Source organism: Cupressus sempervirens, chromosome 5 (assembly GCF_028749045.1).
Source record: "Cupressus sempervirens isolate cs-2001-9-10 chromosome 5, ASM2874904v1, whole genome shotgun sequence".
In the NCBI taxonomy this organism is placed as follows: Eukaryota; Viridiplantae; Streptophyta; class Pinopsida; order Cupressales; family Cupressaceae; genus Cupressus; species Cupressus sempervirens.
Genome location: NC_143122.1, coordinates 822,173,390 through 822,245,478, shown reverse-complemented (window position 1 = coordinate 822,245,478; position 72,089 = coordinate 822,173,390).

Here is a 72,089-nt window from a genome sequence, read left to right as displayed (position 1 = left end):
TTGCATGTATAGTTCGAGAAGAACCATCTGTTCTCACCAACGGAGAAGAAATCCTAGGCCCTGCCATGCAAACAATAAAACCCTAATCCAAAATTGACTACAAAAGATTTCCAAAAACACCGATGCAAATTATGTCCAGTAGCTAGCAATCCAAATAGAACAGAAAAATAGTAAAGATCAAACACCAAGAACAGGCTAGGGGAAAAACCCTAGCCCAGCCGGCAGTCAACGCTTCTCCACATCCTCCCAATCTCGTTCATTCCCTCGACCTTTTAAATCTTAAAATGATAAGAAATATAGAATACACTTAGTCTAACTATAGTTTTCTCTCTCTTTTCGAATCAATAATAGAGGATTCAAATGACGGAATAGTGATAGAGAACTCATATTCATCATTATAAAAATGCATATAATATAATATAATAAGTAGGTTACTGGCAATAAATTCTTAGCCTCTATATTATTAACGTGAGGATCAGACAATTTCCCTATCTGAAATATGTGGTTTCAAGATAATAGTTAAGGTATAGTGGAAAGAGGAGTGTTTTGAAGCGATGCAGATGCCTAATTTTATTAATTATGGAAATCAAAATTTATATTTTCCTTTACAAACCACAAAATAGTTAATCTTAAGATAAATTTTTTTTAAAATTTCATTGTGTTTTAACTTTTTTGAAATTTAGTCAATAGTACAATTTATAGAAAGGATAGCCATCTCAAAATAACATCCACCCTTCATCTTCGTTTCATTCTGAATCTTAACAACTGATATTTGTCTTCTTGTGCTAACATTTGAAACTTATGACACAGATTTGTAGCACACTATATAGATAGGTGTAATTAGGTTGCATTGAGCACTTTTGCACTGACCAACATCACTTGAAGAAGCTTACCAGAGGACAACTCCGTCTAACTCCTAAGTACCTGGTAATCAAGTCTCGACTATAATGGCTTAGCTAAGTTGGACATGGTGGCTGTTTAATAGTCAAAGGCCTACGTTAGTAATCTTTATAATGTTCATGGGGACATGAAATATGTTCTATCAAAGAGTACATTTCTGATATGAACAAATATAAGAGGAAAAGATAAGATTTGACACAAAAATTATCCAACTATAGTCTACTTCTACATATATCTCCATCAACAATATATGCTCGAATGAAGTAACTGTAGAAACTAGAAACTAAAGCACAGCAACAATCATAATAAGAAAACTATAACGACGGAGAAAAACAGAGGAACCCCTGTTTCATAAGAATTGATCACATAATAATAAAACACAGATTATAGCGCACACAAAAATTTTTGCTACAAAACTACAGAGAGAATTTCATTTATTGATTGTTCTCTACATAATAAATTACATTGCTCTAATTTATAAAAACCTATCTCAAATCTACTCCTTAAGGTGGAGAATGTAAATTGAAAAAAATCCTACGATGGAATAGATAAGAATGTTTGATTTAAGTAAACTATTTAAAACTTCCTATAATCATGAATTCGATGAATTATGCATGATCTCCTTCATTTATGGACGGCATCAGTATCTTCAGTAACCTACATAACACATGGTTCATAATTAGCCATCTACATGTGCAAGCATTGAATTTAAGTTATTACTAACAACAACTAATGTCATTCATACTCTTATTCTAGCCAACAATAAATACACAATTAACATTGAAAGGTCTCGCTGCATTCGAGACAAAAGAATATCAAGAGTGAAGCACAACATGTATTCTTTATTCCAAATATAGCTGAAAGAGGCGAACATCATTGGCGTTTTGTTACATACATATTCCAAGGAAGCATCACGGTAAATCTGGTAAAACAAAGAAGAAAGCTAAAGAGATATTCCTTTGAAGGTACTTTCAAATATTTTTATCACATTTACTGCAGAATTGATACGATAGTATCAAATTTACAACATTTTCCCTCCTAATTTTTATCAAACAGAAACTAACAAGCTAATTGATGTTTGTAACTATTTTTTTATTCTATTTACTAGGCAACATAAACATAGAATGATATATTTTTTTAATTTGTCGTTGTTTGAATCTATAGTAGAAGATTGAAATGAGTGAATAATGATAGAGAGCTCATATGCAGCATTTTTAAATTAACAGGATATCACAACGAGGAGACTAGGCAATAGCCATTCAACAAGTAGCAATGGCCATGACACCTAAGTTGTAGGACTTGTTCTTCTCGTGAAATGTTGATACATTTCACAATCTATTTACAAGAGAAAATATCACAAGATTGCTGTATTTTTAAGCTATTTACATGTTTCTTATATTTTTCTATCTAATACAAAGCTCAAATAAATCATTTATCTTTATTGTGGTTTTCTTTTGTACATTACCTCTCATAGCCCACTTCAAACCCCACTCTCTTGCTTCTTTTAGGAAACCTAGCCTTGTGGATAGAAATGATATGCACCTCACTACAAACATGGGTCGCGAATACATGTTCCCAGAGTGTAATACTGATGCTAGTACCTTTGTAATGATAATGCCAATGCATCAAATTGCTGGAAAGATTGATCTTCTTTTTGAGACTTTTCCTAAGTCTGCAAGCCTTTTTGGTGTTGTCTTTGCAAGTTTTCAAAAATGGTGTTACCCACAAGTCAATGATGAATTATTTGCTCTTTTGTTTTTTTTGCTTTTTGGTAAAATGTGATTTTTTCTATTACTAGCACTTGCACTTTTTAAGGGCGCAAGGATAACACTAATAGTTTGATATATGAGATGATGTTATAGTATTTGATTGTAGGGTAATTTTTCACTAACATTGACAAGGTTATGTTGACGGTGATTCATCTATTTAGTTCTGCTTCATGGATGTAAAATAGTTACATCTTGTTTCTACTGCTAGTTGATTGAGGTGAGATTCCTCTTTCTTCTTGTACATGTAGTGCCCTGTATGATCACGTACAATGGTTTATTTGATCAACATTTTTATGCTTCTCAATAATTTTGAGTTCTAGTCTTCGTTCTAGTGATAACATTGACATATCATGCCTGATTATTGCTGGTGTAGGTTCACTACACCCATTTATCTTTTAAAAATGTATGAAATATGTAGCAATTTCATGTAAATCTTGTGTTACTATACTATGGTCCCATTTATAGTTTCTATCAAATTCACATCTTCTGAGCATATCAAGGTCATTTAGTGATACAATACTTGTTGGGCTCATTCATTTATGTCCATTATTCCATCTGCATTATTATCTAATTTCACAAAATATTTTCTAATAAGATTTTCTATACATAGTAGAACATTATAAAGATACTTTTAAAATCTTTATTATTTTTTCTTCCTTTCAAACCATGGAATACACCCTATTTAACCTTTCTTTTGTCAGAATTTGTCCTTTCTTTTCAATAATTTATCTTCTATGCAACTTTTGTTGGTACCTTTGCACCCTTTTTCATCTATCATGAACTTGATAGGATCTTGGTCATTATGGAATGTACATGGCTTATCCTCCTCCAAAGGCATGAGTGCTACATGAGCATTGTAATTGTTTTTAATGAAGTACAAACTATTGTAGTGGTTTCCATCATGATATGAGAGATGAAGTATGGGTGTTTCTGAGCTATGAATATTGTAGATTTGGGATTCTTGGCCCTTCAAAATAGTGCACATGAATGTTAGTTTTAGTCACCATGGAGGCTGCATAAATCTCACAATGGTCTATCCAAGTTCCATCTTCTGCCATTTTTTCATAGTATTCTTCAAAATTCATTTCATCTTTGTGAGAAAAGAAAGGCTCAAAGTATGAATGATTCTCCATAATGTACTCCAATACCATAATACAATACTTTGAGTGTTGCTCTTGGTCACCTTCAAGTTGATCTGCTAGGGCTCTAAATTTTTTTTCCCATCTGGTAGCATTTGCACCACTCTTATCTGCAATCCATTATATTGAGCCTTTATTTCTGCTTGGCTCTCCTCCTCACTTTCTACTTCATCCAAAATGATCCTTACTTGAGATTGTTTGTCTTCTTCTTGGATAGGCATGTTTAACAGAGAAAGAGGTAGTTCTAATTAAATATTTCTTTAACATATAATTCAAATAGATACTGAAATGTATAATTCAATCTTACATATAAGTCTTAAACATCTTATTTCAAAAGTGAATAATGCTATGTTTAACTATTTTGTGATGGTCTCAACCTTTGCCTAAATTATTGAATGTATTTATGTGTGATCCTAGAAAATATGAAGACAACCAATTGTAGAATCCATTTAAATGCAATCCTGAATAATACAAATTAATAAATTCAATTTTATGAACATGCACATTAGATAGTACCTCTCAAGGTGGAGACAAATAGTTACAATCAAAAGTGATGGGAGAGCCAAAAGTGAAGCTAATACATCTTTTGTAAGATGTGAGTGTCCAACACTAACATGTCTTCTATATATAGCAACCACTTACATGTCCTTGACATATTGTGAGTAGAATATAATTGCATGTTTACAATATATTGACATGAAATTCTACTTTCCCAAGAAGATAAAATGATTACAAACCAGAACTTCTAAACACATTACAAAGTACATTTTTTTAAAAAGTAATTTAAAGTATATTATGAATTCTTCAATAGACATGGGGTTCTATTAAAAAAAAATTCTGCAATCTTGAATAGTTCACTACATGCCCAATGCTTGTATTCATGGTTTGAAAATGCCAATATTCTATAAGGGCTGATTTTCTTAAACTTCCCAAAAAAACACTATAAAATTTGAACATAAATCAGTGCTTAGTTGATATCAAAAGAATGTCATTCAAATAATTGTAGGAAATGATTCTTCTCTATTTACAAGGCCCATTTTGAACACAATAAACTCATTTCAACTCAACCAAAAACTAGTTAAACATTAGAAATAGAATTCATGACATTACAAAATTCACTCAAAAACTGAAATATGGAATCTTCCAAAATAATTTTATTTCAAACTCTCACTATGTTCATGGTTAGAGGAAAAAAAATTGATATACATTTATACCACCTAAACCCTAAACTAAGCAAAGAATAGTCACAAACAATGCACATGTCAAGCCCTTTGAAATTAAAACAACTAATTAGCAAGAAAAACATGATATATCTAGAAATGAAGAGAATTGGCTTGCAATAGACTTAGTAAGAAGAAAGTGGCACTTACTAGTGTCGCGGCAAATGTGGTTGGGTAGACAAAGTAGACTTGCTAACAATGTGTTTCTTATAGTGGAACCAGGGAGAAGTGGTGGGGGAATATGCATTAAGACATGTATATGTGTATGTGTATATGTACGTGTATGTGGATATATATATATATATATATATATATAAGGTCACTTCCATCATTGTAGTGACAATCGTGTTTTTGTGCATGTGTACATCTTGTGAAATGGTGCCATGTTGACATACTTGATGCCTTTGAACTTGTGTTTTTCCATGTGGCCTCTTATACTATTCTTACTAGGATGTGTATCCCATTTCATTTGACATTAATCTACTATAAGATCTTGGGAAAAAATGTTATTCCTCTGACAATTTCGATTTTGGAAATGGCCAAACCCATAATCCTTCAAAAGATGTTCTAGTTCTTTACAACTTGACTAGATTTTGAATAATTTTTTAGTTTTGTTAAACTTGATTAGGTTTTGGAGAACTTCAAATGTTCTAAAGTTAATGTTCAATAGTATTTTAATATAAATCTAAATCTTTATAATTCAAAGTAAAGAATTAAATTTTATTTACTGAAGTTGATATTATTAAATATAATGAATAAAATTTTTACTATATAAACTAATTTAACACACACACACATAAGGTCACTTCCATCATTGTAGTGACAATTGTGTTTTTGTGCATGTGTACATCTTGTGAAATGGTTCCATGTTGACATACTTGATGCCTTTGAACTTGTGTTTTTCCATGTGGCCTCTTTTACTATTCTTACTGGGATGCATATCCCATTTCATCTGACATGAATCTACTATAAGATCTTGGGAAAAAATGTTGTTCCTCTGACAATTTTGATTTTGGGAATGGCCAAAACCATAATCCTTCAAAAGATGTTGTAGTTCTTTACAACTTGACTAGATTTTGAATAAGTTTTTAGTTTTGTTAAACTTGATTAGGTTTTGGAGAACTTCAAATGTTCTCATGTTAATTTTCAATAGTATTTTAATATAAATCTAAATCTTTATAATTCAAAATAAAGAATTAAATTTTGTTTACTAAAGTTGATATTATTAAATATAATGAATAAAAGTTCTACTATATAAACTAATTTAACACACACACACACACACACACACACACACACACAGATATATATATATATATATATATATATATATATATATATATATATAATGATAAAGCTAAACCAAAACTAAACCCTAACTATAATGTTATCCATAATTAAAAACCTCTCCTTAGAAATAATCCTAAATATAGTCCTATACCTTAACATTAAACTCTATTTTATGTAAGTATACTATGTTTTTGAGTAAGATTTGAATTTTTGATTTGTTAAGAGAAAGAAAATTCTATATATTGAATACATTGTCAGCTAATCTTTGCATCTTTATAAGTGTGACAACTGTTGGATACTCGTTGAAAGACAACTCCACATGTTTGTTTCCCATTCAAAGGAAAGGGTAGAAAGAATGTGAAATTTTTAAATTTTAATAATTGCTGATTATTTATTTTGAGATTTCTTGGTTTTAAGGAATATTTTAATGTTTAAAAGTAGATGGAAATCTGTGAGTCTCGTCTACAGAGAATAGTTCTAAAAAAGATTATTATTTTTCACTTAGAGCAACAACTTGTAAGAACTAAAATTTCATGAACTGCAATCTTTAAAAGCATAAATGATGTGTAAGAGTTGGGGAAGTTTCCAAGCATCTGCACCGATGTTATTTATTTGGTTTTTCCTTCACTATTAATCCACATAATTTCCAGGGTACAACACTATTGGATTCTACCACTCTATTTTAAATTTTTAAGAGAATGCAATAGGAGCCATACAATTTTATTATTTTTCTATTGTGCCAAGATCTCTCTATTTACACACGCATGCACGCACGCACGCGCACGCACACACACACACACACACACACACACACACACACACACACACACACACACACACACACACACACACACACATTTATATACATACATACACATATATCACAAGGGGACACCAACCTATTGAGTGTCTTTTATTATTTTTATGTTGTGGCAAGATCTCTCTATTTAGCAACATACAAATGGGGAATGATTAATGCCATGTTTTATTTTTTATTTATTCATAATCCATAATCTAGAATCCACAAGATCTCTATAGAGATGCCCAAATCAACTTCATTACCCAGCTAATCAATAAGTAGACCAATTTAATTGGGTTATGGCTCGGGCATGTGCTATTCCCTTTTATCATATGATTGCAATGTTGGAGGCAATATTTTTTCAAAAGTGGCAGCAAGTTTTGTATCGTTGGCCTAATTTTAATTAAGTAACAAAATGGTTTTTAGGGTGGAAAGGACTATTTCACCCTAAGCTTCTTGCTAATGAGAGGATAAGAAGTCAACTAAATGTAGCCCTTGAAATGACAATCAAGCTATAGAGTGTATGACTATGGAATAACATGAGACTAGAGAGAATGTAAGCTATCTTAGGGTGAAGGAGCAACACCAAGTTGAGGCACTTCAGTAGCAGCAAGAAACAATAACATATGCTCAACAACGTGTCTCAGCTTCCATGGGCAGTGAGATTCACCTAGAAATAGTTCCATGGGTGCACCTTAGTTGAGTTTCAAGGAAGTGATTGTATTATATGTACAAGAACATGACATCCAATTTATCCCTACATTGGGACACACACATGATGGTCTTCAGGTTTATGGATTTTGAACTCTTAGTATCTATCTAGGTTCTGTAAATCAACAAGTGCTTGCATAATTTGGAGATAGATGGGTGATTGCACCATTGGAGTAGCTAGTTGAGATGCACTTTAATCAAACTAGAGGAAATAATTAATAAAAAAAACATATAACAAAGAGGAAACATGAAAACCTAGATGTGGAAATGCTGAAATGAAAGCTATCAAGGATTAAACACCTCTGCCAAAGTTACAACATAATGTGAAGTTTATTTTAGATATAAAAAAAACCATGACATAAATCATTCCCAATTTTATGTTCACAACTCAAATGCTCTCCCATGGTTTGAGCTAAAACTCTCATTACTAAATCCAAAATTAAGGAATAAAATACAATTATGCCCCCAACAAAGAATTAAAATGTAATTTTTTCAAATTCCACTTAGCATTATGTCGATAAATTCAAGAAATTCTAGTATCATGCAAATTAGCTTATATTGATTCCAAAGCTTATGCCCTAACAATAGTTGAAAGGTAAATTGTTGTCAAAGAATGTGCTAAAAACAAGCAAGAGTACATATTTAGAATGGACATAGATATTGGCAATAATAAAGAAACATAATAATCTCATACATAATTAGAATTATGTTAGAAATGAACTAAAGAAATCAAGCAATATAGGAGGTTCTTAGCTAGATATTCTAGCCATCTTGGGTGATTTGGTGAGAGACTTCTACAAGGGAATGAGCCTTGTACTTAACATATAATGTCTTAAAATAGTTCAGTTCTACCTAACCATGTCCAAGGCATACACTCGAGGCATAGTCCACCTACCAAGTTGCTTGCATACCTGTATCCATAGGATCAAGACCCTTGAACTATTCAATCTAACAAATATGTAGTTATGGTTTCTAATTGTTTTGATGTAGTTGTATTCCTATAACCACTGACAAGCTTTACTCACCTAATACAACTCTTTTTCATCATACACCCACTCGGGTAAATCAAGCATTTTTTTATAATTATAATACTATAATACCCTAGTGCAACCTTTGTGTTGTAGTTTATAGTTAATGTAAGGTTTACTTATATATGTCCTAACCTACTCCTTATATAGTTAAATTTAAATAAACACATGAAAAATAAGAGAGAAAAAGAAGATTCTACTTACCAATAGGTGTTTCCATTTCATCTATGGCCATGCTACCTATTTAGTGAGTTTTGTGTTTTTTTTGTGCCAAGATCTCTCTATTTATATACATACATACATACACACACATATATATACATATACATATGTACATATACATACATACATATAGATACAGAGATCACAAGGGCACAACAATAAGATGTACAGATCACAAGGGCATGACAACGAAATACAACAATCATAAGGACACATACATATATACATACATACATATATATACATACATACATGCATACATACATACATACACAAATACATACATACATATTTACATACATGGATACATATATATATATATATATATATATATATATATATATATATATATGTATGTATATATATACACATTCATACACACATACATACATACATATATATAATGATGTACATATGTATGCATACATATATAAGAGATCTTTTTTAAAATGCTAAGTGACATACCTCAAGATTCTCCACAAAAAATAATGCAGACTAGGAAAAATGGGTAGAGTTCATAAGAAATTTTACAAAAACATATCATAACAAATACTTTAGAAAGAAGCAAGCCATAATCCAGTTAAATGGCTATAGTTTCTAATTAGCTAGGTTGATGTATACATATATGTAACTGGGTTATGGCTTCTACAAGGGAATGAGCCTCATGAGTATGGAATTTACATAGAGGTAGAACTTGCTTCTTTAGCTCATTACACTCAACTTTTCACTAAATTTTTTATTTCAATAGTGAAAATAACTACTATAAATTCTTGGGAGCCAAGGGACCTTGAACCTATGCTACATTTTTTGGAGACATGGGAGATGTTACTACTGGCTTTAGTACTTCAAGTAACATTTTGGATCATATATTGATTTCCAAAATAATAGCTGTAATACCCCAAAATGGTCTCACACTTTTCCAATTGAAAATGTCAATTAAATGCATGTTTTATACTAGTTTGTATCCAATTACTAAAGAAATAATTTTTTTTTAGAAAAGTGGTGTTTCAATAACTCTTACTATTTTTTATGATATTTTTAAAATAACATATAAACACCATTTTGTAGAGCTCGGAATCAAGACTATTCTCATACAGAGTTTATAGTGTTTTAATAAGTTATGGTATATTATAACACTCAAAAAAAATCAATTTTGAGAAAGAAAAAAATATTAAATCATATAAAAAAAAATTAAAAATTATATTGCATTCTAGAGGAGAGAAACCACTTCTAGAATATATAATTTTTCTCCTAGTTAGAATAGATTTATTTTGAAAAATGTGGTGGGAGATGAAAACTAACGATTTCAAGTGAGTTGAAATTTGAATCATTATAAAAGAGAAAATAAAGGTCTAAAGCCATTTTTTATTTTTTATTATTCTAGCTATATATGTTATCTATAACATAGTAAAAGATCAAAGGGAATAAGTTTATTTTCATATAGTTTTGTGGTGGGAACTAGACCCTAATTTTCAGCATTTTTTAGTAGCTAAAAAATTATCTATAAAAACTAGGAAAATATATCAATTCTTATTCCAAATAATAATTATAAATTATAATCTTAAACTTAATCTATTTCTACACATTTCATTAGTTTACTTCATTTTCAAATTCAAAATAATAATACCAATTTTATGTCATTCAATGTGTACAATTATACTTTTGTTAGCATTTTTGTTTACAAAAGGGTGACACAGGTTTGCGCTTTTACCTAGAGGAGGTTAGAGTTTCCACCTCTACCATAAGCCATTATAAGTCGTCATGGCTAGATTCTTTTCTTTCATTGTTCCTCATAAATTACTAGGATATCATGGAAAAATATGTTTTTTGGGCAGACATAGATTTTTCTATTTTAGGGGCTATTCTTAAAGAGATCAATAATACCTTTATTTCTCTAATTTCTAAGGTGACCGGGGCAAAAAAATTGGAGGATTTTAGATCTATCAGCCTTAGTAATACCTTATATAAGATTTTTTTCTAAATTATTGGTTTCTTGCATCAAACCCTTTCTAGATCACTTGATCCACCCTCAACAGAAAGGTTTTGTCCCTAGGAAGCAAATAAAATATGTTATTGCTACTGTTCAAGAAGTGATTCACTTTATGGATAAAGGGGAAAAATAAAGTATGATACTTAAGCTTGACATTTCCAAAGTAATTGACATGGTCTCACGAGACTTTCTTATGGAGTTCCTTAAGAAAGTTGGATTTAAAGGAAGAATCCTTCAGCTGATAGAGGAATGCTTAAAAAATGCCTAAGTTTTTTGTGCTAGTCAATGGCTCCCCAAAGGGTTTCTTTAGTATCTCTAGTGGTCTAAGACAAGAAGATCTTTTATCTTCCTATGTATTTATCAATTTAGCTGATATTATTAGCCAAGATGTTAGCAGAATGGTAGATGCTCGTACTATCAAAGGCTTTAACCCCTCTTCTATAGCAGAGATTGTTTCACACCAACAGTTTGTGGATGAAAACCTGACAGGTGGAGAAGCTACAATAGCTGGTACAATCTAGTGAACTATACCCTAGCTTTGGGTTAGAAATTGAATTTGTTTTAAAGTTCTCTATACATTTTCATGCCCCCTAGAGTTCCCAAAACAAAATTTATTTGATTACTAGTTGCTAGATTGTCGCCCTTCTCCCTATTTATCTTGTAATGCCGTTGACTTTTTCTATAGTGGAAAATAATGTTTGGGCTAGTTTTCTCAAAATAATTTAGTTAAAACTTACAGCTCAGAAGGAAGCTCTTCTTAGTAATGCTAGCAAACTCCAAATGCTAATGATGAATCTTTAAAGCTCTACTGAATATGTTATATTGCTATTTTATATACCAATTTTTTGGACCAAAAATTTGGATACTGCAAAATAAATTTCCTATGGATTGGACTAGAAGAAAAGAAGAGGCTCTCATTTGTCAAATGGAAAGTGATCTTCTCTCCTAAGGATCAAGGATGCCTGAATGTAAGGGACTCCCACCTTATGAACTTAGTGCCTTCATATTGAAGATTGGATGGAATGTGATGAAGTTAGATTTGGACTAGGCCAATATTTTATGAGGAAAGTATCTCAATAATGGGAATGAGATCATCCTGTTGAAGAACCCCCTTGTATAAGGGTCAATTTTGTGGAATAATCTAAAGAAGACTATCACCCTCCTCACTCAAGGTTCCTCTTGGTAGGTGGGTAATGGGGATATTGGGGTAGATATGCCTACTTTTGACTATTGCTCTATGTTTCCATCTCTAAAGGATGTCCTTATCAATAGACTAGGGTTCAAGGCTAGGGACTATTAGGAAAGGAAGGACTACACGGTGAACTAGGAGGTTGACATCAACTAGTTTAAAGCTGACTTGAAACTAGTTTCTTTTAAAGTTTTAATTCATATGAATACATTAAGATTATATAGACTAGACCAAATAGATGAAGTCATATCAAAGATTTCCAAATTGAGAGCTTATACTATTAAAACTAGTTTTGGGATACTAGTTCCTAATTGGCCAACCCTATTTGATTGGAGAAGGATTTCGGATAGCAAAGCCATTACTAAAGTTAAGTTCTTTAATTTGATTGTATGTCATAACAAGATTTTCAGTCTTGATAATATCCGAAAAAGAGGAAATCAAATTATTAATAGGAGATTGTTCTATGTGAAAATGATGCTGAGTTAATAGTCCACATTGTCTTCTCCTACATTTTTCTTGGGAAGTTAGCCATATCATAGCCTATTCAAAGTACATTGGTGTTGGAATAATGAACCTAAAGAGGTCTTCAATTCTTGGAGATCCCCTTCTCCTCACCCCTTTTCATTGAGCTATGGAGACAGTTCCTTTTAGATGATAGTTAGTGCCTATGGAAGGGTTGCAACAACATGATCTTAAGGGAAACAAGTAAAAATGCTAAATTGGTAAGCATGGGGCATGTCCAAAACATGAAGGAGAATATGAAGATCCTTTGTCCTACTAAACATGGTTCCACATCATATTCCTATGATAGGGAGGTTGGTAGTCAATGGGGCCTGTTGGATAACTTGAGAGCTTTTAGTACTAGTAATCTGATATCAATTATTAGAAAGAATATTAAATAGTAGGTAGGTGGGGGTGACATTTTGAGAAGCTCAAAAAAGGATTTCTTCACATCTTACTCGGTCAAGTTTGGGGTCTAGACTACTTATGTGGCTAAACTCCTAGCCCTTTATGATGGGGTCTTAGTGCTGACTAGGAAAAATGTGAAAAAGGTAATCATAAAAGGGGATGCTTTAAAAAACATAAATATTTAAAAAGATGTGGCAAAGATAGGTTGGAATGATAGGGATGCCATTGCAAAAATAAAAAACATGTTAAGAAACTTAGAGGAGGTGTCATTTTAACACACCTATCAAGAGGGAAATCATGCTGCAAATAGGTTGATGAGCATGTGGAAATATACTAAGGGGTTCAAAATTTGGGATGACTCTCTATCCATCTTGGTGGAGGTGTATGAAGTGATCTTTCATGATAGCACATAAATTATGCTTTAATAAACTTTCCATTATTACTTTTTACGGGGTCCATTTTGTGAAGCATTTTTATGAGTTGACTTTCTATTTCAGTTTTATAGTTTAATGTTACTACGAAGAAAAGCTTGGGTTTGGTCATCTTTCCATTTGTGGGTATGTTATTTTTTGAAGCAATATGTTTTTACTATTTCAATCAGAATAAAAGGATAGGAGGAGACCCTTATTAGATAGAGCCTGATGAATCGGGAGAGTACAAAAATAAAAAGGAGCTCTAAGAGATCCTTGAGTAGGACAATATAAAAAATTATATCATAGACATGAAGGGTTATAATCTAGAGCTTTCTTAGAAAATTATGGAGTCATGGGATGATTGAAAGATTATGTTGGGTTGTGTTTTGTTTTTCATCACCCTAGAGTTCATCTCTACCATCCCTTGGTTGAGTATGGATGGGGTCAAGATTATGAGAAACATCAAAATCTCTTTCAAAGAAGCTATGGTGAGGTTTAGGAAGCTGGGTAAAAAATATCCCAAAATTGTGTCATGTGTTTAACAAAGAGGCAATGGAAGGGGTTTAGAAGGCCCTAGTGAAGGTTCTCATGCAAATTTTCACTTGTGAAGGAAGGTCAAAAGGATTTACTCCCATAGTTTCCCTATGTTGAATCATTTTTATAGGAATGATCTATTTTCTTTTTCTTTTTGGATTACTCATCTCTTTCCGTGTTTGTTGAAAAATGTAAAGTCCCTGCCAAAACATCAAGGGCTTTCACTTAGAATTTATGATTTCCAATTGAATATGACCCTTCAATCCTCCCATGAGCTTAATAATAATATTTTCAAGGTCATTTCCCCCAAAATGGGACAATATTGCACTCTTTTTACATTGAAAAATTCTTTAAGTTTTGTTGTTAAGACTTTTCTTCCCCATAAAGCCAAGAAAAAAAGAATGACCTTCCAATAAAAAGGATGATACCATGGAGGTTTTGGAGGATTCAAAGTAAGGATCCCTAGCCACTGAGACTGATTGGACCCTAGACACCATGTCCTACTTTTTCACTCCTCTTTCCTTGGGTTCTACAATGTACCTCCCCTCCCCCATGGTGTATTCAAGCTACTTAGATGATCCCTAGGTCTCTAGAGAGCCCTCTCCTTGTGTGGTTCCAAAAAAAGATGATGGATCAATTTATTTGGACACTCTAACCCTCCACTCTATGGATATGAGCTCTTGTTATAATCAATTTAAAGTGGTGGATAGGTGGCTTCATTTTCAAATGCATATAACGTACAAAAAGATTAATAGGCTAGAGGAAATTACTAAAGCTGAGTGAATTTTTTTTGATTGGATGACTAGTCATAAGGATGAAGTCACGTGGGAAGTGGGTCAAGAGATGGGAGAAAAGATCAATAGCTTGGAGAAGATAAAGGAACAAGTGGAGGATATCAAGGACAAAGTACCGCATGAGGAAGAGAGGAATGTAATGCTAAAGGCCTTGGTGTCTATCAAGAATGTGCATGCCCAACTAGGAGAGAAAATTAATAATCTAGCCTCCCAGATAATTCAATCCCTGACCAAGATGGAAGGGGAAATATGGAGTTTGAAGGCATAGCTGGAGGAGAGAGAGACAAATAGAAAATGGAAGGAGGAGACTCTAAGAAAGGAGGAATGACAATAAGAGATCTCCTATGGTTTTATTGAGTTGAAGGTATAAAATAAAGGGGTTGGTTTTTTCTTTTCTAACTCATGTTGATTTTGGGTTCTAGTTCCCAATGCTATGGGTTTTATTGCTTGGTGGCACTTACTGGTTCATGTGGTGCAGTGTTTAAATGTGGTTGCTGGTTTGGTATACTATGGTCTTATAGGTTAGAAAGTTTTTTTTTCATGCTATATGCTAGTGGAAACTTATTTTGTTTGAAAAATCTTTTAGATGACTAGGGTATTTGTTTTTACCCAGCATGGTTCAATTTAAAGTTTTTATTTTTATGCAGGTGTAGTTGCTAGTTCTAGTTATGATTGACTTTTGGTAGGTTCACTACTCCGATCCTTTGGGTTCTATGTTTAAGACTTAATGTTACTTTAATTGTTATGGGTTCAAACCCTTCCCATTTTAATTAATAATAAATTATTGAGTTGATTTTTTAGATAAATTAATTACTATTTTTTTAATAGAAGATATAGAATCTAATGAGAGCCTCACACATTTTCTTGGTTATTCAGAATCATGAATTTTTTCTCACGTGCCAAATTTTTAATGTCTATGAAAATAGATACAAAGAGAAGAATAGTATGAAAATTAAATTTAATAATATTGATTAAGGATGAATATAAGCTTTTCTATATGGAGAGAGATTTCTTTTACTATTTATTCAAAATTTGACTTTGGAAAGCTCATTTTTTACTATTAGGTAAGTGCACATATATAAGCCACCAACAAAGGGTTTTAAGATTTTTTTTTTTTTCTATCAAGTTTAGAAGTATATCTTAAATTAGAAACTAAAGATGGTACCTCTCAAAACTTTTAGGTGAAACAACAACAAGACTTATACTACTTTAAATCTTCCTAACTACTATATTTTTTAATAAAAGGTTGAGATTAAGGAGTTGAGAAAAGTGGACTACACAAAGAGGTAATGTATTAATTAGAAAATTGTAGCATAATGTATTATGCCACAAAAATTTATTAATATTTTAGTACTTTTTTCCTTTAACAATATCTAACCAGATTCTTGATCTAGTTGGGAGGTCAACAATGTACAAACATTGGTTAAATATCCTTCCCTATAGATATTTAGCCCTAATAATTCTACATCATCGAGTTGAGTTTTTAGATAATCTCCATCCAATATTAGTTATAAGGAGCCTTATTTAGGTCTACCAATTTTCTAAGGTTCAACCCTCCTTGTGCTTTGGCTTGCAAACTTGGTTCCAACTAACCAAGCTCATCTTCAGTTTTTCCTCATCGCTTGACCATAAGAAGTTTATTTGTATTTTTCCCAAGATATCCTTGAAGGGGCCTAGAATATTGAACATGGAAAAAAAATACATTGGAATTTCTTGTAGAGATGCATCAATGAGTTGGAGTTTCCTACCATTGCTAAGAACCTTACCTTTTTGGCCCACAAGTTTCCTTTGCATTCTTTCCACCACAACATTCCAAAGTTGAGGAGTGACCTCTTTCATAGTAATGGGGAGACCAAGGTTTTTTTCAAGAAGGGAAGCCCATTGATATTTGAGCTCCCTAGTTATGGCATTGTTGAAGGTTAATATTCATGTTAAAGAAATACAACTTGGTCTTTTGATATTTTATGTGCTGACTAGAAACCTCCAAATACTAATTTAAAATCTTCTTCAAATATTTTTCTTCCCTTATAGAAGACATCCCTTACAAAAAAGTGTGACCAACAAATTGTTGTAGAGTCTCTAGTGACAAAGAAGTAGCTAGTTTGACTCCTAGAATCTTCTCGTGAATAGCCATAGTAAGGATGTTCCTACCCAAGACCTCTTCCACCATAATAAATATGGAAATAAGGGATAAAACTAGTGAAGAAATCTAATAGAATTAAAGAACTTCCTTAGTGATCCATTGGACAAGACCAAAAATTGGACTGAGTTGATAATAGCCTTAATTAACATAATTATCCTCTCTCCAAATTCAAGTTTATCCTTGATTTTTTAGTAGAAACTCCCTTCTAAATTTATCATAAGATTTCAAAATATATAACTTCAACACCATACCTAGATTTATACTTTTCTCCATGGAATTAAAAACCTCATGGGTGGTTATCACCTCATCAAGAATCTGGAAAATCATTATGATTAGGATTGATAGATTTGCCAAGGAAAGATTTTATGTAGTTGAACACCACCTTTGATAGGATCTTATAAATATAATTAAATAGACTAATTGGCCTAAATTCCTCCTAGGTAGGTTAATCTATTTTTGGGACAAGAAAAATATAAATTTGATTTAGTTCATTGAGGATTCTACCTATCCTTATAAAGTTATCAACCGTGTACACCAAATCATATTTGATGATTTTCCAGAATTCCTAAATGATGGAATGGGGAAAACCATCTGGTCCTAGTTCTTTATAATCTCCCATAGAAATTATATCCTCCTTAACTTCTTCATCTAAAACCTTTCTATTCAATTCCTCATTCATTTCTTCACCAATCACTGTATTGATAACACTAAGAAAAGCTTCTTCAGTGTTAGGTTTCTTTTGAATTAGGGGAGGGTTATAAATTCTGTGGAAGTACTATGTGGCCCAAGTCTTAATATCTTCCTCATTAGTGAGTTCCACATTATTAACATCAAAGAGCTTAGCATTGGTATTTTGCTTTTGGTGTCTAGAAGTCATCCTATGGAAGAATGTAGTGTTACCATCCAACTTAGTTAACCATTGAACTTGATATCTCTACTTCCAGAACACCTCCTCTCTTCCAAATATAAATCTCCATTTCTCCCTCCATTCTTGCTCTTCCTCATGAGTAACTAAAGAGAGACCACCCTTCACCATACTCTCTTGAATCCCTTCAAGTTTTTTCATCAATTTATTTATTTTACTTAAAATTATCACCAAAGGAAGACTTATTCCATCCCACCACCTCCCTTCTAATATTATCTAGTTTTCTAGCTATTTGAAACATATCAGTACCTTGGACCTCAATATTCCACCACTGATAAACACATTCCCTAAATTAAGGATGGGAGTGCCACATGGTCTAATATCTAAAGTGTTTCTTTTTACTAGACCTCTGTTCAACCCAACTGAATAAAAGCATTGAAAGATTAGAGAAAATCCTTGGTACAGCCTAAAGGGAAGTGAAGGAGAGGATGTTCTAGTTAGCTAAGTGTAGCACTCTATCCAACATCTCTGAATAGAATCAACTAAAAATAGAACAAGCTTGAATCATTATTTGTTATAGAGACTAAAAAAATGCCATGAATAGATATAAAGAGAAAGAGAAGGGGAAGAATGAGAGATGTCTAGAAAAGCATCAAAACGTCATGCCTTCTTAGGAGAAAATTGATTTAGCTCTATAATCTTTCATGGATTTTGTTACTTTGTCCAGGTCTTCAACATCTAGAATGATGATGATGATGGCTTGGACCATCTAGTAGTCATGCATATCTGTTAAGTCATCTATTCTAGCTACTATTGACTTGAATTTCTCCATTTCTCTCCTTATGATCATGTCCACTGCTAAGAGATCTCAATTCTTGGACACTTGGAAGTTGATTGGGTCAAAAAATTCATCAACAAATGCCAAGAACTTTGATTTCATTCTCTCAATATCCATGAGCTTGTAATTAGTGGAAACAAAGGACTTTGTTTGCAATATCTTCAGATATTGAAACAACTTTTCAGTGAGCTTTAGCACTAGGTCATACACATCCTTGAGCTCATTTGTAGATCTCATGGAGCTTTCTATAAAAAACTCCAAGGATTATTTCTTCTGACACAGTGACTCCTTGCCTATCTTAAGGATCCCATGAGCAATGACCACATTTGTCTTCATGTCTATTACTTCTTGTAGAAGGGTCAATTTCTCTGTTAGCTTCTCTGCTACCTTCTATATGGTTTCCTAATGATTTGAAGCTACTTTCCTAAGCTTGTGAGCACCCAACACTAGGCTTCCTAGGTTTTCTACTAGTAAGGAACCTTAAGCCTTGATTTGATCTACCCATCCTCAACCAACTTGCCTAAATTGCCTTTTTTGTTGCAACTTTAGGAGTAGCTTTTTATTCTCCTTTGCATTCATGTCAAATTGACTCGACGAAGTGCTCACTAGTACAAACCTTATGCTTTCCACAAATTTTCTATTTGAGGATTTCATAATTGCCTTCTCTACTCTAAGCTCTTTTAATTTATCTTCAATTTTCTCTTTGTTAGACTTCCACATGTTCACCATAGAGTTGTGAACTAGGATGTCAAGATCTACCATTCTAATATGGAAATAATATTTTGAGAGCTCATTAAATTTTTCTTCTTTCTGTTGCTAAAAAATATCAACTAGCATATGGCTAGTCATTGAAGCCATAGCCAATGTAGCAATTTTCTTCTACATCTTCATCTTCTTGGATGACTGAGAGGAGGTGACTTATGTGATCAAATTCATCGATGAAGCTACTTCCTCATATCTCCTCTTCTTCCTATCAATGGTCTCTTTGAGCTATGACTCTACAGAAAGGACATTGATACTAGACTACAATGGAGTAGGATCAAATAGTTTCCTTAGGATTAATGGAGTTGGTGTTCTCTAAGAAGAAACAGGGAAGGCATCAACCTTAGTTACCAAAAGGGATAAGGTATCCCCTTACTAAGATGCATCCTGTTCCTGACCATCCATGGGGTTAGTGTTACTATCCAAATTGATGACTTGGATAGCAGAAGATGGCTTGGCCACTAATTTTTCTTAGTCTTTCCCCTTATCCTTATCATCTTACTTCTCTCTAGCCTTCTTGATGTTCAGAACAGAGCTAGCTTCATGGGTAGGAGTGAGTGGCACATTCTTTTCTAGAGGATGGTCTCCACCTTGGCCAATGGACTATAGTGGCCCTGAAAATGTCAATGTAGTATTTATGCTTTTGTTGCTATGATTGACTGGGTAGCTCCATTTGATACTCCACCTGTAGAACTAGTGCTTCCAATCCTCTTCTTCCTCACTTGGGTCTATTCCACCCATTTGTCTTTTCTCTTGATTGTCCCCTATATAAGAAGCTCCATAGTGTCAATAACTAGATTTATAGGTGGGGTAGACAAAATTGGAGTGTGTTTGATCTTCTTGTAAGATGTGGGGTGCAAGTAGGTTCCATCATCTGCAAGGTTAGAAATATCAACAAAATCATTATAAAATTTAATCTCATTAATGGTTAACAATGAGCAAAACCTCTCCCAATTTTGGTACTTGTTAAGACACCTAGACCAGAAGTCTTCAACATCTAAAACATGCTTGTAGGTATATCCCAACTTCAAGTTATCTCTTACAAAGTTAATTGGATCATATTGAGGCCTAAGTACCTCACAGTATAACAATCTAATATTTTTTTCAAAGCTCTTTACCAAATTATGTGCATCTAATCTAGAAGCACATGAATATTGACCAACCATAATAGGAAAGGGATTCCCAACAGTCTTCTTCACCTTAGAACACAACATGTTCACTTCAAGGTTCTATAGACACAGTTCAAGTAAAACCACCTTGTCTTCTGAATACCTCAACAACCTCTTAGGAAAGTCATCGTAAGCTCTTATTTGTTAATAGGAGAAGCTTGGAAATTGGATAAATGAGCATCAAAATTGGCTTATGGATGAAATTACCTTTGGTGAAAATATCCTTTGAGGGCATCCTTGCAATTCTTGGCATAGTGTCATTGTGAAGGCATCATTAAACCCCACATACTCATCATAACTTCTCTACAGCTACAAATGTTGGTAAAATTCATATATTTTCATGCACTCATCATAGTTTGGGATGCTAGGGAGGTCAGGCCATAAGTTGTGAGTTTCTAATGCATAGATAATATATGAGGATTCATAGAACTACTTGAATCCTTTGGCTAAATTCAACCATGAGGCTAGCTCATCACAGATGATTTGTGCCCAGTTGATCTACATATCGTCAACATGTATTGTTTGCACTAGGAAGAAATGGTGCTCAATGAACTTCAAAATACTCTCCTTTTCTTTGAATCTAAGGAGGAGTGCAAGGATATCCACAATCTCTCTTTTTAGATTCATGCCAAATAGGGCGTTTGACATTTTGGTCTTCTTTGAGCACCCAATCAAGAACCATGTCCTCTACATATCTTCCTGTCTAATGGTCATTTTATCATTGAACATAGACATGGAAGATCCAAAATCAACATCACAATACTATTCCTTCATAGGAATACCAAATGCAACCTACATTAGTGCATTGTTGATTGAGATGAGAATAGATTGATTGGGAAACAAAATCTACTTTATTTCTGTGTTGTATCTCTTTATGCATTTCTTCACTAGCTTAGGTGCATGAATTTCCATTAGAATATTAGTTGCTTCAACTAGTCTACTTTCTTTAAGATTTTGAGTGAATGGGTGAATAGGTTGAGAATTGAGTCTTCTATGAAGATCACCCAAATCATAGAATTTGAAAGATGTGTTTGTAAGCTCTTTTAACTAACTCTCCAAGCCAATTAAATTATTGTAACTAGCAGCTCTGATTTTCATTTGCTATGATTGCACATGACACAGTTCTTGATAAATATTCATTTAAATATACTTGAAGAAACCAATTATAGGAAATGTTGAAAATAGATTGATACAAGTATGATAAATTTGTTTCATTCATTGTTTTGCCAACAATGTCAAACCTACTACTTGCTGGTAAGACAATTTCTTATATGATTTAAGTACTATAATTTGTTTGATTGACAAAGAGGATTTGAATAAATGAGGTAACAATAGCACCTAGAGGAAAGGTTGAGTTATGATATGAAAGGAGTACAAGAATCAGTTAAGACAATGATATTATAGTGCACTGATAATCTACTTAAGGTTACAAAGGTTGGTTACACTAAGTATGTTTAGAAGAATAAGTTAAATGAAGTTTTTCTACCAAGTTTGATTGAGTGGATAGTAGGTGTCGAGAAAAGTTAGTGCAAGCCGAGAAGAAAATCAGTTGGAGCCAAGAAAATCAGTGTAGGCACAGTGTAAGCCAAGTTAATTTTAGTTGATGCTGAGCACCAATAAACTTTAGTTTGTGCTAAGTGTTTTGATAGTGGATGTCGAACAATGTAGTATATGCCAAGCATCAAAAGCCAGTTAATGTCTAGTGTTAGCATTATGAGAAAGATCAAGAATTTGATCAATTTGAGCTGACAAGTTTGATTTCTTGAATTGTGTGAACTGTGTGGAAGATAATATTGATGAGCTGATGGAACAAAATTCAAGATAAACTATTTTGAGGTGAATTCAAAGAGGATTGAAGGAGAAGTTTCGAGAAGGGAATGAAATGAAATGAGGGCTAGATTCATTGAATCCTATCTAATCTAACCTAACCCTATAATGGACAATGGAGGATGAACAAAAAAATCTTAATTCTCTATTTATAGAGATGGTTGGTCAGAAGCAAGAGTTGATGTGTGAGAACCTAAGGAAGACAAGGAGTCTAGGGTATTCACATCATTCAGTGACGTAAGAGAAGAGATTGCATTGGCAAAAAAAACTAGAAGGCTTAAGGGTATGGATGCTTGAAGGGTGAACAAGCTATCAGAGTTGAAGAGTTGAAAGCCGAGAAAAATGGAGGACTAAAATAAAGATTTGTAATCTACAAATGAAGTTGTAAGTTGTTATCAGATTAAGCCTTACTATTACTCTCTAATCATTGTATTAGTCTAGGGTAAATCCTTTGGATTAAGGTTGACCTAACAATCATTTGTAAATCCTTTAACTAGGTGACATTCCAAGTGAATGATATAAAATCCTCTAATGAGGTCCACTCCTAATAGGGTGATTAAAATCCTTTAATTAGGTCACATTTAACAATGTGTATTGTAACCTTTAACAAGGTTGGCCTTTCACAGGGCATTACTTCAGAAGAGTGAGAATTAGTAGCATGTTGCTGGTGGTTTTTCCCAAATTTGGTTTCCATGTTAATCATTGTGTCAAATGTGTTATTGAATCTGTTATGTTTCATGTTTATGTTTTTGCATATTGATTTGACAATAACCTATAAGTTTGAGTGATTGCATAATCTAGTGAATGCATTCATGATGAAAATGTTTTATGGATGTGGGTTCACTAAATTGTGAAAAGTTTTAATTGTACATCTAGACCTTGTATAATTGGTTCACCCACCTCTCAATTATCCTAAAGAATTCCAATAATTTTTTTTGATGAAATAGGTATAGGAATTAGAACGTTGGTACCACACGAAAAAAATTAAGTTCATCCATGAGTATCAACTATTTAAACTTTCTGTTTATTTGTGTGTAGAATATTAAATTCTTGAAATCTCTATTACTTTACTTAAGGTAAAGTGATATGACTAAGAATCACTTAACAACATAAATGCTTTAGCTTTTCAGGAAGTGTCTTTCTTTGCTTTAGAATTTAGAATGTAGACATACTTGATAATATTTTTGAATAAGTAAAATAGTTTTTGAAGGGTGCCTAAAACCCTGTACAAGTCTAAAGATTTTCAATAAATATAGAAACAAAAAATACAACAAACAAAAGTGAAACTGGTCACCCCCTAAACAAAGGGTAACCAAGGTGATAGAAAATCCTAGCACCAGCCAAAACCAAAGATCTAGCTAGAAGGGAAAAAAACCAAACTAAGAGCCAAATATTGCAATGTAGGTCATGATTTTCCCTTTGATTTAGAGCCTCCCTTGCACAATCAGAGGTTCATTTCTAAAGGAGGACCAGATGGCTTAGATTTCTTTCTTTTTACCGCAGTCCAACCCTCCTCCACCTTAGCTGCCTTAGTAATCCAATCGCTAGAAGAAACTGAACAATGGAGCCTAGGGGAATTAGAAGCAACAATGATCTCCCTAGAAGAGCTCATAGCCAGTTGGCCCCCCATAGGACTAGGAGGAATGTCCAATACAGGGGCAGGGGCAAGAGAGGGTACAGGGTCCTGGCCCTAATAGGACCAAAAGGAACATCCAATACAGGGGTAGGGGTAGGAGAAGGAATAGGGACCTGACCATGAGTCCAAACATCCTCTACTATCTCTAGCATCAAATGATCATTAGCAGAGGAATCATCCACTGGATCCAGAGGTGCATCTATAGACTTAACCATTGTATAGTGTTTCGAAGAGGTCCCTGACCATTAGGAAGGTGGTCACCTTGATTTAGTCTTCATAGCATCATAATGAGCAACAATGTGACCTGTCATATGACATTTTCTACAACGAAAAGGGATACCTTCATAATCCAATATTTGGGCTCAAGAGCCTCTCAAGGATTCCAAACAAACCTTCTTAGGGAGGCCCTTTGAAATATTCATCTCTACAAGAATTTGAGCACATGTCAAATGGAGAATATCTGAAGTGTCTGAGTCCACATATAAAAAAATCACCGATGGCATCCCCAATAGCTTCATAAACAGAATCTAGAAAAAAGATGCATTAGGAGATTTAGAATTCGGGCCCAAATAGGAACATTGTTAAAAGATTCTATAACCGGATCAAAATCCATATGCCATGGCTTGGCCATAAGTGGAAATCTTTCGTGCCATGAAAAACTATTATCACACAAAATAGTCTTCCTATCTTTAAGAATTTTAAACTTTACTAGATGAAAAATCCTTTAGCCATCAAAAAGATGTGGACATCACAATCTAAAATTGGTTCACAATGCTTGGAGATCCAAGTATGAAGATTAGCAAGAGAGGGCAAAAAGCCCAGAAAGTGAAAAATAGCAGCAAAGGTAGATAGCTCTTTTGCCATACTATAAATATCATCAATTGTATCTAAGTCTAAAAGTACCCTTATAGGGTTTGATACACTTATAGGGGAAACTTCATGAGGATGAGAAGGCTTGAAATGAGCAGCTCAAACAACACAATGAAGACCTACCTCAAATGTGGCCATGTCGGCATAAGAAGCGACGCTACCCCTTGAAGGCATAGGAGAAGTTGATCCAGATCTAGTTGACATACTTGATAATGTTAATATATGTAGGAGAGAGAGAAACTTATATTTTCTACAAACCCATTTTTCTTCTATCCAAGATTGCAGAACGGGGAGTAATCCTTCTACTAGCTTGCACACTTCATTTTTTCACTTTCTGCCTAAAGTTTTTAACACTACATCTCCTTTATATTGGGTTCACATTTCCATCACTAAATTTTTTGGAAATATGTTTTGAGCATCTCTGAAGGATATTCACATTTTAGAGTAACTTGAATTTCTATTTTCAAAGCCTCCAGAGAAGTGGCCTTTTTCATTACCTTAGGATGAAAAACCCCTTTCTTAGCAACATTCCCTAGACTAGAGCACATCTAACAACTCTTCATTCTTTCACCTTAATTTGATGGCCTCGAAGTTAGATCTTGAGCATGTCTTATTGAGTATAAGCCCTTAAATGGTTCATTCAACATCATGTTCACACCATTTGATCCTTGGGACCAAGGTTTGGCTCTAGTTTAAACAACATCAGAAGAAAAACAAAACAACTTCACTTCCATGAGTACGCATCAAACAACCCATATATTCATGTTCCCTCGTAGCTCGCTTGATCTTACTCCACAAATTTGGATGGGATTCATTCTAGCTTTGATCCAAAACTTTGTAGGCATCAAACTAATGCCATCAATGTAGCTGGAGGACAAAAGCCCAAGTTCCAACCTGCACCCAAAAATTATACACCCCTTGGTGAGCCATTAGATGTCATTTTTGAAAGATTGGCTAAAGAAAACCTCATCAAATTTCCTCCTACCCAAAAAATTGATCCAAGCCAATCCAAAGCTGCATGGTACAAAGACAATGAGTATTGCAAGTTCCATAGGGTAAATGGTCACACCACCCTCAGATGCATGAAACTAAAAGATTATGTGCAGGACCTCATTGATTGGAAAGAAATCACTATGGGTGCCCAAACCTCACCCAATGCAGGCTTATAGATTTACCAAAATGATTTTCCTCCTCACAACAACCAAAATCCTGGAAAAGTACCTATCCAAACCAACAACAACACCAACAACTACTAGCCAAACCAATAGCATGGGAAGAACTATGACCACACTTCATCCTATATAGACTATGGTAGCCTTATAGGTTGTATATTCAAGAAAGAGCCTTCTGTTAATGTCATCAATATCCGAGGACCAGACAATGAGTGTGCCATCACCACTCAAAGAGCAAGATTTAACATCATAGGCCCACCAGTCTCACCAGCCCCGTCAGCTCCATCAAAAAGCTAGTACAATATCTTGGAACACCTTGGGAACATGCTAGCCCAAATCTCCATTTTAGACCTTCTCCACACTAGTCTTGTGTACAAAAGCATCCTTGATAGTGCTCTCATAAAATCCCATGTCCCTTCAGATATCAATGCTACTGACTTTTGTAATCTCGTCGGACACCTATCCTCCTCATGTGCCCTATCATTCAAACCCATCGACATACCCGTGGTCGAGCCAGATCACACCCTTCCGCTTCGCATAACCATCATGGTATCCAATTTTTCCGTGAAAAGAGTAATGATAGATAATGGATCAGCCTTGGACATTTACACCCTAAAATTCATAAAAAAAGCTGGGTATAATGAGGCAGATATGATTAGTGAAGTTATCACCATCAAAGCTTATGACAACTTGGAAAGAACCACAGAAGGAACTATTTTTCTACCAATCAAGGTTGGGCCGGTCATCCAAGAGATAGTTTTCCATGTTGTTGATCTAAACCTACCATTTAACATCCTCCTCGATTGCCCATGGATTCATGCTATGAAGGCTATTCCATCCACCTACCATCAGTGCATCAAATTTTTGCATCAAGGCACTAAGGTAACCATCTATGCTGATCTAGAACCCTTTTCTTACTGCAATGTAGTTGAAGCCTCATATACAAACCATTTCCCTGGAATAGACATTGACACAGCCATTGCCAGCTCATCTTACACTTGTGATGATGCAAAAACCATCCTCGCCTCCACCCTATCTGTCGTAAAGATCAACAACAAAGGCTGTGGAGAGTATAGTCTATCAGATGCATTTTCTATCAGAGGAATCCCACTTGATCCACACACCCATGGACGGTCGACATATCATAAAGCTAAAGAGATTCCACCTCCTTGGTACAAATAGTTTGGCCCAACAACCTTTGTATCCTCAAAAACCCCTCTTCATGAAGAGCTCACTCCAGATATCAACAATTGGTTACATAAGGATGCACCTTCGAGAAATCAAGCACGCCTTGATCACTTCAGCCAAAAGTATCCTCAAGAACATAAGCTCATCACTAAAAAATGGAACTATCAAGGAGGTGGTCTAGGACTAGAAGAAAGGGGCATGCAAGGTCCCATCAAAGCACATAAGTGGGAAACGAAGTCAGGTCTTGGCTTTGGCATACCCACATCTGGGGGCACTAATGAGAATGGTCACGCATTTTTGAACATCCAACTTGACCTTGTCGAAATTGAAGACATTCTTGAGGAAGTTGAAAAGAGAGCCTACGACGATATCCTAGACCAAATCTTCCTAGGAGACTCTATTCTCTAAGAACTATCCATCCATCTCATTGACCTTCCACTCGCTCATCCACAACTCATACATTGGGATCAACCAAGCATCATACACATTGATGAGTTTGCATCAGAGGAAGCGCTTCTAAGATTCATTTGAGCTGAAACACCTCACAAGCAGACAAAGCCAGATTTTGCCTATATCTATAAGCTAGATCCAAGGGGATATTTTGGAGAAAATCCCCAACCTAGTTCTGATACACCCAAAACTGGAACAAAGGTGAATCCAAGACTAGCTAAGGCAACAAGGCAGGCTCCTCAGTAAGAAAATCTAGAATCACACGCAGAACATGAGAATTTAGTATTGCCTCCTTAAGATAATCGACCAGAGGTGTCATCTATTCTAATAGAGGATACTAGAGAAGTCAACATCGGTTCTTTAGAGATCCCCAGACTTGTTCACATTGCTGCATCCCTATCTCAAGACCAAGCTGACCTCCTCTTTAAAGTCTTAAGAGAAAACATTGGCCAATTTGCATGGTCATATCAAGACATGCCAGGACTCGATCCAAAGCTAGTAGTTCATCATCTTGCAGTCGATCCAAAGATCAAGCCCGTCAGACAAAAGATTAGAAAAATTCACCCTAAGGTGGCATTACTAGTCAAAGCTGAATTAGAAAGAATGGTAGCTGCTGAGGTTATTCGACCTATCGACTACTCAGAGTGGATTTCCAACATGGTCCCCATCACTAAACGTTTCGGTGACATCAAAATCTGCACTGATTTTAGAGATCTAAAAAAAGCTTGTCCAAAAGATGATTTTCCCTAACCCAATATAGATATGCTCGTAGATCTTATAGGTGGACATGAAATTCTGTCCCTCATGGATGGATTTTTTGGGTATAATCAGATCAAGATTGTAGAAGAGGATCAGCATAAGACAACATTCACTACCCCTTGGGGAACCTTTTACTACACCAAGATGCCTTTTTTCCTAAAGAATGCTGGGGCTACCTATCAAAGAGCTATGACAACCATTTTTCATGATCTTATCCATAACATTTTGGAGGATTATGTGGATCATATCCTAGTCAAATATCACACCTTCATGGATCATCTTGCTGACTTGGAGAAAGTCTTTCATAGGTTAGCCAAATATCATCTCATGCTAAATCCCAAGAAGTGTGTCTTTGGGGTCACATCTGGCAAGCTTCTAGGCTTCATAGTTTCTAAACAAGGTATAGAGATCGACCCCAAGAAGGTCAAGGGTATCTTAGACATGCATCCTCCCTAGACACTGTGAAAACTTTTCTCTCTTCAGGGAAAGCTCCAATCCATTTGACACTTCATCTCCCATCTTGCAGATAAGTGCACCCCCTTTTCACATTTGCTAAAGAAGAATGAGAACTTCAAGTGGGATCCTTTATGTCAATGCAGCTTTGATCAACTCAAGTAGTATCTAGCTAATCCCCCTATCTTGGTTTCAGTAGTTCCTGGTCATCCCTTGATCTTGTACATATCAGCAACACCTACTACTCTAGGGGCACTTCTTGCACAACACGATGACTATAGCAGAGAAAGAGCTATCTACTATATCAGTAGAACCCTAGTTGGTTATGTACTCAATTACACTCCTATGAAAAAATCTTGTTTGGCAGTTGTTTTCTCAACTCAAAAGCTTCGCCACTACATGTTAAGTCATAGCATCGAACTAGAATCCAAAATTGATCCTCTCAAGTACATGCTCTCTAGAATAGCACTCACAGGTTGGCTAGCAAAATGGGTTATGCTACTAAGTGAGTTTGACATCCAGTATATAGACTGAAAGGCAATGAAAGGGCAAGCTATAGCAGATCACCTAGCTTATGCACCTCTAGTAAATGCATATCCTTTGCTCACAGAATTTCCACACGAGCATATCTGCCTAATTGAAGAACAACCCCCATGGAAGCTTTATTTTGATGGCTCATACACATCTCATGGATCAGGGGTAGGAATATTATTGGTTACACCTCAAGGAGATTACATTCCAAAAGCCTTTAAGTTTCAATTCTCTAGCACCAACAAAATAGCAGAATATGAAGCTCTCGTAGCAGGATTAAAGATAGCAGTCTACTGGAACATCACTGAGTTACAAATCTTTGGCGATTCCCAGATCATCATCAAAAAAGTCTTAAATGAATATCAAACCAAAGATGAAAAGCTATTACGTACAATGAGCTAGTTGATCAGCTGACCTAGCATTTTACAAAGCTTCAGTTTATACAAGTGCCTCGAATGCAGAACAAGGTAGCAGATGCCATGGCTACGATCGGCTCGCTCTTGGAAATTCCCCAAGAAGCTACACAGTATGAGTTTTTAGTCGAGCAGCTCCTCACACCCGCTTATGTGAATGATGACTCAAACTGTGTTTGCATCTTGTTTGGTCAACAATCCCCTTGGTACCATGAGATTCACGCTTACTTGCAAGATGGTATCATATCCCCTCACCTCACATGTACCCAACGCTAGAACCTTATCCAAAAATCATCCTGCTATGTCATCATAGCCAATACCATATATTGTCGGGGTTATCACGATACCCTCTCTTGATGTTTAGATGAAAATGAGGCCGCGATGGCATTAAAAGAAGTACATTCTGGACTTTGTGATGCCCACACAAGTGGTATTTTCCTAGCATGAAAAATCCTTAAAGCAGGATACTATTGGCCTACCATTGAAGAAGACTCCTGTGACTTTGTCAGAAAGTGTCTCCCATATCAACAGCACACAAATCTTTTGCATGCTCTAGAACAGGATCTACAGCCTATTGTACCACCTTGGCCTTTCGCTTGTTGGGGCCTTGATCTAGTTGGAACCATCACACCCCTTTCATCTGATGGACATAAAAGGATAATAACAGCTACAAATTATTTCACTAAATGGGTGGAAGTAGTCCCCCTAGTCTCAGCTACAGGAGTTCAGGTCTCCAAGTTCATCTTGTACCACATTGTTTGCTTCTTTGGCATCCCATCCACCATCTTCATCAACCACAGAGGTAACTTTCAAAATCTCAACATGGAAGAACTATGTACCTCCCTCCACATACATCACCACTTTTCTAGACCATATTTCTCACAAGGTAATGGCCAGGTAGAGGCAACTAATAAAATCCTCCTCAAAATCCTAAAGAAAGTTGTCAATGATTCTGGCCGTGATTGGTACCTACAAATAAATCCAGCCCTATGGGCCTATCAAACTTCCTTTCGTACATCCATAGGCACAACTCCATACTCCCTAGTCTATGGTGCCAAAGCGGTATTACCTATAGAAGTTGAACTTCCCTCACTATGCATATCTTTACAAGGACAAATCTCAGATGAAGAATACAGAGTAGCTCGGCTCACCCAACTAGATCTCTTAGATGAGAAGAGACAACAAGCCTATGACCATCTCATAGTCTACCAAACTCGTCTCAAAAGAAATTTCAACAAAAGGGTGCTTCCACATCACTTTCAGCCAGGTGACATGGTCCTCAAAGAAAACATAAAAGTCGAAACAGATCGAGAAAAGAAAGGCAAGTTTGATCCTACATGGCTTGCTCCCTATGTGGTTACCGCCTCCTTTGGCTTCGGAGCCTATCAGTTATCTACACCAGAAGGAGAACTCTTGAATGATCCTACTAACATCATTCATCTCAAAAAGTTCTATGCTTGAAGATCCTTAGTATACCTAGCTTTCGAAAAATACAAAAAAAATAGTAAAGAGAAATAAGCATCCAATGGTGAAAACTTGCCAATTCAAGCGCCTTGGATAGGTACCTTGGTGAAAACCTGGTAATTTAGGTGCCTTGTGTACTAAAGACTAATCCATTATCTATCACTATCCTATCCCTCATCCATCCACCCACCATTGCCATAAAACACCTGCTTGTTCCCTTGGTGTTCCAACCAAATATCCAAAATCTGATGAAGCTTGTAAATACCTCCTGTACAGCTTGTAAATCTTGTACCTCAACTTGTAAACCTTGTACCTCAGCTTGTAAATCATGTACCCCAGCTTGTAAACCTTGTATCATCCCTTGTATCATAGCCTGTATATCCAAAATCTTGTCCAAAGCTTGTACCATATTCCAGCTTGTAAATAAGCTTGTATCTTAGCTTGTATCCTATCACGTGCACACAAAGAATCACATTTTCGCAAACCATCTACCTATCCACCTATCAAACTATTATAGACATCCCACCCTTCACGAACACTTCCATCTCACAAAACCAAAACATGAACAACCTTGTACATTTGTAACATATGTTGGTCTGTCAGCTTGTACATCCTCTTTAGCTTAATACCATTGTATCTATCTAGTGTTCGTGTCATTTTGCCCTTGGTCAACATCTTGCACACATCGTACATCTTGGTTAGCTATTCCAATGCATCCTTTAGCTAGATGTCCTATCACCAAAGTGTTATCCTTCTTAGTTCAGCTTGCCAGACACATCACTCATCCAAATCCACTAGTTTAGGTGCTCTCCAATAGGTCCTTGTAGGACATAGCTTTCCTCATGTCTGATCTTGCTCCGTTAGTACCTCATCCTACCCATCTCATTGGCAAAAAGTTCTCTTTTGGATTTTTGCTTTCTTTTGATTTGGGCTCTTCCCTTTTGGGTCTTGAAAATATCTTTTCCAAGCAATCTCCTTGTTCCCTCCTCATGGTTTTCATGATCTTCCATATCATGGTATGCTACGAATGGGACAATTAGAGCATAAGGTCTTGATCAGGTCTTTCGTTTGTTTTTTTTTTCTTCTTGTGGGTTACCCAGTGTCAGTTCCACACTGCTTCCTCTTGGACTCATGTGTGATGCTGGGGCAATCTTTGTGTGTTTTTTTTCGATTCAGTTCATCAGTCCTCTGGACAGTTGGTGAAAAGGCCTTGATTTTCTTGGTAACCTTGGCAATGAACCAACAATCCTATAGCAAATCTAGTGCTCAACTACATGGTGGTACTTCTCTTTGAAGTATCCCCCTACTCAAAAAGCTTCAATGGATTTCCTTCATCTCCATTATCCCCCATCCATATCATGCATTTGTCACTCCTACCCAAGCTTATGCATTAGTATCTCTTTGAATCACTCCTCATGCTTAGCTTTAGGGATCCACAATCCTAGTCTTAGGGATCAACCAATCAAATCAATCCACCAAGCTTCATTTTTCGAGATCCACAATCCTAGTACTAGGGGTCTCTGAAAACCATCTTCCATCAATCCGACTCTTTAAAATCCTATTGCATCCACTTTGTCATCCCATCATCCCTCCCCATATCTTAGATTCCTTTTTATAGTGCTCTGTCCCTTCATCCTCCCCCCCATTCCTGGAAAGTCTTAAGCTTGCTTTACTCTTGTGCCTCTGATAGTCCTTTATCATTCTCCCATAGTGAGAGTTTGAGCTAATTCAGCCCCTTCTCTTTGCCAACCTATGTCTCAGCTCATCTCAATTTCTTGTACTTTTCAAGAAGTTGTCGAGCCTCATTTCTCTCCCTGTCGCCTTCTTGAGGGGACATCATCTAAGTCTAGTCTCTCCTCTTCTTATCTGAGACTGGGGCAACCTTGTTGCTAAAACATCTTCCTCATGTCATTTTCATTCAAACTTCTTTGAAATAATGTTGTCTCAACACTATGTCAAAGAGGGACAAAATGTAGACACCTAAATTTGATTACATCACTTTGGTAATCCTATTTAGTTATCTCTAATGGCATCATTAATTAAATTCCTATTTAATTAATCCTTTGCCATCCCCTAGCTGATTAATTTAATTAATCATCTATAGTCCTAATTGATAAATCAAATAACCTATTATTTATCAATTAAATCCTATTCTCCTATCTAATTCTAAAATCCCCATTTATTAAATAAATTTATTTGATAAATAAAATCCTCAAAATCTAAAAAATCGTAACTTATCCCTAATCCTCCATTTTAGCCTAATCCACCCCATCCACCCATACTAACCAAGCTTAGCCACTAATTCACCCACCTTCATTAATGTCATCCACTTGCACATCTCTAGCATCCCTAATCTAATCCTAAATCCAAACCTAATCCACCCCCTAATGCTTTCAGATTCCCTAAACAAGTTTAAGACTTTCCTGAGCCAAACCAAAGTCTCCCCTCAAAAATCCCAACCACCAAGTCATGAGTGCTCTTACAAACCATAAAAGACTCTTACAAGCCCACTCATGACTCTTACATCCATCTTCCACACTCTTCCCTCTTCCACACTCATTCCTCTTACATCTCTCTTACATACTCAACCCCACTCATCATGCTTTTAACCAAACCCTTACCCTACCCTCTCACACTCATCTTCTTTGTGACAAGTGTCACCTTCTCATTGGTGCTAAACAAGCACAATCCATGTGCTCTCCTTTGAGTGCATCCTAGCCCTCCTTAAGCTTTCATCTCTCCTTGCATCTGAGCCCTCCATCCCTCAAGCCCTTAGCCTATAAATTGAATACCCTCCCAAGCCATTGCAACAACAACCATTTGAGTAAAGTTATCATGCTAGTTTGAGAAGCAAAGCCATCAAATCTTAACCTTATAATGCCAAATTGAGAGCTCACAATGCTACCTATTCACCATTACCCACTCCCATCCATTGAAGCATTTGAGAAAGCAATTGAGCATACATCCACATCAAAGGACACATCTACAAAATCAAGGAAGCATGGAGTGTTTCCTCTTTTGGGTTTGCATTCTTTAATGTGCTTTCGTTGTCTAATCTTATATGTGAATATAGTTTTAGTTTGTGAATGTTTGCTTTAATGTTAATGTTCTTTGCACACTAAGATCTAGTTCTACAACAGGTTATTTGATCCTGATTCCAAAGAGGTCCTATTTCGACAGGATGTCAAATTTGATGAGAGCCCTCCTGTACTACATTCCTCACCTCCAGAGACTCCTCCAGCTCCCCCTACTCCCTCTTCATGTCCACTTTGTTTTACAGATGATGAGGATGATGATCATGGTGATCTTGATATAGCTCCACCACAAGATCCTCGCTAGATGCCTAAAAGGGCTCGAGCTATTGTTGAGGTTGCAGGATCTCTAGCTAGTGACCCATCCACATCCTGTCGCACCTATTCTCACACTATGAGTTCTAGTCCACTTAGTCATTCTATTAGTACTGATCCTCAAACATTTGCAAAGGTGACAGGACATTCAAAATGGGATAGTGCAATGGAGGAGGAATATTCTTCTTTGATGAAGAACCACACATGGGATCTTTGTTCTCTTCCTAAGGGGAGAAAACTAGTGTGTTGTAAGTGGATTTATCACACTAAGTATGTTGTTGATGGTTGTATTGATAAGGATAAGGATCATCTTGTTGCGAAGGGTTTTTTGTAGGTTGAGGGTGTTGATTATTCTAAGACATTTTCCCCTGTCACCAAGATGAATTCTATATGCCTTGTCTTAACCCTCGCAGCTTCACAAGGATGGTCAGTTTATCAAATGGATGTGAAAAGTGCCTTCCTACATGGTGATATCATTGAGGAGATTTATATTGAGTAGCCTCTAGGTTTTGTGCAGGATCCCACCTTGGTTTGCAGGCTTTGATGTTCATTGTATGGTCTCAAACAAGCCCCTAGGGCTTGGTATGAGAAGATGGACTCATTTTTGCTATTTATAGGCTTCACTCGCTACCATTCTGATCCCACAGTGTACATTTAGTGTCTTGGTGATGAGATTCTGATTCTTGTTTTGTATGTTGATGATCTTATCCTTATAGGTAGTTCATCATCCATGCTCTAGGATGTTAAGTGTGCATTGATGGACCAGTTCGAGATGACTGATCTTGGTCTTCAGATTCATCAATCTTCCATTGGCATTTTTGTGTATTAGCAGAAGTATGCTCTTGACATGCTTCATCACTTTCACATGCTTAATTGTAAGGCTTCTCTTACACCATTTTAGTCAGGTGTTACTTTTTCTACCTCCTACTCCGCATCTACAGTGGATGCTACTTTGTATCGGTAGTTGGTTGGCAGCCTATTGTACCTAACACACACTCGCCCTGATCTTTCTTTTGCGATTGGCCTAGTCTCTTGGTTTTCTCAAGACCCTCATGAGAGTCATTAGCAAGCTTCCAGCCATATTCTAAGCTACATTCAGGGCACACTTAGTAATGGAATTCATTACACTATGGGAACTCCACACATTGTTGGCTACACTGACTCAGATTGGGTCGGTGATGTTGATGATCAAAAGTCTACTTCTGGCTTTGTGTTTTTCCTTGGATCTAGTCCCATGACATGGTCATGTAATAAGTAGCATGCTCGAGCAATTTCATCTATAGAGGCTGAGTAAAGGGCCACAGATCTTGCTAGTTAGGAGGATTTATGGATTCGTTAATTGATGTCTGAGTTTGGATTTCCTCTTGATCATCCCACTATTTTGTGGTGCAATAATCAAAGTGCCATCCACATTTCATGCAACCTAGTGGAACATTAGTATACCAAGCACATTGAATTGCATATGCCTTTCATCTGTCAGTTGATCCAGGATGGTATTATTGCATTGGAGTACATTCTTACTGATGGTTAGGTTGCAGACATCTTCACTAAGCCTTTTGTATCACCTCGCTTTCTTTAGCTATGGTCAATGCATGGGGTTATGGAAGTTGTCCTTGGGGGGATTGGTTGAGGCAATCCTTCCCTCACTTCATATTTTTTTTAGCATGTTGTTTTTTACCTCTTTTTGGGGGAGAGTTTTTCCCATGTGGTTTTCTCTCTTGCCCCATTTTACAGAGGTTGCATCTAGTTTCATTGTACTTGGGTACCTAAAATGGCCTCGTTTTTGGGACCCATTTTGCATTTTTCCTTTGTTTTATGAGCTTAAGGCATTCCCCTAAGTTGCACTTAAAGGGTGGTTCTAGAGTAAATAATTAATTAATTGTTAATTATTTACTCTATTACTTAAGCTTACTTAGGTTAATACATGTAGTTGAGGTTAGTTGTTGACAACACGGGAGTTTTTTCCCTTTAGCATACTTATCTTTTCCACCTCTTGTAGATCTGTGCTTAGTTGTCAACCTTATCTCCTACCTCATTCTAGCTTGTTCTACAAGCATCCATGAGGCCTTTTTTATTTGGTCTCTCTCTCATTGTAAATTCATTCCATTTTCACATAGCAATTCTAATTTCCTATTGTGAAATATTCTCTTATGTAGTATTTGCTTCAAGGTCTTTGCTCCCTAGGTTTCTCTTCAGCAAGCTATTTGCATTGTAGGTGATCTTGGCACATTATCAGAGTCAGATTCTCAACTCCTACAGTGTTACACATGCCAAGTCTGCCACAAGGCACTTTTCCACGTTGCCCCTGCCATGTCATCTACTCCACCACATGGCACCCACATGGCATCTTTTTTGCATCGACATTTTTTTGGATGTCAAATTTAAGATCATAAAATGATGACATCAACATGATGTCAGCACTGCATCATCCACCAGCATCTCTCCTAGGTCCTTTTTGACCTACCTTCGATTTTTTGGCCATAATTTAAGCATACAGAGGTATTTTTTCGATCTGAAAGAAGTACTAGAAAGTTGGTTCCAAGATGGAGACATTGGTGTAGGTACTTTTAGGTTTTGATTAATTTTAATTGCCCATTTTTTTAGTTAAAGTCCAAAGTTCTATTTTTGAATATAGCAAGCTTATCTTTTGCATCCCATGTCAATTTTTTGAAAATTTTATATTTTTGAGAAGCTAGTTCTGTAAGCTTTTTAGAAATGTGGTCTTTTTTTTCAATTTTTTTCCCATGCTCTTTCTATCATATTTTTAGCATTTTTTTCTATATGGTGGATATCTTGAGTGTTTTAGGCTTGAGGATCATTTTCCTGGCATAGTTTCTTTTGTTTTGGGATGTACTATGTTTTATTATAGCTTGATTTTAGTTTTGATCATTGTAGCTATCATTTTGAAGAACTTTTATGTATTGCATTGAGAAAAAGTGTCACTTTTTCATTTTGGGGGTCATGAAGGTTGTTTTGAGTCAGTTGTACATGCACTATTTTCATAAAGCACAATGGGGGGTATAGTTGTTTGGTTTTTTAGGCATTCTCCCTTTGTCAAGTGAGTGTCCCTTCCACAACATTAGCCCTATGTCACGTCAGTGTGACCATGTCTATATGGGTGTTTCTACCTCTTACTCTCTCGTTGTTCTTAGTTTGTTTGCAGGAGACTTTGGCCCATCTTCTCAATTTTATATTATCACGCCCCATCTATATTAAGGGGGGTTATGTTGTTGTTTTAATGCACCCTTGGTTCAATGGTTCATTAGTGTGAACTATGTATTTAGTAGTTGATCCTATACACAAGGCGATTGCAATGGCTAGCTACCTATGCATTTTGGTGAGATGGATCATCTACCATATAGACATGCTTAGTTTATGCCTTCTTCTTCCATGGAGGTTCTTTAGATTAGCAATTTGGCAGATTTTGCAGCTTCTTCATGCTTCAACGATGCTCTTCACGTTCACTTTCTTGTTCCTAGTTTTAGGGGACATTCTAATTTATGCCACTTTAAATGCTTTGTACGGGCTCATCTGAACACATAATCAAGTTCCATTTTTTTTGAAAGTGCTTTTTTTTTGTCTACTTTCCATATTTGCAATTAGATTATAGGTTTTTGTACCTCTTTCCCTCTCTCATCATTCTTGGTTCATTTGCAAGATATTTTTAGCCCACCTTCTCAGTTTTCTGTCATCTCACCCTATCTACATTAAGGGGGGGTTATGTTGTTGTTCTAATGCATCCATTATTTGATGGTTCGATAGTGTGAACTATGTATTCAATGGTTGATCCTATATACAAGGTGATTGCAATGGCTGGCTACCTATGCATTTCAGTGAGATGGATCATCTACCATATAGACATGCTTGGTTCGTGCCTTCTTCTTCCATGGAAGTTTCTTAGATCAGCAGTTTTCTTCTTGATGTCAGAGTTTGGCAGCTTCTTCATGATTTAGTGATGCTCTTCATGATCACTCATTGTTCCTATTTTAGGGGACATTCCCCTAGTTGGAGGCTTCTTCATATCTTCACTAGGTTTACCTCTTTTTGGGGGAGGGTTTTTTCCACATGATTTTTTCTCTTTCCCCATTTTCAGAGGTTACATTTTTGTTGCATTTGTACATGGGTACCTAAAATGGTCTTGTTGTTGGGACCCATTTTGCATTCTGCATTTTTTAGTTTTGTGAGCTTAAGGCATTTCCCTAAGTTGCACTTAAGGGGGGGTGTTAGAGTAAATAATTAATTTATTAATTATTTATTCTATTTACTTAATCTTACTTAGTTAAATGCATTCATTAATTAGTTGCAGCCTAGGATTTTGTTATAAGTTGTTGACAATACGGGAGTTTGATCTCTCTTAAGTCATACTTATCATCTCACATTGTTCAAGGACTTTCCATAGTATGTGGATCTATGCTTAGTTGTCACACTTATCTCCTAGTGTCTTCTAGCTTGTTCTGAAAGATTCCTTGAGCTCTTTATATTCGAGCTCCCTCATTGTATTTTCACAATGGGGAAAGAGAGAAAACCACATGGAAAAACCCCTCCCCCAAAAAGAGGTAAGAACCTAGTAAAGAACATAAGAAGCCTCCAACTAGGGAAATGTCTCCTAAAATAAGAACAAGAATGTATTTTCATAACACATATCTCATTCTTATTGTAAATACATATTTTTGTTTATTTGCATATTCTCTCTCTATCATGTCTATTTAGGGTTTTTCCCTAGCTCCACACTCTTCTCTCCTTGGCTTCTCTTTGACAGGTTTTCGCATGTAGGTGATCTTGGGCATCTTCGGAGTTGGATTCAATCAACTTCAATATCCATGTGGCATTATTTTTTTGCATTGATGGCTAACATGAAATCAAATTATTTTCCATGAAATGCTGATATTACTACATCATCCACCTTCTTGCACCTCTCCTTCTAGGTCAATTTTTGACCTACCTTCAATTTTTTGACCATAACTTGAGGATACGAAGGTATTTTTTCAATCCAAAAGATGCACTGGAAATCCAATTCTGAGTGAGAGACATTGGTGTAGGTATTTTTAGATTTTGATATATTTTTATTGTCCATTTTTTTATTTGAAGTCAAAAGTTCTATTTTGGACTCCAGCTTGTATATCTTTTGCGTCCCATGCCCATTTTTTGAAAACTTTATATTTTTAGAAAGTTAGTTCTATCACCTTTTCAGAAATGTGATCCTTTTCCTTAGATTTTAGCCCATGCTCTTTCTATCAGTTTTTTAGTGTTTTTTCTATATGTTGGATATCTTGAGTGTTTTAGGCCTGAGAATCATTTTCCTAGCATGGTTTCTTTTGTTTTAGGCTATACTATATTTTGTTATAGCTTGTTTTTAGCTTTGATCATTGTAGCTATCATTTTGAAGCACTTTTATTTTTTGAACTAAGATAAAGTGCCACTTTTGTATTTCGAGTTCATGAACATTATTTTGAGTCAGTTGTACATGCACTATTTTAATAAAGCACCATGGGGGGGATAGTTGTCTATTGTTTTAGGCATTCTCCTTTTTTCAAGTGAGTGTCCCTTCCAAAACATTAGCCCATGCAGAATCAGTTTGATCGTGTCTTTATGGGTGTTTTGTACCTCTTTCCCTCTCTCATCATTCTTGGTTTGTTTGTAGGAGATTTTGGCCCATCTTCTCAGTTTCCTATCATCTCACCTCGTTTGCATTAAGGTTCTGTTATGTTGTTTTTCTAATGCTTTCATGGCTCAATGGTTCATTAGTGTGAGCTATGTATACAGTGGTTGATCCTATATATAAGGCGATTGCAGTGGCTGGCTACCTATGCATTTCAGTGAGATGGATCATCTACCATATATACATGCTTGGTTCGTGCTTTTTTCTTCCATGGAGCTTCTTCAGATCAGCATTTTTCTTCTTGATGGCAGAGATTTGTGGCTCTTCATGCTTCAATGATGCTCTTCATGATCATTCCTTGTTCCTATTTGAGGGGACATTTTCCTAGTTGGAGGCTTCTTTAGTTCTTCACTAGGTTCTTACCTCTTTTAGAGGGAGGGTTTTTCCTACGCAGTTTTCTTCTTTCTCCATTTTTAGAGGTTGCATCTTTTGCATTTGTATATGGGTACCTAACATAGCCTCATTGCTAGGACCCATTTTGTATTTTATCTTAGTTTTGTGAGCTTAAGGCATTTCCCTAAGTTGCACTTAAGGGGTGGTGTTAGAGTAAATAATTAATTTACTAATTATTTATTCTATTTACTTAAGATTACTTAGGTAAATGCATTTATTAATTAGTTGTAGTCTAGGAGTTAGATATAAGTTATTGACAATATAGGAGTTTGTTCTCTCCTAAGTCATACTTATCCTCTCACCTTGTTTGAGGACTTTCCACCTCATGTGGATGTATGCTTAGTTGTCACAGTTATCTCTTAGCATCTTCTAGCTTGTTTTGGAATAATCCTTGAGCTCTTTATATTTGGGCTCCCTCATTGTATTTTCATAAGATATTTAGCATATTGTAAATACATATTTTCTTATGTTGCAATATCTTCTTCTCTCTTATGTCCATTTAGGTTCTTTCCCTTGCTCCGCACTCTTCCAGCCTTGGCTTCCCTTTGACAAGTTTTGGCATGTAAGTGATCTTAGGCATCTTTAGAATTGGATTTCATCAACTCCAATGAGGTATTTTTCCAATCTGAAAGAAGTACCAAAAAGTTGGTTCCAAGATGGAGACATTGGTGTAGGTATTTTTAGGTTTTGATGTATTTTTGTTGCCTATTTTTTCAGTTGCAGTCCGAAGTTGTGTTTTTGACTCTGGCATGCATATCTTTTGCATCCCATTTCATTTATTTGAAAATTTTATATTTTTCAAAAGCTGGTTCTATCATCTTTTCAGAAATGTGGTCCTTTTTATTAAATTTTGACCCATGCTCTTTCTATCATATTTTTGGCATTTTTCCTCTGTGGTGGATATCTTGGGTGTTTTAAACCCGAGGATCATTTTTCTAGCATGGTTTCTTTTGTTTTGTGCTGTAATATATTTTTTTGTAGCTTGTTTTCAATTTTGATCATTGTAGCTATCATTTTGAAGCACTTTTATGTATTGCACTGAGATAAAATGTCACTCTTGCATTCTGAGGGTCATGAATGTTGTTTTGAGTTAGTTGTAAATGCACTATTTTCATAAAGCACCATGGGGGGATAGTTGTTTGTTGTTTTCGGCACTCTCCCTTTGTTAAGTGAGTGTCACTTCTATGACATTGGCCCCATGTAGCATCATTGTGACCATGTCTTTATAGGTGTTTGTATCTCTTCCTCTCTCGTTGTTCTTCGTTCTTCTACAAGAGACTTTGGCCACCTTCTTAGTTGCCTATCATCTCACCTCGTCTACATTAAGGGGGGGTATGTTGTTGTTCGAATGCATCTGTGGTTCGATGGCTCAATAGTGTGAACTGTGTTTTTAGTGGTTGATCCTATATACAAGGTGATTGTAGTGACTAACTACTTATGCATTTTGGTGAGATGGATCATCTACCATATAAACACTCTCAATTCGTGCCTTCTTCTTCCATGGAGGTTCTTAAGATCAATACTTTTCTTTTTGATGGTAGATTTGTGGCTCTTCATACTTTAATGATGCTCTTCATAATCACTCATTGTTCTTGTTTTAGGGGACATTTCCCTAGTTGGAGGCTTCTTCAATTCTTTACTAGGTCTACCTCTTTTTGGGGGAGGGTTTTTCCCATGTGGTTTTCTCTCTTTCCCCATTTTTAGAGGTTGCATTTCTTTGAATTGTATATGGGTACCTAACATGGCCTTGTTGCTGGGACCCATTCTACATTCTACATTTCTTAGTTTTGTGAGCTTAAGGCATTTCCCTAAGTTGCACTTAAGGGGCAGTGTTAGAGTAAATAATTAATTTGTTAATTATTTATTCTATTCACTTAACCTTACTTAGGTAAATGCATTGTAGTCTAGGAGTTTGTTATAAGTTGTTGACAATACGGGAGTTTGTTCTCTCCCAAGTCATACTTATCCTCTCACTTTGTTCGAGGACTGTACACCTAATGTGGATGTATGCTTAATTGTCACACTTATCTCCTAGCATCTTCTAGCTTGTTCTGAAAGATTCCTTGAGCTATTTATATATGGACTCCCTCATTGTATTTTTCACCTTTTGTGGATGCTTGGTTGTCAACCTTATCTTCTACCACTTTCCAGCTTGTTCTACAAGCTTCCATGAGGCCTTTATATTTGGTCTCTCTCTTATTGTAAAATCATCCATTCACATAGCAATTTCATTTTTCCTATTATGAAATATTTTCTCTTGCTTTGTTTCCTTCAAGCTCTTACTCTTTCAATTTCTCTTCAGCAAGCTATTTGCATGTAGGTGATCTTGGTGAGTGTAGAGTTGGATTTCATCAACTCCTACAAGGTATCAGAGCTTCCCTGTTGCTGCTTCGTTGAAGGATTTTTGAAGCCATGATTTGAAGTCACAAACTCTAGTTTGTTTATGCAGATTTTTTTCAAATTGAGGGAACAAAAATTTTTTGGAGCACTTTCAGCCCAAACAGACATTGCCATTAGATTCAAAAGGTGCTTTTTAGCTAGGATCCATATAAAATTCATCAGTTCTTGAGACAAGGCTCTGGGAGGCCAAAAAAATTTAGTTTCAGGGCTTTTTGTATGACTGTACAGACGATTCAACATCAAAAAAATTTTAAAAACACAACATAGAGCATGCCACCATAGCTCCACCTAGCAGCCATTGTAGGGCTACCTGCACTCTACCTGCACCCTATTGCACTGAGCAACACCACCCAAGCAACGCTCAACCTGCTCTACATTTCTATTTCCACTCTCCCCAGCCGTGCTTCTCGATCTCCATCTTCTCCACTAGTGAGAATCACCTCTCTACCACTCAGTCTTCACTCTAGGTCCATCGCCCTCATGTACCTACCATGTGGAGCTACAAATTTTTGAAATGTGTTTTTTTCCTAGCTACATAGTTACTACCACTTGGCAACATGTGGTGGTGACATGTGGCACATGCGCCATGTGGCACATTGCCACATGGCCACTGCTATGTCACTTGCCATGTCATCATTACCATGTGGCTACCATGTGGACTTTCCATGTAGTATGCCACTTGGTAATTTATTTTTTATGTTGACGAGTGATAGGACATCAATTTTAATATCATGAAATGCTAATGTCAGCATGATATCAACACTACATCAGCGTCCTTCTTGCACCTCTCCTAGGACAATTTTTGATCTACCTTCAATTTTTTGGCCATAACTTGAGCATACAAAGGTATTTTTTTGATCCAAAAGAAGTGTTAAAAAGCTGGTTCTAAGGCAGAGATATTCGTGTAGGTATTTTTAAGTTTTGATGCATTTTTATTGCCCATTTTTCAGTTGAAGTTTGAAGTTGTGTTTTTTACTCTAGCATGCATATCTTTTACATCCCATGTCAATTTTTTGAAAACTTTATATTTTTGGAAAGTCAATTTTGTCACCTTTTTAGAAATGTAGTTGTTTTCCTTAGATTTTGGCCCATGCTCTTTGTATCATATTTTTGGCATTTTTTCTCTATAGTGGATATCATGGGTCTTTTAGGTCCAAGGATCATTTTCCTGGCATAGTTTCTTTTGTTTTAGGCTGTCCTATCTTTTGTCTCAACTTTTTTCCTATTTTGATCATTGTAGCTATCATTTTGAAGCACTTTTATGTATCGCACTGAGATAAAGTGCCACTCTTGCATTTCGAGGGTCATGAACATTGTTTTTGAGTCAGTTGTACTTGCACTATTTTTATAAAGCACCATGGGGGGGATAGTTTTACTATTTTAGGCATTCTCCCTTTGTCAAGTGAATGTCCCTTCCATGACATTAGCCCCATGCAGCATCATTTTGACCATGTCATTATAGGTGTCTGTACCTCTTTCACTCTCTCATCGATCTTGGTTCATTTGTAGGAGACTTTGGCCCACCTTCTCAGTTGCCTATCATCTCACTTAGTCTACATTAAGGGGAGTTTATGCTATTGTTCTAATGCATCTATGGTTTGATGGTTTATTAGTGTGAGCTATGTATTCAGTGGTTGATCCTATATACAAGGAAATTGCAGTGGCTGGCTACTTATGCATTTCGGTGAGATAGATCATCTACCATATAGACACTCTTGGTTCATGCCTTCTTCCATGGAGGTTCTCCATATTAGTAGTTTTCTTTTTGATGGCAGATTTGTAGTTCTTCATGCTTCAATGATTCTCTTCATGATCACTCCTTGTTCCTATTTTAGGAGACATTTCCCTAGTTGGAGGCTTCTTTAGTTCTTCACTAGGTTCTTAACTCTTTATAGGGGAGGGTTTTTCCCATGTGGTTTTCTCTCTTCCTCCATTTTCAAAGGTTGCATCTTTTGCATTTGTACATGGGTACCTAACATGGCCTCATTACTAGGACCCATTCTGCATTTCATCTTAGTTTTTTGAGCTTCAGGCATTTCCCTAAGTTGCACTTAAGGTGGGGTGTTAGAGTAAATAATTAATTTATTAATTATTTATTCTATTTACTTAAGCTTACTTAGGTAAATGCATTTTATTTATTTTTTGTAGTCTATAAGTTTTTATAAGTTGTTGACAATACAGGAGTTTTTTCTCTCCTAAGTCATACTTATCCTCTCACATGTTCGAAGACTTTCCACCTTATGTGGATATATGCTTAGTTGTCACACTTATCTCCAAGCATCTTATAGCTTGTTCTAGGAGATTCTTGGAGCTCTTTCTATTCAAGCTCCCTCATTGTATTTTCATCACAACACATTCTCATTGTAATACAATTTCACTATTTTTGCATACTTGTTGTCTCTCATGTCCGTTTAGGGTTTTTTCCTTGCTCCGCGCTCTTCCTTCCTTGGCTTCCCTTTAATAGATTTCCACATGCAGGTGATCTTGGCCATCTTCAGAGTTGAATTTCATCAACTCTAACATTTTTTTTATTTTTTAGATGTCAAAATCATTTTCTTTGCATGGTTTCTCTTGTTTTAGGTTGTACTTTGTTTTTTTGCAGTTTGTTTTTGAGTCAGTTGTACATTCTGAGAATTATGAACATTGTTTTTGAGTCAGTTGTACATGCACTATTTTTATAAAGCACCATGGGGGGATAGTAGTTTCCATGTTTGCGCCATCTTCCTTTGTCAAGTGAGTGTCCCTTCCATGACATTATCCCCATGTAGAGTCAGTTTGACCATGTCTCTATAGGTGTTTGTACCTCTTCCTCTCTCCTCGTTCTTGGTTTGTTTGCAGGAGACTTTGGCCCACCTTCTCAGTTGCCTATCATCTCACCCCATCTTCATTAAGGGGAGGTGTTAGAGTAAATAAATTATTAATTATTAATTATTTATTTTATTACTTAAGCTTACTTAAGTTAATGCATGTAGTTGAGATTAGTTGTTGACAAGACGAGATTTTGTTCCCTTTAGCATACTTATCTTTTCCACCTCTTGTGGATGTGTGCTTAGTTTCCAACCTTATCTCTTACCTCATTCTAGCTTGTTCTACAAGCTTCCATGAGGTCTTTTTATTTGGTCTCTCACTCATTGTAAATTCATTCCATTTTCACATAGCAATTATAATTTCCTATTGTGAAATATTCTCTTGTGTGGTATTTTCTTCAATCTCTTTGCTCCCTAGTTTTCTCTTTACCAAGGTATTTGCATTGTAGCTATCAGCTTGGTCCTTCTCAAATTTCAAAAATAAATCAATGTATCCAACTTTTGTTTCATCACTAAATTCATAACCTAAGGGATTAAGAAATGTATCTCAAGGTTCAACTGCTTAAATGTAAGTAAAATCTACATCAAACATAACAAAAAAGTTTTCTTTAAATATATCTACAATTGTAGGTGTAATTATGAATCTCCATTTCATTTCATTTTGAAATTTTTTCATTATTAGATTTCCACTATCCAATATCTTATCTACTAGATGTCTTCTACATACTTTTGTGATCTTCTCCATTGTACATCTATCACTGATCATAATCTCTATGACTAACAAATATGGGAATCTCTTAAGCACATGAAAGAATAAATGATTGATTAGTGACTAAAATCTAAACACACCCTTCTTAGTCCTTTTTATTTTCTCTAGATTTTCAAGAAGTTGTATTCTTAGAATTTTAAAAGATTAACTTTTTTCTTCTCAACACATATCTTGTAGGTTGCATAGATGAATCATGCTAATGATTCATCAATCTTGAAACTTTCATACAAGGAGTAGGAAATGATTCTACTCAAGAATCTTACATCATCTTGTTTAATGGTGCTAATCATCATGGCATTTTCATTATAAATTGTTTTGGTATAACTCTCAACTTTCTTCTTAACCAATTTCTTTCCTATAGGTACATTGCCTTGTTTACTAAGACCAATTACCTGATGAATAAGGTTGATAGAAATATCAACTACACTATCTTCCATCCATAGTTTTCCATCATGTATTCTACTTAGTATCATCTATGTCCAATTCTTGGTAGAAATTATATTTGAATAGGTCTAGTTCCTTTAAATGTTCAAATCCGGGCTTCACAGTCATATTATAATTAAAGGCTAATTCCATATCCTTGTTCATATACTCGCTTCCAATAGATTCAAACATAATATTTAGATAACTTCCTACATCTTCCAAATAAACTACATTGTTCAGCATAATGGATAATGTTGAACTAGGGTTTTCTTCTATAGGTTTCATGGAAACAACCTTCAATTTTAGTCTCTCCTCATTCTTGAAATTATGAACTACAGACATATCCATGCTTCTACCAAATATGAATTTTTTTTGAATAAATTTTTTGAATAAATGATAAAATGCTTCTTTTGAAAATAGGTTTTTCTATAATATTTCCTTAACAAGTCACTTCTGAGTGCTCTCTACTTTGGATGTAATTGCAATGAAGTGGTAATCAAGTTTCTACTCCATTTTATTCCTTAAACTTGAACTTGCATTAATTGTATACTTTGCAAACACAAAAAAAATGTCAATTACATTTTGTAATGAAATATTTGCTCAAGATCTTCTATCTGATCTTTAGATGCTACCCAAGGTTTTCCATAGCTTCCTTTCATCATGTCAAAGCTCCACAAAATTCTTAGTAAGAGCATAGTTTTCATCTTGTACTATAAAATTAACTTTGTCTATAATAATAGTAACTATTAATTCCTTTGCAACAAGTCTAGAAAGGCTCCAAATTACAAGCAAGGATACATATAGTGTAAACTTATCTCGATACAACTTTTCCCAACTTCACTACTCATACTTCAATCTCTGAGTGAAGTTACAAATTTTGGTGTTGTGAACAAGCTTAATTAAACTTAATTGAATCAAACTTTATAACTAACTTCTATATTCATGTCTCATCATCTTCTAGGTTTTCTTTTGAGAAGTCTAATCCTTCTACAAATGCTTCATTGAGTTCTTCTCAAAGTTGATTAACTACATTTCTTTGTTCCTCGTTATCTTTCTTAGTTCCAGAGTTCTTCTCATGGTTCCTTTTGTCATTTCTAACATTTCTTCCATCATTCCTTCTATTTTTGAAGTTTCTTCCATTATTCCTTCTATCTCCAAAGTTTCTATCCATTCTACAATATTTTGTTGTATATCCAAAGTTGTTGCATAACTAACATATTGGTGGTCTTCTTCTAGGATTCCGTTGATCATCAACCGCATGATCATTCCGAGAAATGTGTCTAAAGTTGTTACACTTATAACACATGATCTTTCTTCTTCCTTCATAAGGTCTTCCTTCTCTCAATCTCCTTTCATTAGATCTTCTTCTATCTGTACTGTTAAGATTTCTAGACATTCTATTGTTCCTTTTATCATTATAATATTTAAGTTTCCTACAATCAATTGCCTTATGACCCATACCATGACAATTATGACAATAAAAATCCTTAACATGATTAAGTGACTTATTTTTACAATCTCTTTTTGTATGATCTATTTCGCTACATGAAAAACACTTACCTCTAAATTCATACCTAGTTTCCTTAAGAGATTCCACTTGCTTTTATTCATCCAAAATCTCAACTTCCTTGTCTTGTCCAACTTCTTTAGGTTTATCAAAAGATTTACTAGATTCAATCTCATACTTCTTTGTAGGCATGTTAAATCGATAGCCAAGACCAGTCTTATCATAAGTAGGTCCTTGTATTGACATTGTATCATCAAGCTTTCCTCTACTAGAATAAAGCTTCTCTAGTTGTTGCTTGCACTAAGTTAACTCACCTTTCACAATAATATTGTACTTATGAAGTTCTTCATGATCTTCTTTCAAGGTTTCAAACTCAGATGTCTTCTTATCTAGACTTGCTCTAAGATCTGCATTTTCAATTTTCAAATCAAATTCAACTTTTCTTGGAACAATCCTCAAAGTCAACTTCAAATTCATAATCTTCAATTCATGCTTCAAGATCTTGTACTCTATCTTCATCTTAGAATAATAATCGTCACTACTTTTAGATTCAATGGATTTAGGCTTGGATTTGAGATGTTCCATCTTATCCTTTAATTGTCCAATATAAACTTTCGAGTCTTCATATTTTTCCTTCAGCTTATCTCTTTCTTCAGTAAGGAGATCAATTTGTTCAAGTGCCTCTTCAAGGTTCTTCATCAACTATTCCATATCCATAGGGATCTTACTCAAGCTATTAAGCCTCTTCTAAGTAGCTATGCTCTAATACCAATTGTTAGAAATTGGAATCACTTGGGGAGGTGAATTAGTAATTTATAAACTTTAGTCACCAATTGGATATTAATTTTTACTTTAAACCATACATAACAAAGTAATAAAGTAATGTTAAATAGTAATAATAACCCTGAACAAATATAACTCATAACACCATATTTTGTTAACTAGGGAAACCTTAGCCAAGGGAAAATCCTAGTGGGGATGATACCCACTAGATAATATATTAATAAATAAGTTCTTTGTTATAGGATGTACCCTATAAGGAGTCAATAAAAAAATTTAGTATAGAGAGTCCGTGTTAGGAGACTTTGAATCCCTATTAGGAGATTCCAACCCTCTTAGGAGTTATGCCAACCTTATTAGGAGTTGTAGTATAGTAAATGCAAGATGAGCCCACTGCCCAAACATGCACTTCCAATTATAAGAAGAGCTCATTGCCCAAACAAGTAATTAGACTTCTAGAAGATAGAGTCTTTCTCAGTTTGATATCAGATCACAAAATAGCTTTACAAACTTCGCATATATCATTTTCACAAAAGTTCACATAAAATTTCTCAACTCCACTTATCCAAGATAGGACAATTGCATAATTGAATTCATGAGATGTCCTTTGCATAAATACCATACCTTTACAAAAATTGTTTCTAGGTCAGCTAAGACCATAATATACTTTTCTAGCTTAGAGTAAACATCTAGGATGTCAGCCCTAATTGGACAAGTAATTATTTTGTAAAAAAAATATTTCCTTTCCTTTAATTTTGTTGTCCTATTTCATTGGTAAAAAATGAATATCACTTTTCCATATAGTCTATACTGACTTTTGAGGTTATACATGTCATCATCAACATGTTTACTATCTCCATTTAACTTTGCTAGTCATAATATAATTTCAGCAACAAGTTACATACATAACAATACACTATTGTATACCAAATTCATACTTAGATAATTTTTTGTGTACCAAAAGCTAAGTATCTTAATTTTTGAGGTTTCTTATAAGCATGTACATCATGTGTTGCCATAAATGACAACAATTACATATCTTCATTAGCTAATTGTCAACAATTAACATCTTAAGGGATCTTGGATTTGTTTAGTGGTAACTGATTCACCCGTTCCCTCTTAGTTACTCCTCTTATATTTCCAATAGTCCTCATCTAGGTGTTTTTGTTTGACTCCTTTTTGTAACTATCTAGCTTCTTCTGGTCGACAATCAAATCTTAGTTGATCTAGCTTTGGAACTTTTGACCTTGAACTAATACCTTGTTTGAATAACTCATTGTTGACTATCTCATATCCAATGTTAGATAATTGATCTTGTAATTCTATGATTCTCATAAAAAAGGAATTCATAGATTCAACTTTATCATGCTTATGTTGTTTAGTTGTGTTTTAGTGCAAGAGTTCTTCTAGTGTTATTTACTTAAAATGTATATTCTAAGGATTGGGCATGAGGTACGTATTTGTTTTCTTTGCTAGAATAGGTACAATGTGATCCCTTATGGAATCCACTATTAATTTCATATCTTTTTTATTGTTTTCAATCCATTATGATTTTTCTAACTCATCCTTGGGGTATCTCCTTTTATCTTTAACATATGAATCCACTTTTGTTTCATCTAATATCATCATTATTCAAATTTTTCATGCTTTGAAGTTATTGGCTCCATTAAGGTGATCCATAAATCTGATTGCACTTGACATCTTTGAAGGATGGATATTTATAAGTTTAAAGGTATGCTATCTAAATCCTCTAGTTTAACTTTATGTTTGTTATAATTGTGGTTCTAGTACCATGTAAATGATTTAAACTTATATCAGATTATATGTTCTTTTCTCTTAATGTATGTAACATACATACATACATACATACATACATACATACATACATACATACATACATACATACATACATACATACATATATATATATATATATATATATATATATATATATATATATAGAGAGAGAGAGAGATAACTTGCACTATGTGTAAGAACTCAATCTTCTAGTAATATTAGGCTACAAGTTTGAGACTCACTCTATAAGAAGGCACATGTATGTGAATTGTAAGTGCAATGTAAATTAGATAGAAAGTGGATGATGACAAGAAATATGACTCAATATTGATATACCAGATGTATTGATAATTTATTGATTATGATGTCAATACTACAACAATTGATTAGCATATATATTGTATTCAATAGGCAGATATCAATTGATCTTTCACACCAAGAGTCACAATTTTTATATGAATTTAGTTTGTATTAACTAACTAATCTAATCAGGTGCATGATCTAATTAGTTAGTGAATGCTAACTAAATGTGACTACTTATATGTAAGCAATAAAGATGTATATTATATTGATCTGTAATACCATCAAGTTTGATACTTAGTAAATATATATGTACATATTTCCATCTTAGTTCTACATGAATGTGCATGTAAGAATCAAGACATAACATCAATTCTATTATAATATGTATATGTATGTGAATGTATGTGAAGCATATATTCATAGACAAATACAATGTTAAGTCTCTAACTGATGCTATTCATTAATACCAATACTAGCTCAATAGTTGTCATTTACTCATCTTCCTTTATTTCATATCCAAATGGTTGTAACCATGATTCTCAGGATTCCACATCTTTAATTATGTATGAATGGTGCTAACTTAATAACATACATCCTTGTATTTTTTTAATAATATAAGGTGGTATTTGATAATTGACATCCATCTTTTTTTGAAAATTTTTAAACTAATTACACATTATTATACTATGATTTCTTCTCAATTACTCAATAAACTTATTAATTCAACGTACTACTTGCTCTCCTATCGTCATTTTTTCTCTACCAATGCTAGAAAACTAGTTCTATACATAGAAAAATATAAAAACTAATTATGTTCCATAACTTAATCCTTGTTTCTTGATTTTCGTTAAATTGAACATTAGTTGATCTCTCATCATTTCATCCACATGATATCTATCTCCTTTAGTGACTTACTCTGTTGCAACCTATAGTGCTCCACCTGATATGTTTTCTATTTGATATGCCTAGTAAACTTTATATTCAGTGACCATTGCTACAAATTTCATTTCTTTTTCCACAATTTTTCTTACAGAAAAAGTTATTTTATTCTTACTTGTAACTTATTAATCCTTTGATTTATGTTTTAGGATTCATTTCTTATATGCATTTCTTTCCATCATTTGATAGACTAGTGAGTTGATGAATAATTTTTTCCTTATTTCTACTTGTCTATATCCTCCTAGCTAGATATACTCTCCATGTATCCATCTCAATACATACTTGATCCATTTTGTTTCAAAGTTCTTGGGTATGTGCATAATATGCATCAATCCTTTCATCTTTGTATATAAGTCTAATATAGTATAACACTTTCTCAAATTATTTTTTACAAATTCTTTCTAGAATGTGTCTTTCTCATGATAAATGTTGTTAGATGTAGAAAAAATCTATGCCTAATGGTTTCTTAGTTTTTGGATGAATTCCCTATGTCATCTAACATAGGGTCTTCCATTGATGTTTCATTATCATATTTCTTTACCGACATCTTCTTCATTTCTTCTTTGACTTATTCTTTATTTATGACTCTCGTTCCTTTGATATCATGATAATTAATAGTAGCAAACCAAGATCTCTATAGGTATAGGATACATGTATCAAAACTTAGAAAAAATTTATAACATGGAAATCCAAATGGTCTCAAAGGTTGTACAATTCGTTTTCTACACTTAGTAGTTAAGTGTTCTAATTGCCCACACTGAAATCATTTGACAAGAGCATTATCTTCCTCCTTTCAATAGTATATCAATTTCCTTGTTGTTAGTTTTATGCATTCTTTATCTGGTGTCCATTGTGATTACTGTATATGAGCAATGTTAGTATGCTAATAGAAACCAAATTTAAATAAAGCTTCTACAAACTAAACAAAATTCATAAACTTCAAGATAGACTAAGATGAGCTCTCAATTGAGAATATGAGCCATTAATGGGCTCTCACAATGAGAAGCTCTCTTGTTGAGTAGCTTTGTCTAAATAGATAGGATGTATGCTCAAGCTTTGTGCTTCAAAAAGTGCTTCAAATGGAGTTGGAATTTGGGTGTGAGTGTATGGTTTTGATGTAAAATGGCTTCTCAAAATGGAATTATGACTTTACTTCATGGATTGTGTTATTTTTCAGAGGGGAAGGATCCAATTTATAGGCAAGAGGCTTGAGGGATTTAGGGCTAAGATGCAAGGATGGGAAAAAGCTCATGGAGGGCTTAGATTGCATGAGAGGAGAGCACATGGATTGTGCTTCCTTACAGCCAATCAGGGAGTGACACATGTCACAAGGTGAGAGGATGGAGGAAAGAGGAAGGATGAGTCAACAAAGGAGGCTCAAGGGATAAAATCTTCATAAAGACCTTCATAATGACTTGTAAGAGCAATAAAAGGGCTTGGAAGAGTCATTTATGGCCTAGTGGGCTTCATAAAATTTTATGGTTGAGATATTTTGAGGGAGATGAGAGCAATTTCGACTTGGGCTTGATTAGGAGGGTTTTAAGCTTTCTTAGGCTTGTGCAAATGATTAGAGGATGGATTAGGATGGTTTAGGATTAGCCTAGGGATAGGCAAGTGGATGGCATTTAATGAGGGTGGGTGAAGGAGGAGATATTTGTTAACTTTGGCTTGGGTTAGTAAGTTTTAACCCATGTTTAGAGAATGTGACAAGGTTAGGAGGGGATTAGGATTAGGTTTAAAAACATCTTCTAGAAGAGTCTAGACTATGGATGAGGATAAAGACTTTCTAGAATAGTCTAGAATTTCCTGGGATGAGGATGAAGACTTTCTAGAAGAGTCTAGAACTTCTTAGGATGAGGATAAACTAGATTTTTAGGAAATAAATAAAGTTTTATTTATTTCAAGGGTTTGGATTGAGGAGATATTTATTAAAACTTTTTTAATAAACATGAGGATTAATATTTAATCTTAATTAAATATTTTGAGTTGGGATTAGGGGTAGGAAATGATGGGATTAGCCTTTAATTAAAATTAAAGAAGGATTAGAAGATTTTGGAAGAGGTTAGTGGTCTTAAGGAAATTAGCCAAGCTTTGGGCAAAAAATAAATTTTTTATTTATTTTGGGTTTTTTGATCAATTTATTAATTAAATAATTAATAAATAAGTACATAATGTTTAAATAAGATTTAAACATTTTTGGGAGGGATTCCTTAATTAAATATTTTTAATTAAGATAAAGGGAATTAATGGCATAAAAATAAATAAATTTATTAAATAATTAATTAATTAATAAATGATGATGTCATCAGGAATTTTTCAGAAAATAAAAATACTTTATTTTCTAAAGGTTTTTAGGTGCCTACATTTTTCCCCTCTTTGATGTGATGCCACAAGTGGCATGGCATCAAAGATAAGAAAATAAGATGCCCAAGGCTAGAGCAGAAGAGGAGAGAATGGACTGCAAGATGCCCCCTCAAGAAGGCAGCAGGGAGAGAAAGAGAGGCTCGATGACTTCTTGAAAAGTACAAGAATCCGAAATGAGCAAGAAGACTCAGATTGGCTTAGGAGAAGAGGTTTAGTTAACTCAAACTCTCACTATGGGAGAATGATAAAGGAGAATCGGAGGCACAAGAGGAAGCAAGCTTAAGATCTCAGGAATTGCAGAAGATGAAGGAGCAGAGTGCTATAAAAGGAATCCAGGATGGGGAGATGGATGAGGGGATTAAAAAGCTGATGCAATAGGATTTCAAAGAGTCAGATTGGTAGAAGATAGGTTTCAAAGATCCCTAGGACTAGCATTGTGGATCTCGAAAGATGAGGCTTGGTGGACTGATTTGAATTGGTGGATCCCTAAGACTAGGATTGTGGATCCCTAAAGCTAAAGGTGAGAAGGGATTCAAAGAGATACTGATGCATAAGCTGGGGTAGGAGAGATGGATTTTGGATATGGATGGGGGACAATGGAGATGAAGGAAAACCAATGAAGCTTTTTGAGCGGGGGGATACTTCAAAGAGAAGTACCACCATGTAGTTGAGCACTAGATTTCCTATAGGATTGTTGGTTAATTGCCAAGGTTACCAAGAACATCAAGGCCTTTTCACCAACTATCCAGAGGACTAACAAACTAACTCAAAACAAAAATGCAAGGATTGCCCCAACATCACACATGATTCCTAAAGGAAGTAGCGTGGAACCGACACTGGGTAACCCACAAGAAGAAAAGAAAAACAAACAAAAGACATGATCACGACCTTACGCTCTGATTGCCCCATTCACAGTATACCATGATATGGAAGATCATGGCAACCTTGAGGATGGAACAAGGAGATTGCTTGGAAAAGATATTTCAAGACTCAACAGGGAAGAGTCCAAATCAAAAGAAAGCCAAAATCCAAAAGAGAACAGTTTGCCAATGAATGGGTAGGACGAGGTACTAACAGACCAAGATAAGATATGAGGAAAGCTATATCCTGCAAGGACCTATTGGAGAGCACCTAAGCTGGTGGATTTGGATGAGTGATGCATCTGGCAAGCTGAACTAAGAAAGATAACACTTTGGTGATAGGAAATCTAGATAAAGGATGCATTGGAATAGCTAACCAAGATGTGCGATGGGTGCAAGATGTTGATCAAGGATGAACTAACACGAACGCTGGATAGATACAATGGTACTAAGCTAAAGAGGATGTACAAGCTGATGGACCAAGATATGTTACAAATGTACAAGTTTGTTCATGTTTTGGTTTTTCTGAGATGGAAATGTTTGTGAAGGATGGGATGTCTATAATAGGTGATAGGTGGATAGGTAGATGGTTTGCAAAAAGCTTAAGTGAAAATGGGGTTTTGTGTGTGCATGTGATAGTATACAAGCTAGGATACAAGATTATTTACAGGGTAGAATATGGTACAAACTTTGGACAAGATTCGGATATACAAGGTATGGTACAAGATTTGCAAGGTATAATACAAGCTTTGGTACGAGATTTTACAAGCTGAGGTAAAAGATTTTACAAGCTGTACAGGAGGTATTTACAAGCTCCATTAGATTTTGGATATTTGGTTGGAACACCAAGGGAACAAGCAGGTATTTTATGGGATGGTGGGTGAATGGATGAGGGATAGGATAGTGATAGATAATGGATTAGTCTTAGTACACAAGGTGCCTAAATTACCAGGTTTTCACCAAGGTACCTATCCAAGGCACTTGAATCGCCATGTTTTTACCATTGCACACTTATTTCTCTTTACTATTATTTTTTTTTTTTGTTATTTTCAAAAGCTAGGTATACCAACGATCTTCAAGCATAGAACTTCTTGAGATGAATGATATTAGTAGGATCATTCAAGAGTTCTCCTTCCGGTGTAGATAGTTGATATGCTCTCGAGCCAAAGCAAGCAGTGACAACATCAGGACCAAGCCATGTAGGTTCAAACTTGCCTTTCTTTTCTCGATCTACTTGGACTTTCATGTTTTCTTTAAGGACCATGTCACCTGGCTGAAAGTGTCATGGAAGCACCTTCTTGTTGAAATTCCTTTTGAGACGAGTTTGATAGACTATGAGATGATCATAGGCTTGTTGTCGCTTCTCGTCTAAGAGATCAAGCTAGGTGAGCCGAGCTACTCTGTATTCTTCATCTGATATTTGCCCTTGCAAAGATATGTGCAAGGAGGGAAGTTCAACCTCTATAGGTAGTACCACTTCGGCACCATAGACTAGGGAGTATGGAGTTGTGCTTGTGGATGTACGGAAGGAAGTTCGATAGGCCCATAGGGCTGGATTTATTTGTAGGTGCCAATCACGGCCGAAATCATTGACAACTTTCTTTAGGATTTTGAGGAGGGTTTTGTTAGTTGCCTTTGCCTGGCCATTACCTTGTGGGAAATATGGGCTAGAAAAGCAGTGATGGATGTGAAGGGAAGTGCATAGTTCTTCCATGTTGAGATTTTCAAAGTTGCCTCTATGGTCGGTGAAGATGGTGGATGGGATGCCGAAGCGGAAAACAATGTGGTACAAGATGAACTTGGTGACCTAAACTCCTATAGCTAAGACTAGGGGGACTGCTTTCACCCATTTAGTGAAATAGTCTGTAGCTATTATTATCCATTTATGTCCATCAGATGAGAGGGGTGTGATAGTTCCAACTAGATCAAGGCCCCAACAAACGAAAGGCCAAGGTGGTGCAATAGGCTGTAGATCCTATACTGGAGCATGTACAAGATTTTCATGCTGCTAACATGGGAGAAACTTTCTGACAAAGTCACAGGAGTCTTCTTCAATGGTAGGCCAATAGTAGCCTACTCTAAGGATTTGTTGCACTAGGAAAATACCACTCATGTGGGCACCGCAAAGTCCAGAGTGTACTTCCTTTAACACCATCGCGGCCTCATTTTGATCTAAACATCAAGAGAGAGTATCATGATAACCCCGATGATATAGGGTATTGGCTATGATAACATAGCGAGATGATTTTTTGATGAGGTTTTGGCATTGGGTATGTGTGAGGTGAGGGGATATGATACCATCGTTAAGGTAAGCATGAATCTCATGGTACCAAGGGGATTGGGGACCAACCAAGATACAAACATGGTTTGAATCCTCATTCGCATAGGCGGGTGTGAGGAGCTGCTCCACTAAAAACTCATACTACGTAGCTACTTGGGGAATTTCCAAGAGTGAGCCGATAGTAGCCATAGCATCTGCTGTTTTGTTCTGTATTCGAGGCACTTGTGTAAACTAAACCCTTGTAAAATGCTGGGTTAGTTGATCAACTAGCTCATTGTAGGGTAATAGCTTTTCATCTTTGGTTTGATATTCATTTAGGGCTTGCTTGATGACGAGCTGAGAATCGCCAAAGATTTGTAGCTCAACAATGTTCCATTCTAGAGCTATCTTTAATCCTGCATTGAGGGCCACATATTCAGCTATATTGTTGGTGCTAGGGAATTGTAGCTTGAAGAGTTTTGGAATGTAATCTCCTTGAGGTGTGACCAACAATATTCTTGCCCCTGATTCATGAGATGTGTATGAGCCATCAAAATAAAGTTTCCATGGGGGTTGTTCTTCAATTAGACAGATATGCTCATCTGGAAATTATGTGATCAATGGATAAGAATCTATTACAGGTGCATCAGCTAAGTGATCTGCTATAGCTTGCCCTTTGATTGCCTTTCTGTCCACATACTAGATGTCAAATTCGCTAAGGAGCATAACCCATTTGGCCAAACGGCATGTAAGTGCTGTTCTGGAGAGCATATACTTGAGAGGGTCAATCTTGGAGACTAGTTGGATGGTATGACTTAGCATGTAATGGCGAAGCTTTTGAGTTGAGAAATTAACTTCTAAACAAGATTTTTCCATAAGAGTGTAATTGAGTTCATAACCAACTAGGGTTCTACTGATGTAGTAGATGGCTCTTTCTCTACTGTAGTCATCGAGCTGTGCTAGAAGTGCCCCTAGAGCAGTAGGCATTGTTGATATGTACAAAATTAGGGGACGACCAAGAACTGGTGGAACCAAGATAGGGGGATTGATGAGATACTGCTTGAGCTGATTGAAGCTACGCTAACATAAAGGATCCCACTTGAAGTTCTCATCCTTCTTTAGTAATTGTGAAAATGGTGTACACTTATCTGCAAGCTAGGAGATGAAGCACCAAACAGATTGAAGCTTTCCCTGAAGAGAAAAAAGTTGTCATAGTGTCTGGGGAGGAGGCATGTCTAAGATAGCCTTGACCTTCTTGGGGTCGATCTCTATACCTCGTTTAGAAACTATAAAGCCTAGAAGCTTGCCAGATGTGACCCCAAAGACACATTTCTTGGGATTCAGCATGAGATGATATTTGGCTAACCTATCAAAGACTTTCTCCAGGTCAGCAAGATGATCAATGAAGTTATGAGATTTGACCAAGATATCATCCACATAATCCTCCAAAATGCTATGGATGAGATCATGAAAGATGGTTTTCATAGCTCTTTGATAGGTAGCCCCAACATTCTTTAGGCCAAAAGGCATCATGTTGTAGCAAAAGGTTCCCCAAGTGGTAGTGAATGTTGTCTTATGCTGATCCTCTTCTGCAATCTTGATTTGATTATACTCAGAAAATCCATCCATGAGGGACAAAATTTCATGTACAGCTGTAAGATCTACTATCATATCTATGTTGGCCAAGGGAACATCATCTTTTGGACAAGCTTTGTTAAAATCTCTAAAATTAGTGCAGATTCTGATGTCACCAGAAGGCTTAGTGATAGGCACCATGTTGGAGATCCACTCTGAATATTTGATAGGTCGGATAACCTTAGCAGCTAACATTCTTTCTAACTCAGCTTTGACCAGTAATGCCACCTTGGGGTGCATTTTTCTAAGCTTTTGTTTGACGGGCTTGATCTTGGGATCAACTGCAAGATGATGAACTACAAGCTTTGGATCAAGCCCTGGCATGTCCTAATATGACCATGCAAATTGGCCAACGTTCTCTCTTAAGACCTCAAAGAGGAGATCAGCTTGTTCTTGTGATAGGGATGCAACAATGTGAACAAGCCTATGGATCTCTGAAGAACTGATGTTGACTTTTGTAGTATCCTCAATTAGAATAGAAGATATCTCTGGTCGATTATCTTGAGGAGGTAATGCTAAATCCTCATGTTCTACTTGTGGCTCTGGTTGTTCTTGCTGAGGGGTTCTCTTCGCTACCTTAGCTAGTCTCAGATTCACCCTAGTTCCAGTTTTGGGTGTATCGAAACTAGGTTGGGTATTTTCTCCAAAAATACCCCTTGCGATCTAGCTTGTAGATATAGGCAAAATCTTGCTTTGTATTCTTGTGAGGTGTTTCAGCTCCCATGAATCTCAGAAGTGCTTCCTTTGATGTGAACTCATCAATGTGTATGACGCTTGGTTGGTCCCAATCTATGAGTTGTGGATGGGTGAGTGGTAGGTCAATGAGGTGGATGAATAGTTCTTGGAGAATAGAGTCTTCAAGGGAGATTTGGTCTAGGATATCATCGTAGGCTCTCTTTTCAACTTCCTCAGGAATGTCTTCAATTTCAACAAGGTCGTGGTGAAAGTTCAAAAAAGCATGACCATTTTTATTGGTATCCTCAGTTGTGGGTATGCCAAAGCCAAGACCTGACTTCGATTTGCACTTGTGTGCATCGATGGGGCACTGCATGCCTCTTTCTTCTGGTCCTAGACCATCACCTTGATAGTTCCATTTGTAAGTGACGAGCTTATGTTCTTGGTGATACTTTTGGCTGAAGTGATCAAGGTGTGCCTGATTCCTTTGAGGTGCATCCTTATGTAACCAATTGTTGATATCTGAAGTGAGCTCCTCATGAAGAGGGATTTTTGAGGATACAAAGGTTGTTGGGCCAAACTGTTTGTATTGAGGAGGTAGAATCTCCTTAGCTTTTTGATATGTCGTTCGTCCATGGGCATGTGGATTAAGTGGGAGTGCCCTGACAGCAAATGCATCCAACAGACTATACTCTCCACAGCCCTTGTTATTGATCTTCACAGTAGACATGGTAGAGGCGAGGATGGTTTCTAGGTCATTACAAGTGTGGGATGAGATGGCGATGCATGTGTCGATATCAATTCCATGGCAATGGTTTGTATATGAAGCTTCAACTGCATTGCAGTAAGCAAAGGGTTCTGGATCGGCATGGATGGTTACCTCAGTGCCTTGATGTGGAAATTTGATGCACTGATGGTAAGTGGATGGAATGGCTTTCATGGCATGAATCCATGGGCGACCGAGGAGGATGTTGAATGGTAGGTTTAGATCAATAACATGGCAGAGTGTTTCTTAGATGACTGGCCCAACCTTGATTGGCAGCAAAATAGTTCCTTCTGTGGTTCTTTCCAAGTTGTCATAAGCTTTGATGGTGATAACCTCACTGATGATATCTGCCTTAGTATACCCAGCTTGTTTTATGAATTTTAAGGTGCAAATATTCAAGGCTGATCCATTATCTATCATTACTCTTTTCACGGCAAAATTGGATACCATGATGGCTATGCAAAGTGGAAGGGTGTGATCTAGCTCGACCACGGGTATGTCGGCGGGTTTGAATGATAGGGCACATGAGGATGAAAGGTGTCCAACAAGATTACAAAAATTAGTAGCATTGATATCAGAAGGGACACGGTATTCTATGAGAGCACTGTCAAGGATGTTCTTGTACACAGGACTAGTGCGAAGAAGGTCTAAAATAGAGATTTGGGCTGGCATGTTCCCAAGGTGTTCCAAGATATTGTACTGGCTTTTTGATGGAGATGATTGTGCTAGTGAAATAGATGGGCCTGCAATGTTAAATCGAGCTCTTCGAGTGGTGACTACACACTCATTGTTTGGTCCTTGGATATTGATAACATTGATAGAAGGCTCTTTCTTAGATATACAACCTATAAGGCTACCATAGTCTATATAGGATGAAGTGTAGTCATTGTTCTTCCCATGCTGTTAGTTTGGCTGACAGTTGTTGGTGTTGTTGTTGTTGGTTTGGATAGGTGCTTTTCTAGGATTTTGATTGTTGTGAGGAGGAAAAGCATTTTGATAGATTTGTAAGCCTACATTGGGAGAGGTTTGGGCACCAACAGTGATTTCCTTCCGATCAATGAGGTCCTGCACATAGTCTTTCAATTTCATGCATCTGAGGGTAGTGTGACCTTTTACCCTATGAAATTTGCAGTACTCATTGTCTTTGTACCATGCAGCTTTGGATTGGCTTGGGTCAATTTTCTGGGTAGGAGGAAATTCAATGAGGTTTTCCTTGACTAATTTCTCAAAAATGACATCCAATGGCTCACCAAGGGGTGTATAGTTTCTAGGTGTAGGTTGGAATCTGGGCTTTTGTCCTCCAGCTACATTGATGGCATTAGCTTGATTGCTAGACCCTTAAAAGTTTGGTCTTGGATTGTGGTTTTGATAGCTATGGTTATTCTGTTGTTGGTAGTTGATAGCTTATTGATTGTTTGGTTGATATGGTGGGTTGGACTGGTTGTGAGAAGGACCAACAATATTCACATGTCTGGTGTCAGTGACGCCATCTGTTGCAACTTTCTTGTTTTTGTTCCAATATCTAGACTTTTCATTGGAATGTGATTGATTTTGGTTGGCCTCTTTGTAAATCTTGACCACACCATCTTTAATGAGTCCTTGCTCAAGGATCATTCCTTTCTCTTTGCTATCTTTATAAGTCTGCAAATAGTTCATGGTCATGTGGTGAGCCAAGCTCGGATGGGCATTATCAATAAATATTTTCACCACATGGTACTCTAGCAAGGTGCAGAATATGTGGGTGGTAAGGGTTTGCCATCTTTGCAGGTATTCAGCAAGGCTTTCTCCACCTTATTGCTTAGTGTGGACAAGGTCAACTATTGATAGCTTTGTTTCAACAAGATGGGCATATTGGGCTACAAATGCCTCACATAATTTAGCAAAGTTTTTAATTGTGCCATAGGGGATTCTATAAAACCATTCAAGAGCTAGTCCAGCCAAGCTTTTGGGAAAAAGGTGCAAGAGGAAGACATCATTGTATGCCACGTCCTGGCAGTGCATGTAAAATTCTTCGATATGTGTGACAGGGTCTCCTTTTCCTCTAAATTTGTCAAATTTGGGTACCTCAAAGTGTTCAGGAAATTGTGTCATGGTAATGGCTCTGTCAAATGGGTAAGGACACACATTCTCAAACTTGAATGTCTTTGGATCATTCCCTTCTTGGATAGCTTTCAAAGCTGTCTTCATTTGCTCCCATTTTGAATTGATAGGTGATGGTTGGGGTGCCCCCAATGTAGGAGTGCCTTGAGGTAGGTATGCGCTAGATGGGGCCACTAAATATGGATGGCTATGAGGGATTTTCTTATAGAGATTATACATTGTTTGGGCAGCTACATGGCGGATGACGAGTTGTTGAGGGGGATGTGGCGCATATTGATGCATGTACTACGAGGCTTGCTGTTGATAGGGGATTTGAGATTGGGATTGAGGAACATAAGCTGGATATGGGATAAATGAATTTCTTTGTGGAGGTAAGGTATAAGATGGTTGTGAAGCTTGGGGAAAGGATCGGGGGGCTTGTGGGGTTTGACCAAGGTATGTGGGTTGCGCCCCCATTTGGGATGGTACCTGCAAATAATTGGTGATTGGCTGGATTGGTGGGTTACCTCCTAGAAGTGGCATTGAAAAGTATTTGGTAATAGGAGGTAATGGATTAGTTGGTGGTGGAGGTGGTGGGATTTGAAAGCTAGGAAATGGAATTGATGGGGTTTGATAGCTTGGCGGTTGGATTTGGAAGCTTGTTAGAGTGGTGGTGGGAGCTTGGGTCACTTGAGAGCTAGGCAGAACATTCGTAGTAGCTTGTGGTGTTTGATAGCTTTATGGAGTGAGGGTAGTAGCTTGTGGATTTGTGGCTGATGGCACTAAGCTTCCAAGACCTAATGGAAATGATGGGATTGTGCTTTGGGCTGTGGTGAACAAGCTGGGGGTGATGAAAGGTTGATTAATTGGCCCTATGGGTAGCATCCCTGTTGTATATTGATGAGGCTGGCCAAAGATGCTAGCACTAATTTGGGAGATGGGTGGATTTGGAAGGCTGGGTTAGGGAGCAACAGCAGCAATAGTGAAGGGCGTGAACGGTGAGGTGTTTTGGGTAAAGGGGGTTTGGAGCAGAGAGGTATGAACCAAGGATGGAGTGGTGGTGGCTGGGTTGGCTTGCGGCATGGAGATCTCAACTTGGGTGGATGATGGTATGTTTGGGTCTGTTGGATCATATGGATTGGCTGGAGGCTCTTCTTTTGGCATATATTGAGGATAATTTGGATCATAAGAGCCTATGGGTGGTGGAAGCTGCTCAAACAATGGGTGAGATGGATCTGATAATGGAGGGGGTCTTCCAAAGTCAAAGGTTCCTACATTGTCCCTTCAAAAATTAGCCATGATTGTCTCTTTGTTCTTGTCTATAATGGTGTTTACCAATACTGCATTTCCTAGTTGGTTCATGAAAGCTTCAATGTTAGTAGGTGATGGCATAGCTTTCTCTGGATTGAAGGATGGCTGAGTGCTCAAGGGGGGTGAGGCTGTTCAATCCAAATGATAGGGCTCCATTGTTTCTTTTTTCTTGGCTAAGCGAGTGACGAGTGGCATGAAAAATGCTCCTAGGGATAAGATGCAACAAATTCTGGTGGATGCAAAAGGGGTAAGGCTTTTCTATGCAAATGATTTCCTAGGTTGAGGCAAAGCTATATGAAAAAATCTAAGAGGGATTGGGTTTGGTATTCTAACTTCAAAGATATGTTGCTAAAGCACAAAAGGTCTGCTTTCCTATGTGCAAGCTTGGTGGTGATTGTGTCAACTTAAGGATAGACTGATGATCCTTTAGGAAGAACATGAGATTGACCACTTGTGGATCCCAACCTTTAGCTCAAGGTGATGAGGGATAACAAGTGGCAAAGCTAGATTACCCTAGACAAAGCTTTGTCAAAAGGGATAACCTTGGTGAGATTGGTGTATTTGGAAGTTTTTAGGAAATGGGAAACTTTTTGCAAGGCGATAACAATTTTGAAAGCTTGGATGTGAGGTTTGGATTGCTAGCTAGAAGGTTTGGTTCTAAATGAGATGAATGAGAAAATATGCTTAAGGGGATGACTAAGGATGGCTGGCTTTTCTACAAAGATGACTCTAAAGTGAAGATTATCCAAGAAGATGTGGAGAAACAAGGGGATCTAATCATAGAAATCATGCCTAGTGGTAAGGCATAAGCATTGTTAACTCCTGGATGTTGGTTAAATTGGATGGTGCGGTCTAACCAGGTTTCTTGAAGGGCTTTGTCAGCAGCTTTGTCCTCTGCTTTGTGAAGTTTAGAAATTCAAGGGCTTGGTGTTAGTTCCTTTCTCTTGGCTAAAAGTTCTTGGTATGCCTGAGATGGTTTGAGTTTAACTTTGTGGAACATCTGTTTGGGTTTGGGTTGCTCTGACATCAATTCCTGAATCTACTTGGCTTTGAGAGATCTTGGTTGTTTTGCTTCAACTCGTTCAACTTCTGGAATAGGCAATGACTACGCTAAGTATGCCGTAAGCTAGGATTGACCAAGTTTGGCAAACATTCATTCAAAAAATAAAAGATCAAGCAATAGATAGAAACAACCAGATAGAAGTTTTTGATTCTCAGAAAGTGATACTTGTGCCAAGGAGTGTGTATGTTCTACAAATGTTTTGATCAGTCACTTCAAACACATTAATATCCTAGATGGTTGTCTACAAGGCTAACAATTGGTTTAGTTAGGGAGTCCTCGATATACCCCAAGGTACATGAGGCCCAAATCCATAGATGAAACCAAAAAGATGTCACATAGCCAAGAGGACCGGTAACCCACTTCTCCTCCTTCACCTCTCAAGGGTATAAAGTTCCTTGAGGCTTAGCCCAAGTGACAAAATCTTGATCCCAAGAGAGGTGTCTTTCAATTCACCTCCCGGTTCTTATACTCTGCCGAAATGCAAGAGTTGAGGTCATCCAAGGGGTGATGAAATCCCCGAGCAGGCCTCCAAAAAAGAAACAAGATTTTGGATCCTAATCTTATGCACCCAAGATGGCCTCGAAAGATGACAAGGGGAGAGAATACTTAGGTGACCTTGGGCTAATAAAAAACATGCTTGTTCTTTTACCAACTGACTCTTATGTGTGCTAATCTAGACTTTGCAAGCACTCATGTTTAAGAGACAATGTTCAATTCCAACTTGAAGCTCCAACAAAAGTAAATCGATCAAAGAATGCAAAGAAGAAGAAGAGTTAGGGTCAACAAAAGAAAACTCACGCACTCAGAGGCCCTCCACGTCAAGTATCGATTAATTTCATTTAAAGCATTCAAGACTTGGTGTAATTTTGTTTTAAGCCCAAAGCAAAAATGTGTGAGACTCCATTTGTCTAGCATGCGCCCAGAGGCCCTCCACATCAATAGTTGTTCAATTTTAGTACCCAAATGAAGTTTGATCGATTTAATCTAGATTTTTGGTCATTTAAGAATTTTGATAAAGTTAAAGCAAACGTTCAAAGACCAAGTGAGTGAGTTAGATTGTGGAACATTTAACACCTTTTTCAAGTAGACCCATCCCCATGAATGGCGCTGAGATTGCAATCAATGGTTAATATTTGATGGGTGATTAGAAAAGAGGTGAGTCCAAGGAACTACTCAAATTGATTTTTGCAAATTTTTGTTTAACTTAATGAAGTTTCTTAAATGTCCAAAAATCAAACTTTGCCTAAATTGCATGTGGAAAAAAGATTTGTTTTGTTCAATTTTAAAAGCTCCAAATGAAGTGTTTGATATTGCAATGGTTAATTGATCCTTGGAATTCAAGATTGGATTTGTTATTTTAATCATGCATTCAAGGAAAATTTGATTTTAATCCATGGCATTCAAGAGTGTGTTTAGCAACATGCATTCAAAGACAAGTGATTAAACATTCAAGTTTTTTTCCTTTGATCATTCAAGATTGAGATTTTGTGTGTTGTTTTAAGAACTTTGAAGTTCTTGGTTTTAACCTTAGATCATTCAAGATTGTTTTTGGACTCAAAAATGAAAATGACTCTTTGGACTTTTCTTTTCATTCAAGATTTTGTGTTCTAGTTTGCATGTTTTAAGCCCAAAAATGATATTCCTAGATTGTTTTGATGCATGAAAAAACTAAGAAACATTCAAGATTTTGCAATAAGACATTTGTTTGGAACAAATAACAAAACTTTTAGGACAATTTTTGGCAACCATTTAGGACTCTTAGTTTTCATGAGATTTTTAAAAGAACTTTAAAATATTTGCAAATGAGGTTCATTTTATCCTTGATTGATGCTTTGAGTTTGATTTAGATTTTAGTGTGCACTTAGTGTTGATTTTGAACCTTTTGAAATGAAAACTTGAAGTTCTTTTTAAATTCCCAAAAATGAAGTGTTCCTAACTTTGCATGAATGCATCTAAAACCTTGATGTTGCAATGATACAAATGATTAGATTGGTTTAGTTTCACTTGTTAAAAGATTTTTTTTTTTTTGCGAATTTTTAATTTTTTAATGGACTTAAGTATGATTTGGGGGTTCATTTTAAGAACTAAAAAGAAGTGTGTATGATTTTGCTTCCTTAAAAAATAAATGGCCAAGATCTCCCACAAGAAGAAGAAGAAGTAGATGGAATAAGAAGAATATAGACAAGAAGAGGAAGAAGAATTTCAAGTGCTTTGTCCACCTATAGGCTTGAAAAATCTGCAAATATTATGAGATAGACTATGAGTCCCTTTGTCTTCTTCATACTCATGTGGACCTACAAAATCAATTTATACAATCCTACCAATCACAAAAACAAGAAAAATTAGCCAAAATCAGCAAACGTCATACAAAACTTGAACAAAAAAGCTAATGAAGATGACCCATGCAGGGTCCCACCGGGCGTGCCAAAATGTATATGAGCAATGTTAGTATGCTAATAGAAACCAAATTTAAATAAAGCTTCTACAAACTAAAAAAAAATTGTAAACTTCAAGATAGACTAAGATGAGCTCTCAATTGAGAATATGAGCCATTAATAGGCTCTCACAATGAGAAGCTCTCTTGTTGAGTAGCTTTGTCTAAATAGATAGGATGTATGCTCAAGCTTTATGCTTCAAAAAGTGCTTCAAATGGAGTTGGAATTTGGGTGTGAGTGTATGGTTTTGATGTAAAATGGCTTCTCAAAATGGCATTATGACTTTACTTCATGAATTGTGTTATTTTTCAAAGGGGAAGGATCCAATTTATAGGCAAGAGGTTTGAGGGATTGAGGGCTAAGATGCAAGGATGGGAAAAAGCTCATGGAGGGCTCAAATTGCATGAGAGGAGAGCACATGGATTTTGCTTCCTTACAACCAATCAGGGAGTGACACATATCACAAGGTGAGAGGATGAGTCAACAAAGGAGGCTCAAGGGATAAAATCTTCATAAAGACCCTCATAATGACTTGTAAGAGCAATAAAAGGGCTTGGAAGAGTCATTTATGGCCTAGTGGGCTTCATAAAGTTTTATGGTTGAGATATTTTGAGGGAGATGAGAGCAATTTCATCTTGGGCTTGATTAGGAGGGTTTTAAGCTTGCTTAGGCTTGTACAAATGATTAGAGGATGGATTAGGATGGTTTAGGATTAGCTTAGGGATAGGCAAGTGGATGGCATTTAATGAGGGTGGGTGAAGGAGGAGATATTTGTTAACTTTGGCTTGGGTTAGTAAGTTTTAACCCATGTTTAGGGAATGTGACAAGGTTAGGAGGGGATTAGGGTTAGGTTTAAAGACATCTTCTAAAAGAGTCTAGACTATGGATGAGGATAAAGACTTTCTAGAATAGTCTAGAATTTCCTAGGATGAGTATGAAGACTTTCTAGAAGAGTCTAGAACTTCTTAGGATGAGGATAAATTAGATTTTTATGAAATAAATAAAGTTTTATTTATTTCAAGGGTTTGGGTTGAGGAGATATTTATTAAAACTTTTTTAATAAACATGAGGATTAATATTTAATCTTAATTAAATATTTTGAGTTGGGATTAGGGGTAGGAAATGATGGGATTAGCCTTTAATTAAAATTAAAGAAGGATTAGAAGATTTTGGAAGAGGTTAGTGGTATTAAGGAAATTGGCCAAATTTTGGGCAAAAAATAATTTTTTAATTTATTTTGAGTTTTTTGGTCAATTTATTAATTAAATAATTAATAAATAGGGAAATAATGTTTAAATAAGATTTAAACATTTTTGGGAGGGATTCCTTAATTAAATATTTTTAATTAAGATAAAGAGATTTAATGGCATAAAAATAAATTAAATAATTAATTAATTAATAAATGATGATGTCATCAAGTATTTTTTAGAAAATAAAAATACTTTATTTTCTAAAAGTTTTTAGGTGTCTACAATTACATTTATAGAAACATTCAGACAATTGTTGCTAAGATGTTCCACTAGTATTTTCACATCTATATTCATAGGCTTTATGACCAAAGTTTTTGTAATTGTAACAATAACCATTGAAAAGAATGCTTCTAACTAATCTTGCTTGCTTCCAAAAAAAAAATTTGTGTGACCATAATTACCATATTTTAAATAGGAGGGCTTATAGGGCTTCTTACATCATGCATCAATTGATTTTTTAGATATTTGTTTCTTAGAATTTGATGATTCTTCTTTCTCCACCATTTTATTTTTGGTATATCCTAGGCCGATAGTGTCAGTATTATCTATTTCTAACAAATTGAATAGCAATAAAGTTTACAAATAAAAGTAGATATGATCTCTTTAACAGAAGAAGGATTGTGAGAAAATATAAGGCAAGGTTTGAGAAGAAAAAGACAAAGATTACAAGTTGTTGAAAGGCCTACCTACTAAATATCAGACAAGTGGACAAGGGAAGGGAGTAGTAGGAGTCATCATTATGCAAAAGGCTTTCTCCAGCTACTTGGATAAATTAATAGAGATATCTACTAGTCTTGAAGATAGAGTGACATATCTTTAAGAGCTTAGTGGATGCATACACATGGAAATAGGTGAAATGCAAGACTGGTTATGCACAATCAAAGATTTGGCCAAAGAACACTCCAATTGGCTTATCAGATACACTAACGTCCATGTCAATATAAATGAAGAAATCATTCCAATCATTGTCATTGCCAAGGCCTATAAGATGAAATTAGAAAAGGGCAAGAAAGAAAAATTATATTTCTCCTACTCTTTTGTATTCTAATATGAAATTGTAACTAATAATTGCTTTCTTTCCATTTGTCATTTTTGAGAAGATGAACCGATCCAACCACTTTTTGTAATGGTTCATCTTAGAATCCTATATGTACTCCATAGAAAGATTAATGAAAGGTTGGCTAAATTTTGCTGTGAAATGTTTTAGATTGTAGAGACAAGTTGAATACATTTTGTGTCAATTATTTACTCTTCCATTGCATTTTTTAGTTAGAAACTTCTTTTTGAGTTGAATTAAACTAATGAACAAACAAAGCTTTGTTACCCTATTTTAATATAGCCAATTGAAGATAATCATAGTATTGTTAGAGGTTGAAAGAAAATTTTTCTATTTGGTTTCTTAAGTTAGTTTCATAAATTTTAGAGTTAAAATCATTTTTTAAGCATCTTATTCATACAAATAGAATTCCTTATTGCATCATCAAATTCTATGGTTTCATAAGATGTGTGGACTCACAAGTCTAGTTAGTATTAAGATCCAAATTTTAGCTTGAGTTAGTTCCTATTTAGGCCTAACTTGGTTTTCCTCTCCTATTCTATAGTCAAGAAAAAACTCCGTCTTAGATTTACAAACAAACAAATTTATTGTAAATCACAAACTCAAGGGAGTTGTACCTATAAATTTAGAGGAAATTAGTCATTTAGTTATGATCTCCCAAATGTTGTAATTAGACATTGTTCATATATACTGGGCATTTAAAGATTAAATTGAAAAGGAAGAATTTTTTTACCAATAGTTTGGAATAAAGAGAATTGTGAGGCATTTGAAGGGTACTAAAGATTATGGATTATGGTAAAAGAAAGGAGGCAACTTATATTTGAAAGCCTTCATTGATGTAGATTGGGCAAGAAGTGTTGATGACAGGAAGAGCAACTGTGGTGGGGCATTCTTTCTTTGTAAGAGACTAGTGTCTTGGACAAGTATGAAGCAAAATTGCATGTCTCAGTCTATAGCAAAGGCATAATATGTTGCAACAACATCTAATTATTCCAATATTGTTTGGTTCTGATAGGTATGAAGGTAGAAATCAAGGATTCAGTGTTTATCTTATGTGATAGCACTAGTACAATTAATATATCAAAGAATCTTGTGATGCATAGTAAGACCAAGCATGTTGCAATAAATTATCATTTTCTGAGAGAATTGGTACAAGACAAAGAGGTGAGATTGGAATATGTGAATGCTAAAAAACAAATTGCAGACATGTTCACCAAGCCATTACCTGAGGATGCATTTTTGTATCTAAGAGGTAAGCTAGAGTTTATTCCCCTATCTAAAGCTCACTAAATGAATTTTAGTGATGCATCAACCATAGCATGTTGAAGATCAGTCAAGTTGATGCAATAATGAAAGGGTAGACTACATATGAATCTATACATCGAGTATATTGGAATTTACTAAATATTGTCTTTGACATCAGATGTCAAAGAGGGAGAATTTGGTTGTCATATCACAAAAATTTTGTTTGAAGATGTCAAAGAGGGAGGACTTATGAAAGACATCAAAGAAGGAGAACTTGGTCTAATATGAAAGAGAGAAATTTTTCTATTAGAATAAGATGTTGAAGACAAAGTAAAATTGGAGAGTTTGCTAACAGAGGGAGAAATTGAAATCAAAGGGATAAATTGAAGTCAGAGGGATTTCACACTAATAGAGGGAGTTCTCATGGATGAGAATCACAATGAAACTAAGAATATTTTCCTTACTTTAATTTTCTTTAAAATTTCATTGTATTATGGCATGTTGAGTTTTCATCAATG